This window comes from Manacus vitellinus, unplaced genomic scaffold (assembly GCF_001715985.3).
Source record: "Manacus vitellinus isolate BGI_N305 unplaced genomic scaffold, ASM171598v3 scaffold_25_pilon, whole genome shotgun sequence".
Taxonomy (NCBI): Eukaryota; Metazoa; Chordata; class Aves; order Passeriformes; family Pipridae; genus Manacus; species Manacus vitellinus.
In genome coordinates this window covers 4,178,705-4,229,772 of record NW_021939882.1, presented here as the reverse complement: position 1 = coordinate 4,229,772, position 51,068 = coordinate 4,178,705, and the positions used below count along the sequence as shown (strand labels likewise).

At 49.9% G+C, this 51,068-nt stretch overlaps 1 protein-coding gene across 1 annotated transcript; it reads left to right on the top strand.

Annotated features, from left to right (window-relative positions):
• The first annotated feature begins 10,870 nt into the window (after positions 1-10,870).
• Positions 10,871-46,245, top strand: STK10 (serine/threonine kinase 10). Its single transcript, XM_018073647.3, has 18 exons — positions 10,871-11,038; positions 27,492-27,540; positions 30,005-30,154; positions 31,475-31,547; positions 32,238-32,432; positions 33,458-33,539; positions 34,422-34,556; positions 35,240-35,782; positions 37,083-37,213; positions 39,027-39,150; positions 40,613-40,792; positions 40,966-41,058; positions 41,221-41,350; positions 41,752-41,876; positions 42,380-42,568; positions 42,880-43,005; positions 43,263-43,376; positions 43,492-46,245. The coding sequence occupies exons 1-18, from the start codon at positions 10,952-10,954 to the stop codon at positions 43,630-43,632; spliced, it is 2,667 nt and encodes an 888-aa protein (XP_017929136.1). The 5' UTR covers positions 10,871-10,951; the 3' UTR covers positions 43,633-46,245.
• Positions 46,246-51,068: the final 4,823 nt, after the last annotated feature.

Genomic DNA, 51,068 nt, shown 5'->3' with positions numbered 1-51,068 from the left:
GGAAAGGAGGGAGAGAAGCACTTTTTTTTTTTCATCCTTCCCCACCCCTCCTCACCCCCAGCCACCCGCTCTGAATCGCCCGTTTTCAGAGCGACGCTTTTGTAAAGAGACCAGGCGTTCCGTGCCAAGCCCGCCGGTACAATGAATGGAGGGAGGTTTCTTGGAAGTCGGCAGTTCCAGGGCTGTGTCCCAAGTTTCGTGAGCCTCCAGGGGTGACATGATTTGTGTCCCTGCGGTCCTCGCCGGCAGGGAACTTGGAGGGCGAAGAGGAGCCCAGCTCCTTGACTGTGGGGACATGTCCAGTGCTATGAATGTTTAACCTCGATATTTAGAGATGAGGGTTTCAAAGACCAGACTCCCTGTACTTTGCACTCCAAAGCACCAGCGTTCGTGCTGTCCACGGCTCTGAAATGCCCCGTCTCCTCAGTAGCTGAGCAAGGGGGGGGTTGGAGGAGCAGGCTGAGGATCCAGGCTCCTTGGCACACCTGAGTTACAGACATAGTTTGGAACTGGGGGTGGGAATTAGCTGTTGGGCAGCTGGTGTTCGATGGTCTCATTAAATCATTTAAGAAGGTATTACCCTTGCAGAATTGGGAAATAAGTTGTGACTGAAGAGAAGGCCAGGAAGGGAACTGGGGGCCAGGTCAGGACAGAGGTGGTTAACTGCCGTGCCCTGGGATTTAGAGTGTTTGTTTCTTGTTTTTTTCGAATTATTTGACAAAAACTCTCTAAAAAACTGGGTGCTAATTATCCATTGAGTGGAAGCCTTTGGTAAAGGATCCCGTCTTCTAAGAAAAAGCAATTCCTGAAAATCATATTTAAATCTCTACTATAGTTATCCTTCTGAAAGTAGCACCAGTAGAAATCAGCCCTTGGTGTGGCGTGTTTGAAACCTGTTTGTATACAGCAGCATTCACTCTTCTCCTGGATAATTCAGTACTTATATTTGCTCAGGTTTCTCAAGCAATGACAGGAACAAGGTAAACATTGTAAAATAAGGTAATTGGATTCTGAGATAAACAAAAACTTGGAAGAATAATTGTTTAAATACTTTCTATTTTAAATATGTTAAACATACCAAAGTGGTAACTTTCAGAATAAAGCTACTTTAAGTCTGTTGTTATATCTGAATGCCTCAGCTATTAACTCCAGCCTCACACCAACAATAACACTGTCAGGCTAAGGATGTCAGCCTGTCAGGCAATAACATCTCCTCATCTCCAGCTACTTTCAGTTCCTTTCATCCCCTCTTTGACCCAAATGAGAATGTAAATAACCCAGTGAAAACCACTTGTTTATAACTAGAAGTTCACTTCATCTATACAGTATATTCAGGCAATTATCTGCTTTTGAGGTGTTTTAACACTGTTGATCAGGGTGGTGTGCCAGAAATCAAAAGGCTATTTTATTCTTCTTAGTAACATTTTAATTCTCCATCTGCTTTGATCTCCTCTACACTTTTTCTCCATTCCGGCTGGCAAATGGACATGGTTGGGTTTTGAAGAGTTTGTGTGCGAGAGTTTGTTTGTTCATTTAAGAATCCCAAATTATTTCAGTGCCCTTTACTATAAAGCCTTCTTTGAGGTAATAGCCAGTAGCATTGTTGCAGAGACACAGTTTCCCTCCATGCTAAGGTTTAACCTGCATGTTGTCTTCCTTTATCTTTTCACATCTGGAGCACTGCCCTAGGTGGGGATGAGTATAAAATGGGATGCAAAAGAAGGGGCTTGCCCTCATGTTCTGCTCAGCTGCCAAAAAAGCCCCTAGCAGATGAACTAACCCGCTTGTGCTCAAGGGGAACAGAGGTGGCCGGGATTCAGCGAACAATTTTAACCATTCTCTTGTAGACACTTTCAAGTCAAGTTGCTCTTCTCACAAAAGCCATTGCTTAGAGCAAGTCTGAGTGTTTATATGGCTCTGAGAGTTTCAGGATGTTTGAATGAAGTTCCTGCCTTTCTTCCGCCCCTTTTCCACACACGGAAGCGTGGGGAGGTGATATAATCTGCCTGTGCCTGCATCCTGCCCTACATACCATATGTTGTACTTGTTCTGCAGGGCCTGAGCAGTGCAAAAGAACGGGATTTGTACACTGAAGAGGCTGATCTGGGAGAAATTTAGATGTGGAGAGATGAAAAAATATGCTTGTTTTAGTAGATTTTGTTTTTATGAGGCCAAGTTTGAGCAGGAGGAAGGAGGGCTTGGCTGGGCAATGGTTATTTAGGGTGTTCTGCCCCACAGAACTCTGTTAGGGAGCTGTGTCTTGGGCTCCTTGTGCACTCAGTTGGGCAAAGTTGAACTGGCTTGACACTGTTTACAAAGTAGAACATGCTTTATTTAAATACATATTAATTAAAAATAATGAAATCTATAGTGGAGTCTGAATTGTACACAGCAGACCTTAAGAAACCTGCACCCAGCAGAAACTACTGGGGTTTCCCTAATTTTATGCAAAGTCTTTTTTCAGCAAAAGAGGACCTGGTTGTATGAGGAAACAGAAAAACTCCTTGCAGAGGGTAATTAAGTAGGAGGGGATGGGGAGAAACTGTTTCTTTCTAGTTCTCATTCTCTTGAGGTTGTTGGTCTTGGTGAGTCCAGCAGGTACGATTAGGATGTGACGGCAGCCCACAGATATCCCCGTGCTGCACGCCAACCATGCTTTGTTACCCACCTCATCCAAAGCTCGTTAAGTCGATGATCTTAAATCCATCATTAGGCCAGCAGGCAAGACTGTGATCAGTGTGTGCCAGCCTGGGGAGTCTGCAGCCCTTCCAGGGTTCTGGGCCTGTAAAAGTTCCTAAATCAGTCACTTTTCATACTGCCTTAAAAAAACCACAGTTGTTTTTCTTGAAAAACACCTGAGATACAATTGATACATATATAGCTGTGACTTAATTGGCTCTGAGTTGAGATCTGTTTGTGAGTGCAGGGAGGAAGAAGTGGCAGTGGCACTCCTGTGAGCTGCTCTCGGGGCTGTGCAGGCGCCCAGGCAGAGGCAGCAGTGCCGGCTGCCGGGGGCGAGCACTTGGAGCCACTGAATCACATCTCAGTCCTGCAAAACCCATTAACTGCAGGATTCACTGTAGCAGGTAGTTGCGTTAGTGTCAGCAGGAATAGATGCATGAGGGCTCTTCTGGGCATTGAGAACTCACGAGTTGGCAGGGGATGGACAGGGTCTTGCAGACGCCTGTGCTCTGCTTAAGCACAGGGGACTTGCTGCCTTTCTCGTGATGGGATTGTTTTGCTGCTCTCAGGCCTCTTGTGAAGCACTATCTCCCCTTGCCAGCACATGCTGATGGGGACATTGGCTCCTCGATAAGGCTTTCCCCTTCAAAGGGTGGGGACAGGCTGCCCACAGCCCCCAGCACCGTGGAAAAGGGGTTTGTTCACTTAAACTTGCCTTCAAACGGCTCCTGAGAGATCCTGCTGAGCCCCGGGCCACAGCGAGTCACAAGCGTGTCTTTTCTGTTGTTGTTCTCCTTTCTTCTCTAAGATACGCTTAAAAAGCTGAATTTGGGTTGTCTGATCTGTTGTGGTGGTATTAGTGCTGTACATGCTACGGGCTAGAAATGTTGTTTTGAAATTTGGGTAATAAAAGACTAATTGTTGGATGTCGTGCAGCTGCCTTAGAAGCCTGGCTGTCACAGCAACGGAGGCACAAGAGTGTCCCTGTCACTTGCAGACCACTCTGCTTGTCACCCCAACCTGCACTGCTCTGGTTTTGCAGGGGTTGGCTCAAGCGACTCAGGTTCATCTCTGGTCTGTTTGATTCATGAGGGAGTAGGTTTAGATTTAGATACACAGAAGAAATTCTTCCTTGTGAGGGTGGTGAGGCCCTGGCACAGGTTGCCCAGAGAAACTGTGGCTGCCCCATCCCTGGAAGTGTCCAAGGCCAAGTTGGACGGGGCTCTGAGCAACCTCATCTAGTGGGAGCTTTCTCTGCCCATAGCAGGAGGTAGGAACTAGATGACCTTTAAGGTCCCTTCTAACCCAAACCACTCTGTGATTCTATGATTTAACTTGTAATTCCTGGAAAGGGTGTCACAGAGAGATGTTAATCTGCTGAGTTAACTTTCAAAAAAAAAAAAAAGAAATGAGGAAGGAAAAAAAGGGGAGGGAGTTTAAGCAGATTGGCCACAAAAAAACCCCAAAGATCCAAAAACCCAAAACCCATCAGTAGGCTCAAATCATGGTCTTGTCCCTTAGAATAATTGAGGGGTTTTCTTAAAATATTTTAGCTGGGGAGGGAAGAGGAACAGGAAGGCACTGATCCTTTACTTAGAGAGCAGTGGCCCAACAACATTAAACCTGGTTGAACTTTAAGTTTGATGTTCACTTTAAACTCAAAGAAACGTGTGATGCTCCATCCGTGCTGAAGTCCTGTGCTCTGCCAGGCCATGACTGTACTGGTGTGGCAGGGGAGAGGGATAGCTCTCCATGGCCTAAATATTTTGATAATTACTTCAGTGCCACAGCCTAGAACTTGGCAGTGCTGCTGATAGTGGGAGCTGTGGGCGACTGCATGGAGGAGGAAGCTTAGATGAAGGCTTTGAGCCTTTCACCCTCAAGCATGTGGCAATTGTTGTTCCTTAGAAAAATCCCTGCCCAGCACACGTCATGAGTTTTTAAATGTTTTTTTCTTGAGTGTCCATTTCCTTGGAAATAAAGCTTCTTTTTCTCATCCGTGGGGTGCTGCTGTCTGTAAACTTTGGGTTCCCCTTGTAAGCCTCAGGTCAAGCACCCCCTCACTGCTGCAGCCTGTGGTTGTGGGTCCCCAAGGGCTGTGCCCACCTGTGGTGGGTGGCTGTGCTGCCCTCCCATCCTCCAGGACTGCCAGCCTGGCTCAGCCTGAATCCAGAGTGAAAAGAAGAAGAGCAAAAAGGCACTTAGAATAATATTCTTTAAAATAATGAATTATTTTAAATTAGGCAGTGGAGAGTGGTGGCATGTGTGGGTGTGCCAGGGGTGAGTGCTGCCCTGGCACAGGGCTCAGGTCCTGGCTCACTGCTGGGCCTCAGCATCACTGCTGGAGCTGCTTTGCTCCCATTGAAGAGAGAAGAAGGCAGTGGCCTTTAGGAGTCGTGTCAGTATGTGCCACCTCCAGGATGTGGAGTTGGAAGGGGCAGTGTGTCCCTTGTGAAGAGCAGAGAGATGGCACGAGTGCTGCTGGAGTTGGATTCACTGACTTTGTCTCTTGGCTGTAGCAAAGCACCTCAGTGCCACCCCCAGAATACCTGCCCTTCAAAACAGGATGCTCTTCCCATACAACACATGGAAACCTTCCTGATGTTTTCCCTTCCTGTGCAATTCCCTGACACCTACCCATCCTCGTGCCCCCGTGGCTCATGTCTTTATTTGCTCAACCATAATGTCTGTGTGGTATTTGGGTAGGTGGCAGAGGCAGGGCAGGAAGCTGTGCCCCAGCAGGGCCAGCTGCTGTTGGTGTTCCTCAGCTCTTGCATCTTTTGGCATCGAGGCTGTTCCTGCCCTGCGTTTCTCTTGTCACAGCTGTGGGCAAGTGCAGGCGGCTGCTGGGCCACCCTGGCAGCCCTGTGCTGTGGAGATAGTGAGGGGCTGATCAGTTTTTAATTCTTCTACCAGGGCCTTGTTTAGCTGATGCTTTTCTAGCACCGTGTGAAACGGCTGACAAACAGACAGACAGACATGAGTACTGTCACTGCCTGGCTAAGCTACTATTTCCTGGTTCTCAGGCATAGTAGCCATCCAGCCACTCCTGCATTAGCCTCCTGTGGACCAAATTTGTTTCAGGAAGTTGCTAGGAAACTCAGAATTGCTTGAATGCTTTTTTTTCACCCCTATTTTTTTGTTTTTTCAATGTTGTGGCATTGGCTGAATGAAGACCAGCCCAGGAATGCTTTGCTTGGAGCACCACACTCATCCTGGGGACCAGTGATTTGAGGGATGTTTCATGCTTTCAAGTTTTAGATCTGTGTAGGCTGAAGATGTCAGATCTATGGGGATCCTTCCTCTCTTCAAACCTTGCTTGTTTATTTTCACACATCTCACTCACACCAGGACCACAAGGTCTGCTCAGCTTCCGTAGGTGGGTTATAACAGGGCATAGCAGCCAGAAAGCCCCTCGCTGTGCCTCTGGGTCTGTGGCTGTTTGGGTGCAAGGTCTGAAGTATCACATGGAGCTTCTCTGCTTCTTGCCTAACGTCCTGCTGTGTGGGCTTGTTATCTCTCCCCCACTTCTGCTGGGCCTTTGCTGAGCTTTTAAGGCAAGAAAAAGTATATGTGCTGTTCCTTGGTCACACTTTTTTTGGCAGGTCTACACAGAAAACAAATCCTCAGCCATAGCTTGAGCTCTCTTGTGATGTTGCTTTCCTTGCCTCTGGCTTGTAAAACCAAAGGAAGGCATTTCTGCTTTTTTAATTTTTTTTTTTTTTAACTAACAGTTCTTGGCATGTTGCACAAGCCACTTCCCCTTCCCCTGGCAGAAGTGTTGCCTCAGCTGCCAGAGCAGCAGTGCTGGTCCAGCCCAGTGCAGTCGGAGCCCTGCCCGACCCAGTGCCCGTGGGGGCTGTGGGACCAGGGCTGTGCCAGCCTCGCTGCTGCACTCCTGCCCATTTGTCACCAGCCACTCTTCTGGATGGCACCGAGGCCTGAATTCAGCATTTCAGACAAAACCCCAAGTAGGTTTCATTTATGATGACAAACTGAAGTGGCTCTATGGGGTTTGTTGGGCATGGAACTCCTAGAATGGTTTGGGTTGGAAGGGATCTTAAAGATCATCTTGTTCCAACCTCCCTGCCATGGGCAGGGACACCTTCCACTAGAACAGGTTGCTCCATGCCCCATCCAACCTGGCCTTGAACACTTCCAGGGATGGGACAGCCACAGCTTCTCTGAGCAACCTGTGCCAGGGCCTCACCACCTTCACAGTAAGGAATTTCTTCCTAATATCTAATCTAAACCTACTCTCTGTCAGTTTGAAGCCATTCCCTCTTGTCCTGTCACTCCAGTTCCTGATGCAGAGTCCCTCTCCAGCTTCCTTATACCCCCTTCAGATACTGGAAGGGGCTCTGAGGTCTCCACACAGCCTTCTCTTCTCCAGGCTGAGCAGCCCCAACTTTCTGAGTCTGTTTCCACAGGGGAGGCGTCTTCATTCCAGCTCCCATTGATTATTTGACAACAACGTGAGCACTGACTCAAGCCCTTCTATTGTGTGTTTGTTTATTGATGCAGAGAGCTCAGGCAAAGTTCATCAGAAGGCCATTGATCATTATGTAATCCCTGAGAAATATATAAGTGAGCAGTTGCTTGCATACAAAGACGCAACAGGCATAGAGTGCATTGGGGTGGGGCAGTCACAGCTATCAACCCCCAAATACAGCATCCACTGAAAGCACCAGGCTCTTTACTCCTCAGTCAGCGATATCTGAAGGATCAGCTCTCCTGGCACAGAGACAGGGCTTCAAGGATGGAAAGAATCACTCATGCCAAAAATATGGTGGGATGATATGGCAGACCAGCTTATAAAGGATCATCCCTTGGCTTGGGAAGGTAGTGGGTGCAAGCAAGCCTAGATGAAGCAATCAGGGTGCTCTCTTGGTGGTAGTTCTCCTTTTTCTGTTAGTGACAGTTTGCACAGGGTTTTCCTCTGCCTCACCTAGAAACTGGCTGTACTGAACGATCCAGCCTTCCGGTAATGTGTTCTTTAAAGGCTTAAAATAGTTCCTGTGTTTGTCACAATCTGGATTTCACAATAGCTGCCAGGGTGAGTCACAGGCAAAGGCCAAACAGCCACTTCTGTCACCTGAACAGCCACCTCTCACCCCTTAAATCCATAAACTGAGCTGTGGTTTCTTTATGCCTCTGCCTTCTAGGAGTCATCCTACTCATCCCCTATTCCCTGGTATTCCCAGTGTGTTTGGCAGTAGCATGTACAGTGCCTGTCTTGCTTCAGAGGACTCCAGCAAGATCCTTTGTGTTGTACCCTGCCTAGCTGCTGGCATGGCTTTCTGGAAGTGGTTTACTGGATAACTTTTATGTGACATGTTTTCTGTTGTGGAATGCACATTCCAGCCCTGTTCCTGCACAGACCTGTCACCATGGTCCAAGCACTGCATTGATTTGCACAAAGGCTAGTGGTGGCTAGGAGGGCTTTTGGGGTTTTAAATGACTGTAATGGATCTCACTGTAGTTCAGCAGCACCTCCTGGGCACCATGCTGGCAGCTGTCTGCTCTAATTTTTTTTGGTGCTAATTACCACCCCAAGGACAAATTATCCATGGGATTAAAATGCCCAGGAGTGGAGGAGCTAAAAGATGGAACTGGATGCCTGCTTTAGACTGACCAGCTGTAGTAGACTGGCATCAAACAGTTTCTTGGAATCTCACCATCTGGGTGATTCTTTTGCTTCTGTCCACAAATTTCACTGGGAAAAATTGGAAATGCCATAAATTCCTCAAGGGCTGCATGTTTGGTGGTGTTTTATCTGAGAACAGAAGCTCTCCCCACATCTTTACCTTCTCTACATGAACTTGTGCTGAGGTGGTCACCCTGTAATTGGGCTGGTTTTTGCAGAAACAGTTTGCAGCCTGTTTTGCAAACCCCTGTCCCCCAGCCCAGCATCCACCCCCCCCCCCGGATGCCTTAGCAAGCCCAGGAGGGGATGAGAGGCTGCTGGGGTGGCTCCCCTGAGGTCTGCGGGTGAGAGTAGGTTGGTTCTGACCTCTCAGTGGGAGATGATGCCATGGGGAGACTGGGACATGCTCTGCTCCTGGGTTTTTTCAGGTGCCTGTTGGGCCCCAGCATCCTGAAAGGACTGAGCTGGCTGGGACCCTGCCGGTGGGAAGCGTGCAATGGCAGATCTCCAAGGGAAGCCCCACCTCTTCTCACAATATTTACTTCCCCTCCTTGGCCCTCTCCCAACACCCTAAGTGCAGAACAAACACAGTGGGGCACTTTTTGCTCCCATTTGGAAGCTCTGTGCTTTTCCCTGTGCTTGCTCTGCTCTGCATCTCCTCCCCCTTCCAAGCCCTGCTCTGTGGGTGTCTGATGGCTACTTGGTGAGAAACAAACCAACCTGAGCTAAAGAAACCCTCTCATTTCTTCTGAAGCCAGCATGAGCTGCTGTCTTGCATTTGGGCAGCGAGTCCAAATGGAGATGGATTTGTCCCCTGTGGTAAGGACACAGCTGTGTTCCTGCCAACTCCTGCAAATGCAGCAAGTCTTCAAAACCCAGCAGAGACTCAGGGGTCCCTCATTTTCCTCCCTCTGTATGGTTTTCCCCATATTTGCTCCTCCCCTCCCTGCCTTGTTCCTTTGTACACTGATACTCTCACCTAAGCTATGTAAAGCTGTTCAGTGGGGTTTGTGGTGTTTATACCAGGAATTAATCCTCCTGTAAGCTCCACGGAGGTTTTCCAAACACAGAGATGTAAACTACAGAGCGGTAAGAAAGGTCACAACCGGAGCTTGGCCAGCTCCTCCAGTGATTACATCCTCAGTGGGACTTGCTCCCCTGGGGGAGAGGTAGCCTGGAGTGGGTGTGATGGAAAAAAATTGGGTGATGAACTGGAATCATGCCATGGGGGCTCTCCTGTCACAGTGGGAGCAGAGCAGGTGAGCTGTAGGGATTTCTGCCCCTTGATCTGCTGATTCAATGCACTTCTGGGAATGCCGGGGTGCTCCTGAGTCAACAGCTGCTGTCTCACCCCCTCTCTCAGCGTGTGACACATCTCGTGGTGCAGCTCTGTGTGCAGACTGTCTCGCAAACACCCTCTTGGTGTTTTGTTGCAAACTTCTAATTGTCGCAACAATTTACACGAATCGCATTTGCAAAATGCAAACTTGCCCTGGCAGTTTTGGGAGAAGTCAAGTTTTTGATGGTTTTCCAGTTATTTGGTGAATAAACCGATTAAAATAGAGGGAGAAGGTGGGAGAGCACGTGTTGTATTATTCTTACTGTGCTCTGAAGAGCTCACTAATATGCCACACAGGGAATACTTGGCCAGTCCTGGGAATTTAAATGCACCCTTCTTGACACTTTACTTGTGAAGATCCTGAAGTTTCCCTCATTTGTTACAGAGAACTGGCCTGATGAGGAAGGGGAGTGCAGGGATGTTCGGGTGGTGCACAGCTGTACTGTGAATTTCACACAATCACAGAGTGATTTAGGTCTGAAAAGACCTCCAAGATCATTGAGTCAAACATTTGACTGATCAGCAGCTTATCAACTAGACCAGAGCACTGAATGCCATGTCTAGTTGTTTCTTGAACACCTCCAGGGATGGTGACTCTACCACCTCCTTAGGCAGCCCCTTCAATGCCTGACAACCCTTTTTGTGAAGAAACTCTTCCTGATGTCCAGCGTGAACCTCCCCTGGCACAGGTTGAGGCCATTTCCTCTCATCCTGCCACTAATTGCCTGGAAAAAGAGTTAGACCCCCACCTGGCTCCACCCTCCTGTCAGAGTGTTGTAAAGAGCAAGATCATCTTGGTTGGATTTACTTGGGACTTCTAGTAATTTATACTTTCACCTGTGATATTATCAGAGCGCTTCTATATTTCAAGGTTTTCTTGCTTCTTTTTTTCCCCCTCCTATTCTACGAACAACAGGACACATTGCCTTTTCTAAAAGTCTCTGTCTCTCCATGATGGGAGGTGGTGTGGGCATTGGAGACTGGCAGGAGGAAGGAGGATACTTTGGCCCTGGTGCAGTATCCAGCCACCCCGTGACGCTGCGGGCAGGTTTAGGAAGCAGAAATGCATCTGCAAGTTTCCCTCCTTGTGTTATGGCTGGTGCCAGTCAAGCTGAGCGTGAATTGGAACAGCAGGAATTGTGCAAGTATTGTGTGTTCCTGGCTCTCCTTGCCTTTGTTGGACTGACATTGTTTTTGTCTTTCAGGCTAAAAACAAGGAAACTGGTGCTTTAGCAGCTGCCAAAGTCATTGAAACAAAGAGTGAAGATGAACTGGAGGATTACATGGTGGAGATTGAAATCCTGGCCACCTGTGATCACCGGCACATTGTCAAGCTGCTGGGAGCATTTTATTGGGATGGCAAGCTCTGGGTAAGAGGCTCTTGCTGTGTGTGACGTGTACAGCTGCACAGTTCTCACTCTGCTGGGAGGAAATGGCTAATCTATGGTGAAGCACAACCTCTGGAGCAGCTTGAAGCATCAGTGTGAGTTGGAAATTACTCACAAGCTGTGCTCTACTCACTGTGTGATCAGGGCCTGGATTTTCCCCGTGTTCTTTGATGAGTAAACTGTCTTCTAACTAAAGCAGCTTGTAAGTAGCCAAGGGAGGGTCAAGAAATCTTCACAGTGAAACTGGAGTTGTGGTTTTTTCCACCATTTGGAGTTTGTAAAGGTAGAAAGTGCATCACTGATCTGTTTCCTGGTAGGAAACAGGGCATCTGTTCCCCTCTCAGTCCCTCTTATAAAACATTAGCTGGAAAGGTAACTCTTCTAACTGATTTTTTGGATTTGAACTTTACTTCTGGCTCAGCATCTGTAATGCAGAGGCAGCTGAAAACAAGAGCTCTGTTTCCCATGGCTGTAGAGGCACAGGGACATAAAATGCAATCGAGTGGATTAGTGCAAAGGCTGGAACAGCAGGTTCCTGCAGCTCTTTCCCCTAGCCTGGCAGGTATATATATTATTTTTTATTTTCCCTGCCTGCTGTTTTCTGTGAGTCCCTGGCAGCAGAGGAAGGTGAGCGTGAAAGGCACCTTCCTGTGTGCTGCCATTGGAAAGGTGCAGCTCGGGAGAGGGTGAGGACATGAACCATTGTATGCTCAAATAACTGTGTGCATGAAGGTGTGCCTGTGTCAGGATAGTGGAAATCAGGTGAAAATGAGGATTTCCAAACCCATCTCCTGTGCCAGTTCGTCTGCTTCTACTTATAACTGCAGGCAAGTCAGGAGAGTGTCAAAGGGTACGTTCAGCAACTCTGTTACTTTTTCCTTCCTCTTTTTAATATTCCATGTAACTTTGTGGCCTCCCTGAGTCATTTTAGTAGAGATAAAAAAATTTCTCAGCTTTTGGGACTTGCACTTGTGTGAACTGAGCTGTCGGAGCCGTCGGTCCCTGGTTGTGGTGCCAAGGGCTGAGCTGGGATAATGCAATCCATGTCTAGTTCATTCCTCGGTTAAGCAATGCAGGAGAGGGACTTTTGTTGGGCAACGTGTGTTTAGTCAGCAAGCTCCTTTTGCAACGTCAGCATGTGTTGGTGACCCTTCTTATTTAAAAATCCGTGGATATAGCCCCCAACTTCTCTTTGACACCCTACTTGGAGGGCTGCAGTGCCAGTGTGGAGCATTTCTGTTCTGTGTCTTCTTGACTCAAGGGAGCTGGGCACAAGTTGTCCAGTTGGTATTTGGACAGCTGCTAATGGTGATGCTGAGCCCTGGCTATGTTAAAGAACAAAGTCAATATGTACCCTTCTAAGGAAGTGAAAGGCAAACATCCCTCCTAGGAGGGGACTCAGGATTTGGATGGATTGCAACTGCAGCCGAACTAATCTCGGCAAAATGAAAAAGGCAAACACACGCTGAGCTTGGGTAAGACATGAGGCTGGTTTATAGTCGACCCTGTTTGGCTGGTTTCACCTTCCTGCTCTGTGCCTGGTCTGCCTGAATCTTACACACTGGCCTTGTTCGTTCTCTAAAATGTGAACCCCCTCCCCTTTCCCCTTCCACCTCCTCCCTGCAATAGGAAGCTTTGCCTTCCTTCCTGTAGGGAAAATGGATTGCAGAGCTCCTCGGCTCTGCCTTTGTCCAAGAAGTGCTTTGTAATGTCATATGCTTGCCGACCTACTAAAATTAAACAGCCTCTTTGAAACTCCTGGAACAAGAGCCTCCTGTATGAGGCTCTCCCGCGAGGGCACGTTACAGCCCCGGCCATTGTTCTGGGAGGAGGATCATTCTCTTTATTTAATTATTTGAGTAGCATTTGCATTTCATTGCTCAGGCTGTTTTTATTAATGCTCTAGTGTTTTACTGGCTTGGAGGGAAGTAAATAAGCCAGGCTGTTATACTTCTGGAAGGCTTTTAGTCACTACCAGGTTTTCCCTGAAGTCAAAGGCTTCCGCTTCTTGGTCACCAGTGCTGCTGGGGAAAATTTGCATCCACATATAAATACCAGATTTCATTGTTCTGTCCATATCCCATCCCCATTTCTGTCTGTGCAGTTGTTTAAACCAGCATTTTCCTGGACCATTTGCATGATGGGTGCATGGACTCTGCTGTGCTCCTGGCTCCAAGTGGCTTTGGGTAGAACCTCTGGGGATGCCTGTCTAGTCAGCAATTCACTGTGGTTTCCTTGTCCTTGCAGCCCAGTGTGAAAAGAGAATGTTCAAAGTGAGAAAGGGACAGGAATGGGAGCACACAGACAGGCTGGCAAGGGGTGCAGATGTGCCCAACCTTCCTGAATGGCAGTGGCTCTTTGGCTCTTGAATAATTTACAGCTTGGTCTGTGCCACAAACAGTCTCAGCTGCTGATGCTGAGAGGGGTTCTTGTTAAATCGGTCTGACTGTTCTCTGATTCTTGAAGTAACAAGGAAATATGTTAGGAAACCTGGACTTCATGGTGGTTGCTTCTGCAGAAGCTTCTTTGTCCCCCTGAGAAGCTTTAGGTCCCCGTGGCTTCTCTTGCCAGGGTCTGGCTTTGTCCTTCAGTAGCCAGGAGGTGACATAAAATATTTATGAAGCAAAAGACCTTTCTGTGCAAAGGGAAGTGGCTTATCCTACAACAGCTGCTTTGAAATCCATAGCACTGGAATGAAAGCAAACCCAGCAAATTCCTCTGGCTTTTATACCAGGTAAAACACCTTCACATGATTGGCATCAAGCTGAAGGAGGAGAACCCCAGTTCTTGTGTGGCGCAGAGCAAAGCCCACTGTGAGCCACAGGCAAGGGCTTGGAGGACCCCAGTTAGTCCCCAGGAATATAACTGGTGGAATGGCAGCGTCCAGCATGAACTTCCTTGGCATATAAATACACTGCAGAGAGGCTGTGCCCTCACCAGGAGCTGTTATCTTGTTCCATCCCCCCTCTATCTTCTTTTCTTTGCTTGTGGCAGAGGCCAAGAAGTCTTGTGCTGGCTGAAAACAGCCCAGGGAGGCTGCAAAACTGCTGTGGTGGGAGCTTTCATGATTTTATTTTTATTACAAGCCCTGTGGCATTTGATGTTCTTTTGCATAAATACCAGCTGCTGGAAATGGGGGCACCAAATGGAAGCTGAGAATTTCATACTACTAAAAAAAAAAAAAAATCTGGTTTGAGCCCTTGTGGCTGTGACACATTTTGAAGTCTCTTTTCCTGAAGTGTGATGTAGGACTTGGAAACACAAAAGCAAATCCCCCTCACCCAATATAACACAGCTTTAAAAATGGACTCATTAAAGCTATTTGTGACTGAGGAATGGGACTGACACCTGGGTTTGTTTGCTTGGAATCAACGGTGCTGAATTTGCACTGATAATTATAAGTACATGGGAAAGAAAAACAACAGCTCTTGTGTCCCTCTTGAGGGCTTCGTGTTTGGGTATTTTTTCCTCTTCCAAAACAACAAAAAAAGATTCAAGCCTCAAAGGAAGGGAGGAACTTTTGATCTCCTGCTTCTGAATACCTCTGCTGTTTCCAAGTGTCTCCTCCCGCAGACAGAGGAGTGATAAGGTGACCAGTGAGGAGAGTCTAGTTTGGTGTGATGAACGTTCATGCTGGAGATCTCTGCTCCCAGGGGATGGTGACTGATAGCACAGGATGGCAACTGATCCACAGAGCAGGGCAGGAAACCCAGGATCCTTCCTACAGGAACCTGTCAAGATGCTCCAGCATTGAGTCTGCAGGATTCTCTGGAAATGAGTTGAAATGCCATTTGGCCCCAGGGATTTAACCACAGGACTCTGACAGTGGTGGTGCAGCCTTTCTAGCAAAGCACCAGGGAATTCTTTCCCCCTCCCTCCTTTTCTATAACCCACGGTTGCTACAGCAAACGGATTTTTGAATAAACAGAAGTTTCCTGGAGATCAAAGCAAAAATCGCTGTACTGTGCAGGTAACCCTGCCTTGCCAGAGCATTTTGGAAATAGTAAATTTAATCAGCTTAGAGTTTCCTTTCCCTGGCCCACTGTGTGGGTATGTAACTCATACAGCTGGCAGATAGACACCAGCTTTGTACTAGTCTTTGTACTTGCCTTAAAAGTCTTTTGCATTTTCTGTGGGCAGGCCCTGACCTGTTTAGCCAGGGACTTTTTGGATTGGTCCCCCTTTGATATGGATGTTGACTGGAGATTTGGGCATTCCTGAAAATCCTGTAGCATAAATAAATGTTCATTATCCCATGCACTAGACTGCTGGGCTATGTAAAGCATCTGCAGCTTTTAATTCTCTTAAGTTGGAAATACCTTTTCTTTAAAACAAACAGAAAAGTGAGCTGATAACAGTGTCAGATTCTCTACAGTTTTCCTTAGCAAAGGGGGGTTATTACAACTTGCAGGGATGTCTTGCAGGGTCAGCAGCCTAAGCCTGGCTGGATGCCTGCAGGATCCTGTTTGCATGAATGCTGGACCAGACCAGGGCTCTCCAGGCTGCTCAGTCCTCTGTCCCCAAGGAATCTAATGGTGATTCGTGTCCCTTTAAAACTTCACTTGGCAGGAGAGCTGCAGTCTGAACTGGCCCTTCCTACTTGGCCTTGTTCTCCTGAAGCTTTGTACAAAACTTCCCCCCAAAGTGCTTGAACAGTTGTTTGCAGCTCGCGAGAGTCGAACTGCACGTTGTGCTGGAGCGTAGCAGAGACCCAGAAAAACAACGTGATCCCAAACTTTGTTAAACAGCTTGACAGTGTCCTAGAGGAACAACCCTTTCCTTTCTCTTCCTCCTTCCTCCAGCTGCAGAAATGTAAATCCCTTCCAGATATAGCTGTGCCCTGAGACACCCCGTGCAGGGCTGCTGGCTGGGCTGTGCTCCGGTTCCCGTGAGCTGCTGCAGGATAAGCCCCACTGGGCAAACCAGTGTGGGGGTGGCGTTTGCTGGACTGGTTTCTAAATTCCTGCCAGTCCAGAATTTGGGCAGAATGGCAAAACATGCCCAGTAACTTCTGCAGGGTGGGTAGGCAAGGAGCAGATGTGGGCAGACATCTGTATGCATCGGGATAGGGCATTGCTTGGCCCTGGAGGCTTGGAGTGCAGCAAGGATATCACAGTGTCCTCTCCTTGTCCTTAGGATCAGCTGGAAGCACATCATCGTGGCCAGAGCTGGAAACTGGAAAAAGTGATGTAGCCCAGTAGTTTTTTTGACACTTCCCTGGCTTGCCAGGGTCAAGCAATTTGCTGTTCAGAGTAGCAGAGTATCATAATTGGTGAAATGGGTGATCACTTCTGCTCTGACAGACTGTCTTTGCCAGCTGGGATGCTGCAGAGCGTGTGTCTGAGTGGCATCCTCCTTACCTCCTCTCCCTGCCACCTGCTGTCTGTCTGTGGAGCAGTAAGGCTTCCTTCTGCCTCACTGTTCCACAGACTGTTGCCTTTCCCAAAGACATGGAGGTCTAAGTCTTCTTCTGCTGGAAAGCTGGGCAGCAAGTTCTGTGAGACTGACATATATACTCTATCCTGTGAACGTGAGCTTTAGCATTCACACTCCTGGCTAGTCACTGTAAATCCTGTTCTGGGTAAAACTGGGGGTTTCCCTTAAAGCAGGGTTGGAAACTGAGTGATTTTTAACCACCACGAAGAATGACTTATGCAGCAGGCAAATTACCATAACCCAGCTGAGTTCAAGAGTGCTTCTACAGGTAGCAACATGACAACCCAAACTAGAATAGAAACCTTTGTCTGCCACCCTTTATACAGGATAACATTGCATGAAAAGGTTATTGAAGCAATAATATTGCCTGTGATTACACAGTCTTGTCATCTGAACACCATGGAATGCTTTATAAAAGAGACCTGGTGTCATTATCCCAGCTACAAGAGTGGAGACACAGACAAGAATTTGCCTAAAGTTTACCCAGGAGCCTTGGGAATTAGTCTTATGTGCTGAATCACAGTCCAGGGCTATAACCATGAGGCCATAGTTCTATGTAAAGAAAGCAGCAGACAAGAAGCCTGTAGGCAAATCAGTTTTCAAAGCACTTGAAAACTTTGTTTAGAACTGAATTGCAATAAGCCACATTCCCACTTGGCTGGCTCTCCAGGGGAAATGCTAAGGAACAATGTTTGCATATAAGCGAATATTTATGAACTACCTGTGTATGGGAGACAGTGCCTTGAAACCTAGTTTCAGCCTAAGCCCTGAAACAAGGGATAGCTTGCAGGTTTAGAGTTCTTTATTTCAGATATAGCCTGAAAGTTGTCATTTGGGAGGGAGGGAGGGATGTCTTTTTGCAGACCTTATGGCTTGGGGTGCTTTCTATTGACTTCAAAGCCCTCACTGAAACAGTTAGATAGCAGTACTCATCTTGTGTGACGGATCCAGGCACCTTATGTGTGAATTTGGGGATGGTTAGGACAAATAGTTGTTTCTAGGGAGATGCCAGGCAGGAGTGGAAAACTTGTAAAGTCTTTTGCCACCCCTGCCATGAGTTGTCCTCCTGGCCAGGCGAGGCTCTGGGGCTGTGTTGGAACTGCTGACTGTTAAAAAAAGATGTCAGGAAGCTTGTCCTGGGTCAAACTCCAGCTCTCACAGCGAGCTTTGCCCTTCTGAAATGCATCATCTATTTTAAGTTGCTGACACAAACTTAGGGCACTTGAGGTTGGTGAATCTTTCCACTGAAGAAGTAACTTGTTCCTTTTAGCTATTTGTATTTGAAATTATTTTCTGAGTTCTGCTTCCCACCCGGTAACAAACGCTCTTCATGAACTGAGTGGCCTCTAAATGCTGATTAAGTTGGTGAGAGAAGGGCATCCCAGTGACAGCCCTCCAAGCAGCAAAGCCTTTGCCCCGTGCCTGGGCAGAGAGCCATGGCCTGGGTGTTTTTTCTGGTTTCTATGGCAAAGAGCAGCTCTGGCCTTCGTCCCTCTGTCCCTGCTCTGCAGAGCACGACTTTGGGAGCCCAGAGTGCTTGGAGCCAGTTGTGGTCTAATCCCTGAAGGGGGGCTCATGAAGAAGTCCATGTGTGTTGCAATTAACCCTTCCTGCAGCACTCAGCATCCCAGGTACCCTGGGTACATCCATGCCAACCCTCTGTCCTCTGCACCCCAGAGCTGTTTGTGTTCGCTGGCCATGGGTAGTTTTGGATTCTGGATTTCTGGGATGATGAAAGTCAGGATGCTGAATTCAAGGAGGTTGGATAGCAGCCCTTGTCAAAAGAACTCAGTGCCCTGTGTAGTCCTAGCAAGGGGAAAGATGCTTTTTGCAACATCAAAACCATTTAGTTAAACTGAAAGGAGTTTTAATTTGTTCTGCCAAAATTTCAGTAGTAATGGGATTATTTCTGCCAACTGTTGGGGGTAGTTCAAGGAAATATTTTGTCATCTCAGAATGATTTAGATGTGAGAAACTCGTCCCCTAAGATCAGCAGGGAGCTCTGCATTTCACAAGGAATATGCAGTGCTATCTGACTTTGTTCTCCATGAAGTTTTCCTGCTCTGAAACTCTATAAGCCTTGGGTTCCTTACTTGCTGCCCTGCATCTTCTTTCTTTCCCTCACTCCTTATGGGGGCCAGACTTTTTTATTTCAAATATTTTTCTCTGTAGGTTATTTTGTTCAGAAAAGGGGGCAGAAAGGTTTATTATATTTAAAGTCTCTGAATAGTGTCCTTGTTTGTAAGGGGGAAATTGGCAAGCCTGGAGCACTCTCTTACAGAAAGCTAATTATTTCGCTTCCACCTACAGCATACTTGCCATGTCAGGCAAGCTTTTGACATTTGTGCTGCTCTGTGGCAGCAAAGAGGCTTCTGGTGGCTTCTGTATTGTTTTATGTGCTCTCTAGTGTGTGCTGAGGGCTGGCTGGGAGGGGAGCTTGGAGCTGGTGGTACTTGCAGATACTTGAGTGTTTGTCCCATTTTGTGTTGGTGGCACAGTGGCCTCGTGGGGCTCTAGGAATGAGATCAGGAAGGATGTTGTGTGTCCTCGATGTGTAACAGGCTGCTTTCATGTCTTGCCTTGTCTTCAGCTCCCAGCAAACAGCTGGAGCAGTTCAGCCTTGCTTTCAATCAGCCCATCTGGCCTATGAGCTACATTAGTGTAATATGCTCCCCATTTTCTTACAGCCCTTTGGCATGTGTTGGGTGAAAAGCATTGGGCAGGAGGCTGGTGGGGAAAGTGCCAAGTTAAGTGGGTGTAGGAATGTGAACCACCTCCTCCCTCCGCTCCATAATGTAAACTTAATCCTTGGACTTCAGTCGGAGCAGGGCAGGCTGGCTGAGATAACGGGGAGACTCAACACACTTGCAAACAGAACTGAACTGGTCAGCACAGCCCTTGATTTTAAAGGAGGGAGTGGATCTGACCAAATGGCATTTAAAAGCCAAGGTGGTGCTCCACAAAACCAGCCCCTGTGGTTCTGCACACCCCTGTGCTAGGAGGGGGAGAGGGGAGCTGCTCCTGGAAGATCTGGTGTTGCTTGTCCTGCCTCCTCTTGCAGCAGACAGGACAGTGTAGCTTTGCTGTTAACCACCAGAACTTGGCTTTGATGTCACACAGATGGGGTCAAGGACATGCCCCTTAGCCCTGACTAAACATGGCTTCTGTGCCTAAATATATCTCCGTGTTCTTTCCACCAGGGATGAACAGCTCTGTCCTCTGGCCTTTGTGTCACTCAGAAGCTGAAGCCTATTCCTCAGTCCTGGGAGGCAGAAATGTGTCTAAAGCTTTTGTTGGAGCCATGAGATGCTCAGCCCATCAGCCCAAGGGACATAATGGGCTTGGAGGGACAGAAGATGGAGCCAAGTGGCTCTTCACTCCATGCTCACGTGTTTGGAGCATTGGGTGCTGGTGAAAGCCCAGATAGATAAGTAGGGCTGGATATGAGCTGTTCATGGGGAGAGTGCCTGCCTGCTCATGTGTCTGGGCCATAGCTGGGCTGTGGAGATGGTGCTGGCATCTCAGGGCACGTATGGGTGTTGTCTGTGTCCCAGGTGGCCACTCCGTGTGCAGGATTGGCCTCTGGCACAAAGTGATCTTAGGATGGGGTTTGAGGTCTGTATCCATCGTTTATCTGGGCAGGTTTAGGGCAAATGACCATCTATGTTCTTTGTGCTATGCTTTGTCTTTGCTGCAGCCAGTGTTGCTGGACCAGGGTCGTCCCCTCCACGTGATTTGTGCAGATCTTGGCCCCTGCTCCAGGTGCTCCTGACCTTGTCGGAGTCCTCTCAGTGCTATGGTAACGTTCAGAGTTTGAGCACACAGCCAGCTGTTGCCTCTGTCCTTTATTTTCCATGGCATCTATATTATGGGGCTTAGCAGTAGTGTGGAAAGGCCACCAGCAAGCTGATGGGTGACATTCATCCTGAAGAACTGGATGGGAAAGCAGGAATTCAGTAGCCAATGAACCACCATTGTGGGTATCGAGTCAGGAAACTTTCTGCAGTGCTAAAACCAGGACCGAGGGGCTGTAGGAAGATGCTTTCCTGGACTTGCTCAGTCTCCTCTGCCCCTGAGTCAAGACCAAAAGCCCTAGAGACCGTCTGGGCTCTCAGCTTCCCACCACTCCTGCAGGGCTCGGGAAGGAGCTTGTCTCGCCCGTGGTGTGTGATCCAGACACTGGGAGGAGAGACCTGCCTTGCAGTGACTCCTTTGTTGCAGATGGGGAGGTCTAGACCATTTCCTCCTGCTTCTCCTGCCTTGCCCCTAACACCTGCAAGGCCAGGGGAGTCATCCTATGCTATGGGTGCCATGGTGCTGGTGTGGGCTGTGTGAGGGGCCTCCAGGAAACCCAGTCCTGCTCTGGCCTCAGTACACTGAAGGGAGACTCTGTGCCCACGCCAAAGCCAGGAAATATTTTGGGTGGGTTTGGGCAGTGCACACAGGAGGTCTGTTCTCAAGTGAGGCTCCTCCTGCACTGCCAGGGAGGTGTGTGAAGTCTCCTGCCTGTGTTTGCTCCACAGGGGTAGAGGAGCAGGAGGAAGGCACCAGGCTGGGGCTCCTTTCTGGCAGAGGAAGGGCAGTACCAGGTTTCGTGGCCAAAGCCTTCACCCTCAGCAGCTTTTGTGCAGGGACCTCAATGAGCTGCCTCTGTGGGGCTGGGGGCTCTCTGAGAGGGACCAACCTGTTCCTGCCTGGCTGCAGGGGCAGCAGCAGGGGCTGACTGAGCCAGGGGAGGGCTCTGAAGCTGCAGAGGCAGCGGCTGTTACTCAATGTGTTCATCTGTTGAAATACAGGCAGGGGTACGTGCTCTGTGGTTTTCACCCGAGGTGATGCTGCCTATGTGTGCTGCCTCGGTGGCTTTCTCACCTCCCAGCCACCAGTTTTGCTGCAGCAGAAGGAGGATCCAGACTTCTCCCTTTGGGCAATCCCCTTATGGAAAAGCTGCTTCTGCTTGCTAAAAAGCAGCTTTGTAAAATTCACTGTAAGGGGGTTTCTTTCCCCCTTCCCTCCCATGCTCTAGCATGAGCAAGGTCAGCATGGCAGCATCTGAGCCCCTCCTGTCGTAGGGCTGAGTAAGCTGGTGGCTCCTATGTGAGGAGGCTTTGGAAGCAGCGTCCATCGCCTGGATAAACTGGGAGGAAGGGTGGGCTTCGGCTCACAGCATTGCTGACTCAGCACATCGAGCAGCACGCAGGGTGACTGCAGTGACAGGCAGTGTGGGGGATGCACAGCACCTGGAGCATGGAGGTTTTGTAGGTGAGAATCTCTGTAGTGGGAGTCCCTGTAACTGTTCTGCACCGCCCTCCCCACCCACCCTCACACTGGGGCAGCTCATGTCTCTTTGCAGCACCAGGACAGCTGGAGGCAGCCAGGCTCTGGTTCTTTCTCTTTTCCCTTTCACTTTGTTGCATTTCTGCTGAATGCAGAGGATTCCTGTCTCCCGCCCCCCTGCCTCTGGATCACGGGGGCTGTTGTTTTTGTTGCATTTCTTCTGCTTTTCCCCTAAGTGGGTGGGCAATGCCAGGAAAGCCCTGCTCTCCCTGCTGCGGGACCAACACAGGCACATCTGCCCTGGCTCCTTCCTCCTGCCTCTTCCTCCCAGCTCTGCTCATGGGGGACAGCCCAGGGACCTACTGTGATCCCATGCAATGACAGCACCACACGAAGCAGGATTTAATTCTGATGGTGAGCGTGGCTGGGGCCATCTGTGACACACCTCGCTCCTTCTCCATGCCCTGCTCCATCCTGGAGAACATCAAGATGGAAATTGCTGCTAATAGCAGCAACCACTCTGGGATCTTTGTGCCAAGTTGACCTCCTGGAGAAAGGGAAGATGGAACAGGTGTGATGGCAGGCAAGGAGGGAACCTGAGAGCATTTCCTTCACCGGCTCACTCCGTAAATGGAGCGCGGTTTACTTTACCAAATTTACTTTTCTTATCTCCCCAGCACCTCTGCGCCAACACAAGGCAGGAGAGCTGGTGGCTGTGCTGGAGGGTGCTTCCTGCTGTGGGTGACAAGGACACCTCTAAGTTGCCCCAAAAACGTGGCAGAGCCACGAGGCTGCACGTGGGTGACAGCAGCAGCCACAGCAGCAGGATGCTGCGGGTTACCTTCTCCCCAGCGGCGGGCAGCTGCTTCAACAAACAAAATGAAACCCTCTGCTGCAGATTAGGAGAGGAAATTGCTGAAGTACTTCAGTTTTAAAGCAGTTTCTTGGCCAGGCAGGGTGGATCTGGGGGCAGGTGGATCCTGGGGGCCCTGATGCCCAGGGCTGGGTGGGAAGGGTGGGTGGTTACAGTGCTTGGCACAGTGTGCACACACAGTGCTGGGTGCTCTGGAGCACCACTGTGACCCCGAAGTGATTGGGTTCTTAAACATGCAACTGCACAAGCAGCAAAGTCACAGGAAAAGCCTGCAGGCACCCGTCACCTCCAGTGACTTGGGAGCAACTGGGCTGCCAGCCAAGGGCTCCTCTGTCCTAAGGGGACCTGGTGGCCTGCCTGCACTCCGTGGGAAATGCCTGGCTGCCCAGGGCTGCCACCCCCGAGATGAGCTGCCCCCAGCTTTCCCAGCTGATGGCTTTTGTTTTCCACCCCCCTCTCCCTTTCTGACTGGAAGAGGCATTTCTCCAGCACTGCTGAGGGAAGGGTTCATGGGCCCCTGCCCTCTGACATGCCAATGGGGTGAGTAAGAGCTGGGCTGAGGGTGCGTCCTCTCCTCTTAATTGGGTTTCAATTGCAAACCCTGTTCAGGGACATAAGCTGTTCCACCCTTGGCGACTGTGCATTGTTTGGTAAAATTATCTTTCAAGATAAGCCTTTTGTATTTTTTTTAGTGTTACAGGAGGGTCCAGGAGTTCAAACACACCCAGAAGGCAGGACCAGTCCTGCCCAGGGTGGGAGGAGCAAGCAGGGTCTGGGTCCCACCTGAGAGGACCTTGGTACCTGGGCAGGAGACACTGCTCCTGGTTTGTCAGACCCAGATAATGCACTGGGCTCTGATCCATCCTAGGTTTATTGTCTAGGTTGGTGTCCCTCTGGTCCTCAGGTGAAAGTGCTGGAGGGATTCTCCTGGCACAGTACCCAGTCTGCTCTCTTAAGGTGTTAAGTCATATAATGCTTTTTTGTAACATGTAGTGCTCCCTTGCTCTGGTACAACTTGAAGACCTGTGTCTTTAAGAGCACTTCATTTAAGCCATAGCTGTTTCATACATATGTATGTACATTTATTTTCCTGGGCAACCCCAGGCTCACTGGACTTCACTTCCTCTCCTCCCAGGCAGTCACTTATTACTTAAGCAGCCCAGGAAAGTCCCCCTCGCATGCCCTGCTCCCACTTGGGCTTACCAAAATGTTCCCAGATCCTGCTGTGCCTAAAGGCAGGATTAGGATGAGCCATGGGAAAAATCAAGGTCACCAGCAAAACCTTTAACTTGAGTGGACTTTCAGATTTAAGTTTAAATTTAATTTTGCCCATTGCAAAAGTGTCTTGAAAGGGAAAGATTTTGTGGCTTCTGCATGCAGACCTCTTCATTTGTGCTGTTTCATTAAAAGTATAGGAGAAAAGGCACAAAGGTTTTGAGAGGTAGTAAGAGTAGGTTCTTTTCTCTGTCTACAAACCAGCTGCCCAAATCTGCTCCGGTGCAGCTAGAGCATCCCCATGGAGTTCCTTGGCCGTGGTGTCAGAGCTGGGGGCTCTGTCTATGTGTCTGCAGCTGTCAGTTGGTCATGTTGCTCAGATAGCTCAGAGATGGAGTGAATTTTGGTGTGGTTGTAACTGCCTACAGACTGAAAACTAAAATGTTGATAGTGTGTAATCCCTGGGATTTGTAAGAGCTTTGATGTGGCAGCAGGAGGGAGAGCCCCTGTTGTTGCTGCATGTCCCACCAGCAGCCCGGTGCAGCAGAGGGGCTGGGCAGCCTTTGGCGAGGAAGTCCCTGGATTTCTTGTGTGGAGGAAATCATTATAAACAGGATGTTTGCTCCAACCCCATTCCGGGCTGCTCGCTGTAGACCTCTCAAGGGGTGCTGGACCCCAAGCAGAAGGAGGAAGAGGAGGTGTGGGTGCTCCCCCCAGCACTAATTACTGTGAAGAAGCAGCTTTTGGGATGTCAGCAGTGGGGCAGAGCCCCCCCCTTGGGCCTCATATCTCTGGTTCACAAGACCAGAGGAGCTTTTTTGGGACAAGGTGTGTGAAACCACTGTTTTGCAGCACTGCTGTGGCTCTTCAGTGAGCCCCATGCAGGGTCCCAGCTCTCCAGGTCCCAGGGGATGGCGAGGTGTCTGAGCACAGCACAGGGAGCAGCCCGGGGCAGTGTTGGGGGTGAAGGGCAGTTGGCACTGTCACTAGAGCAGTTACTGCTCCAGAGGGGCTAGGGGACACCTCACTAAAGGAGCAGTCAACCCATATAGCAAAGCACGTGGAAACAGCCCTAAGAAAAGAGTTAAATGATCTTCCCAACTTGTTTCTCAGTGACAGACTGCCCGCCCCAGGGTGTCAGAGACTATCCCACCATCCTTTTCCCTCCTGTGGGTCTGGGGATGATGCCTGCACAACCTCTGCCTTCTGTGAGCTTCCTCCATCTCCCAGCTGACACACAGAGATGGCAGTGTCCTGCTGCCACCAGGCCTGCCTTTCTACCTGCTTCAATGGTAAAACGTTTCCCAGGTTGGCCCTGCTCCTGGAAGGAAGTGTGTGTGGAGTGTGATCTATGGGATTGCCAGTTGAGTTTTTTTAAATAGTATTTTCTGTGCTGAAACAAGCTCATTAGTTTTTTGGCTGTTCTATCTATCTGACCACACCCATGATTATTCTTTGGCATCTCTGCCCTTGTTGAAAATGCATATTTTTAAGTTTTCCATGTTTCCCATCTTCCCAGTGCATGAGCTGCAGCCTGCTGTGCCTGCATAAACATACATGGTCATGCTGGTTCAGATGGGCTGATTCTCCTAATTTTCTCATTGCTAGGCTGAACCTGAATGAAGTTTTCTGAGGTGAAATGCATCCCACACAGATCCAGAGTCACATGTGTTGTGCTTGGCCTTTCCCCATTTAAAAGCTCAGTGTGTCTGACCTGAGCACATTTTGGCTGTGCCAGCTGTGACCCTGGTAGGAAAGCTCAGCCCAGCATCTGCCTGGAGGGACAAATCACTCACTCTGGGCTGGTCTGGGCTAGTGGCAGCTTGGATGATTTGGCAGAGGACATGTCCCACAGGTGGGATCATGGTATCATTGTGCAGAGGTTCCATCAGCAGGGTGGCTGAGCCAGGAGAGGCCCATACATCCCCTCACCTTCAAAGGAAGGGAAAGCCCTTGGCCTCCCACCTGGCAGGTTGTCAGCAGTGTGAGGCTTGTTTGAGTTTTTTTTCTGGTGCTTTGGGCTCTGAGGAGCCCAGGAAAGGCTGGTGTCTACTGGTGGTGTTAGTATGCTCTGATAAATGTGATGAGGAACACTATAAAAAATATTGATTGAAATGAGCCTCGTAGTAACTCAAGCAAGATTAAAAAAGAGGTTTATATGGGCCACTGGTGTGAGGGCTCTGCTGGCCCACTGACATCCCTTCTGCCAGGCTCCTGCTTGAATCTGTGTCGGGTGTATATTGGTTCTCCAAGTCTGTGAATGGTTCAAATGTCTTTCCAATTGCTTCTCTGCACCTGCCTGTTTAAAATGCTTCGCCAGCCCTGGCCTCTGGTATATTCTTCTCCACTTCCTCCAATGGTGCCTGTGTTGTACCTGCCCGAGTCTGTCATCTCAGCATTGTCTTTCTCCCAACTCTTGGACCTGCACTGATTCTTACAGAGCAATTCCAGGTTTCCAGCATCTCAGCACCTGATTCTGTTCCCCTTCCTCCTCCAAAACAAAGCAGTTGTATTCCAGTGTTGTCCAGGTCAATAATAGCCTTGCCCATGTGTAGGAGCTGCAGGACTGAAGGGTTGGGATGTGGCTTTGCTGGAGCTACAGGATTAGGCCATGGGAAAGAGGGAGCTTGAACCTTCTACCCTCAGCTCCTGCTCCAGTAGGAGCATGACCTCTACTTGAAGGGCTTAGAGAACTGTGCTGGTAAACAAACTGCCTTTGGTTGGCTCAGGCGCTGTCCTCAGAGTAAACTCTGGCATTTCACCTCTCCGGTATGTTGCCCTGTGTCACCTCCACAAGGAAAGAGCTTGTCAGAGAGGTGAAGCATCTCTTGTCCCTTGTAATCCCTGGCTGCTTGAAATTGTAATCTGTTTATCTGAGCAGCCCTGGCTGCCCTGAAGGGGAGCAGGGAATGGGGGCCAGCACTGGGGCAGCTGTGGCTGAGTCTGTGCAGAGGTGAGGGGGAAGGGGACAATGTGGAGGGGATGGCAGGGCACAGGCAAGCAGGTATGTGGGACTGGCAGGACTCTGTGCATGTCCCTGGGAGAAAAACAGCATCAGTCTGGTGAGTGTACTCACTCTCTTTATTGACAGTTTCCTCTCAAATGGTTCAAAATCAAGGGAGCAATGAACTACTGAGCAATGTGGGGAAACAAAAATAGTTAAAAAAAACACCCTAAAGACATGACAGCCCTCCCCATCCCTCATTTGCCAGAGAAAATCCTGCCTGATTTCTCCCAGCCACGTCAGCTCCCAGCTATGACAGCTATCTCATCCTTTTGGCAGGGCTGCTCGGTGGAGCAGCCCCGGCTCCAAAATGCAGCGGGAAGAGATGTAAACAGAGAGGAAGGTGGAAATACTGAAGTCGGCTGCTTGGGGTGGCTGCTCGTGGTGGGCATCCAGGTACAGGGCTGCTGGGGGTGTTCTGACCCCAGGGCTCGAGTGATCCTTGGTGCTGGGAGTGCCCAAGGGATGTGTCCTGGGGAGCTCCAAAGCCTCTGCACCCCCGGGTGGTGCTGAGGGGCAGCTCTGCCATGCAGGGAAGCAAATCACACGGTTTTGTCTCCTCTTCCCTGCCTGGTGGCTTTTCTCAGTGAGACACAGACCTGATTTTAACTCCTCTCTCTTTGTTCCCCCAGATCATGATTGAGTTCTGCCCGGGCGGGGCGGTGGATGCCACCATGCTGGGTGAGTGCAGCGCCGGTGCCGGGCTCTACTCCGTGCCCAGGGCGATGCCCGAAGGCATTTCCAGCCTTCTGGCTCGTTCCCAGGGGCAGCCTTCAGACAGATGGCAGGCATGGGTGCCCCAGCTCCTCCACCTGCCCTTTCTCTCCCATGAGTTTGCCTATTTTCATACCCGGAGCAGAAGGTGTGGCAGCCCTGGGGTATTTTTTGAGCTACCTTAATGTCCTTTTGTGATTTAAATGCTGCTGGGATCAGCAGATCACAAGGCATGGGGAGAAGGAAGAGTCTGGCTGGAGGGGAAAGATGATTTTAAATATTTATCTGCTGGGGGGGCACTGGGTGCTTGGGATCCTGTTCCCACAGCTTCCCCAGAAGGGCAGCAGGGCTGAGATGTTTAATCTGGGTGTCTGTCATGATGAATATCCCAAGATCTTTTTGCTGACTTCTCCGTATGGTATCAGTCATCTGTGAAGCAGCAGAGCACCTAATAAACTGCAGTTTGCAGTAATCCCAGGAATCTTCCCATTTTTAACTCTTCCCTTCCACACAGAGGGAGCTGCTGGGACCGGTAGTGTGTGGGTGTACCCCAAAACAGCCCTGGCTGGTGCTACAGCCCCCCTGTGCCAGGGCTGTATGGACACCGGGGGGGGGGGGGTTGACATCCCTTTTGCATGGAGAATGGGATGCTCTGACATCTTGCCTGGAGCCTCTGGGACAGACCTATGTCTTCCTGGGGGTTACTCCCTTTCAGCTCTGATATTTCCAAAGGCCTTGCTTTCTATTTATCCCCAGTAGGCAAATTTGTCATCTTTGATTCAGCCCTTAAACCTTGGCCCTCCTTTAGGGAACTTCTTTAAAGCAGGTCCAAATCACTACATGAAAAAGTACATTTTCCAAAGTGCTGGAGAAATTATGCCTTCCCCACGGAAAACCTCAACAGGGTTTTTTTACCCATCTCTTGTGACATGAAAATCCCCCTGAGCATTGGTGGGTCTGTGGCTGTGGCAGTCAGTCTGTGGAGGACCTGGGAAGGGGCAGCAGAGGAAACCATGAGCAAGTGGGCTGGCTATAGCACTGTCACCCCCAAGGGAGGGACAGGAGGAGCTGTGAGCTGGAGCTTAGGAATGTTCCCAGCATTAGTAAATTCAGAGTTGCTGAATGCTGCCTGTTCTATCTCCCCATCCCCACCAGCAACTGGTGTTTTCCCGTTTAAATCTTTTGTACAAAACCTGTGGCCCACTGCACCTTGCTTTTGCCAGATGCTCCAGGGAAAATGAAAATAATCAGCTTCCCCCAGAGGAAGGGAGATCTTGGTGAGGAAGAGGAGGAACAAAGTGGCTGACCCAGCATCCCCCAGCCTGTGGCTGGGATCCTCACTCTGAATCTGTTTCAGTTGCTGGGGTCCTTCCCTCAGCCCCCATCCTGGCCATGCAGTTTGGCAGTTGATGCTGTCTAAGGCTGGGTCTGCTCTGCCTCAGGCTCAGAGCTGCTGGAGGAGGGATCTGCAGTGCAAAGGGCTTGCAGAGGGAGGGAGGGAAGCTCAGGAGATGCTAACCATCTGGAAGTTTGATGGTTTGCAGAGCTGTCGCCTTGGAAAACGGTCTCAGATGGTGGAGGTGGCCCAGCAGAGCTCAGCAGGGAGGTCACACCAGTGATTGCATGTCCCTTCAAGCATCAGAAATAGAATCAGAGAATCACAGAATATCCTGAGTCGGAAGGGACCCACTAGGATCATCAAAATCCAACTTCTGGCCCTGCATAGGACAGCCCCAAGAATCCCACCATGTGCCTGAGAGCATTGTCCAAACTCTTCTTGAACTCTGGGACAGACAGCAGGGTATGAACTGGTGCACTGGTACCCAGAGGTACCCAAAAAACCAGCTCAGAGCAGTGGGTAGGGACAACCCTACCCTTTCCTTTGGGAAGTGGCGTGTCCCTCATGGGGTATAGGGGGGTAGAGTACATCTCCATGGAAGGGATAGTTCCCTGGAGAATGAGAGCATGGTTTTGTATGGAGCTCCTGGGTGTTCATGCCTGTGTTTGACCCTGCTGCCTGCAGCCAAGTTCATCTCCCTCCTCTCTACAGCAGCTGGGCAAGGTCCAACTTGTGTGCAGGGACTTGTTTCCCAAACTGTCAGGGAACTTGCAGTTCAGACCCCCATCACAGGCACGCCTGGTTCCCCCTCTTTGTCCCCCTTATGCTCTGTTCCAGAGCCAAATGCCCCAGCTGTATATTCCCAGAAGGGAGCTGTAAACCAGCAGCTCCAAGAGTTGGGCATTCTGCTGCAAGTGCTGGCTTAGGGAATAAATTACCTTAACAAGCTGATTTGCATTGTCTCCTGCTGCTCTGACACATGGACAGTGGTTTTTCAATGGTCTGCTGGGTAACCTGTGCCTTGCTGCTGCTCAGGTGGACAGAGCATCACTCTGTCCCTGTCCTGTTTAACATCCCTCTCCCTCCCCACAGAGCTGGACCGGGGCCTGACTGAGCCTCAGATCCAAGTGATTTGCCGCCAGATGTTGGAAGCCCTCCACTACCTCCACAGCAAAAAGATCATCCACCGGGACCTGAAGGCTGGGAATGTGCTCCTCACCCAGGATGGGGACATCAAGCTTGGTGAGCTGCCCAACAGGCGCTTGCTTGGCCAAGCTCCCCTGAGAGAGCAACTGTGGGTGATGGTGCTGCCTGGGGCCATTCCATGCTGCACCCAGGACAGCCACATGCTGCTGGAGCTGGACTGTAATGTTTGGCTGTGCCTGAGTGGGAGGGGATTGAGGGATGCTGTCCTGCCTATGGGACATCGCTGCTTGTCTGCTGGCTGAGAGGTGCAGGCAGGAGGATGGGAAGACTTTGTTCCATGGGAGGCAAAATGTACCGAGGCTCCCCAAGCCACAGCCATGCTCAGGCCCTCCTCCATGGTTTTTTATTGCATGAATTTTTTTAATCCCTCTTTGAACTTGATTTTTGTGCTTTTTGGCCTGCTGAGCATCCTGCGCAGGGTGCCAGTTGGCAGGGCTGGGAGCTGGAAGAATTCCTCTTATCTGCAGAGCAGGTTTGGTGGTGACAGGGTGAGTTTTGCCAAAGGCTTGCTTTGCCAACTCACTATGGGTTTGAGTTAAATTGGCATCCAGCAACCTGCTGGGGGACGAGAAGGTAAATTTGTCTGTATGAACTGGTCAGAAAGGTGCAGATCTCCACTGGATTCTCCTGAGGGGTGCCAGCAGCTGTTGGGTGTTCTTGGGATGTGTCTATGGGTGCTGATGGAGACCTGCCAGCCTGGGAATAGAGAAACTTTCCTGTGACCATGTACACTGTAGAAACACTGCTGGCTTGGGCCAAGGGTGACCCACAGTCAGGGACACCCTGAGCTCAGGGTGCAGATGGGTAACAGCTCCTCCAGCTGTTATCAGGGCTGTCTCAGAGAGCAAACTCACCTGGAGTAGGCTTGGTACCTTTTACAGGTCTTCCTGATTTGATTTGGATTGAGTTGGCTTCAGCAGCTCTCTACAGAAGGGACAAAATCCGGGAGAGGCATCATGCAGTGGCTGCTGTGCACAGGGCTGAAGGGAAAGAATGAGTGTAACAGTACTTTGGGTTTTCTGGTGTAAAGTGAGACTTTTTGCTATGAAATAGCAGTTCTGAAAGTATCTGCTTTTGTTTGCAGAAAAGATCTTGACTTCCTTCTGGATGCATAAGGTTTGGCAGGGGTGGCTTGTCATGCCCCTGTCTTACGGTACATAGGAGAGGAGGGTCCTGGGGTTCATGTATCCAAAACCAAATTTGATTTCTGATGCTCAGTTGAGAGGGCACAGCATGTTGTATCGTGTTCCTGCCTCAAATAAATGTTTGCTTTTCAATCTGCATTTCAGCCAAGTGTGCTAATTCAGAGGGGTCTTTTAGTTTTCCTACAGCATCTAATGTTACTGCTCTTTGCAGCTGACTTTGGAGTGTCTGCCAAAAACATGAAAACCTTGCAGAAGCGAGACTCTTTCATTGGGACCCCTTACTGGTGAGTGACCTGCTTGTTATGAACCTTGAGTCCGTGAGGGGCTTCACTCCTCTGAAAATCAGGCTTGCCAGAAGTGGGGATCTCGTGGCCTTTGGGATGTGTTGGTGCCTTACCATGGGTGGGAGGATTTTTACAAGGAGTCATGGCTGCTGTATCTGCACGTGCAAGGGTTTTCCTTGCCTGAATGGAGCTGTGAGCAGCCTCGGTGGTGTGGGAGCACTGCGTGGTGTCACGGTGCCCTGGGCCGGCCAAGGCTTGGCAGAGCAAAGGGACACACGTGTGCTGGCGTGTGTGCTCTCCCTGCTCCCCCACCTCAGGGGCTGGGGTGGGCTTTGGAGCAACTCCAAGCACATGGGAACGACTCCTCGCTCCAGAAACACGATCTCTAAATCACCCGACTTGCTGAGGGAATGGAATCGTGAGGATTAATTTATTGTCTGAAGCAACATCCGCGCCAGATGTCAATGGCCTGGGGGTTTCCACGGGCTGTCTCCGTGTCTGTGGAAGAGGGAGGGGGTTGGACCCCTTAGAAAAGATGCTGCTGCTTCTGAAACCCAGAGCTAGGAGGAAAGGCTGTTTTTATGCGATGCTGTGGATTATTTAAAGTCTTTAATTGCTGCTGCAAGGCTCACATTGTGTGGCAGTGGTGTCATCCCTCCCCATCCCTGCTCCTTGCTCTGCCCCTTGCAGGATGGCCCCGGAGGTGGTGATGTGCGAGACCATGAAGGACACTCCCTATGACTACAAGGCAGACATCTGGTCCCTGGGGATCACACTGATCGAAATGGCCCAGATTGAGCCACCCCACCACGAGCTCAACCCCATGAGAGTCCTGCTGAAGATCGCCAAGTCCGACCCCCCCACGCTCAGCTGCCCTTCTAAATGGTGAGGCGTTTGAGCCAGCAGAGTGCAGGTTTCCCAACTTGAGGAGAGAAAAAAACCCAGTCATTTCTAGCAGTTTTGTTTAATTTGAGAGCCTAATGTAGAATTCCAGCTGTATTTTAGGTCCAGCTGTGTGTTAGGGGCTCCGAAGGTGCTGCTGGCTGAAGGCAGACTCTCAGACTGTGCTGACAGCATGCAGGCAGCACAGGGGGAGCTGCTGCTCACCCACAGGCCCCCCTGACGTGAGGGGTGATCCCTTGGCTGTTTTCAAAACCTCCCATGTGTATGAAAGGCAAATTTTTCTCTAAACTTGGAGATTGCTAAGAGCTCCAGAATTTTTGGAAAGCCACTTCTGCATTTAAAAGTAAACCGATCAGTTAGTTTTAATTTATTTATTTATTTATAAAGCATTATAAAACCTGCTGTGTGATAGCCAGTAGCAAAATACTGAGAGAGCACTGGATTCACAAACGTTGTCACAGCAGTGCAGGCAGGACCCCACCGCTAAAGTCCAGCAGGCAGGGTGGGAATGCTTCCTCTGGAGCTGCTCCGAAGCCAGAAGCAGATCAGGGACATGCTCTGGATCTCAGAGCTGTGCTTTGCAGGCTGAGGGTGCCCTCCTATGGGGTTCCTGGTCCTTCACAGCCATCGTTTCCCAGTGTGGCTGTGGGGATGACTCCTGGAACATCCTTGTCCACAAGCAGCTCCAGCCATGGGCTCCCTTTGGAGAGTACCTGCTGGTGTCCTCTCCTGCCTCTGCCTTGGCCCTGGGGAACAGTGGCTGGGGCTCAGTCCTCACCATCTGTTGCCATCATAGGTAAGGCAAAATCTAGTCTCTCACTTGGCCACTTTGATGATTTGCTTACAAATAATCAGGATAACTGAGCATTGGGTTTCCCATGGGAGTGCAGAGGGAATTACGGAGAGCTGCAAGCTGGGACATAATCTGGAAGAAGGATCAAGCAGAACCCTGTGGCATTCAAGGCCTTTCTCCCTCCTAAGCTTCTCACCAACAACTGTGTTTTCAGGTCCCTGGAGTTTAGAGACTTCCTGAAGAAGGCACTGGACAAGAACCCAGAGACCCGGCCCAGTGCTGCCCAGCTGCTGGAGGTAGGAACTGGCACCAGTCCCTGGGCTGGGTCTGTGGCCCCAGACTGGTTTCAGATGATTTTTGTCTTGTTTAGAAAGTTCACAGTACTTTTCAGCCACTAAAATGCTCCAAAAAGGATCAGCAATGTTTTTCCCCTTGGAGTGAACTGCAGAGCCCCTATGGACAGCAGCTGGAATAAAAACATCCATCTGGCAGCCAGCTTGGATGATACCTGATTATCCCAAATTTAAATTCAACTCCTGTCTTTTCCTCCTGTCCCTTTTCAAAATAATAGCAAAAACCTGGAAGGTGCTGTTCTGTGCTGACTGCAGCTCTCTCACCCTGCAGCACTGTCTGCACACTCCCATCCATGCTGGAGTCCCTGAGAGACCTGAGAGACTCCACAGCCTTTTGCTGAAGCTCAACACAAACACCCCGCTGTGTGCACTGAGTGATTCTAGCCTGAATTCAATTAAACCTTCCCCCAGGCTCTGTTTGCACCCAGGGATCCTGCAGACTGGCTCTTACCCTGCTCCTGCTGGCATTCTGTGGGCTCGGACGCTCTGTGTGGGGAGGGGGAATGTCCCCCTGTTTAAATTCAGCTGATGCTTTTGTGGGGGGGATGTTGACATAAAGCAGCTTTGCAGAGCACCAGGCTCTGAGCATCTGTGTGCAGAGTGTGTGTTTAACCTCAGCAGCATGTTCTCTCTTGTTCTCCCTCGTGCCTGTCTGTAAATTCGTCTGGGGGGTTAAGCCCGGTGACACTGGAAAGAACCACATCCTCAGGTGGTTGCAGTTGTTTTACAGCAAGAGGTGGTCCGTGCCAGGACTGTCACTTGGCCACGAGCTCACAAGGTCTGGTTTTGGCCACCTCACACATGTGCACCATGCTTGGTTTTCAGCATCCCTTCGTCAGCAAGGTGACCAGCAACCGGGCTCTGCGCGAGCTGGTGGCCGAGGCCAAGGCTGAGGTGATGGAAGAGATTGAGGAGAGTCGGGATGAAGCAGAAGAGGATGACTCATCGGAGTCTGCCTCGGTGAGCGCTCCTAGCATCGTGCTGGCAAGTTTGCCAGTGTGGCTGTGGTGGGAGAAAGAGCTCAGCAGGCTGAGTTTACAGCTGTTCTGAGCCCCATGAGGTGGAGGCAAAATGGTTGCTTGGCCAGGGAGGGGCTGTTTTTCAGTGGCTGCCAAGGGCATGGAGAAACAATGATACCGGCGGGTGGCCCAGTGCCCGCTCACAGGAAGGGCTTAAAAAAAAAAAAAAAGAAAAATAGGCCCTGATAGAGGCTGGAGAAGCTGGACAGATCTGCCCCTGAGCTGGCCTCTTTGAAGAGAACATCTCAAAGCTGCCTGGGTAACCTTGCTGGGGGACACGCCTCGACCTCCCTCCTCTGTGGCAAAGAGTAGTGATTAATCCGTGGTGCAATTAGCCATGGGAAAAAAGTGCTTGATACATAAACTCCTAGGCTGCTACTTCAGAATATGTAGATTCTGGAGTTTTTTCACCGTGCTTTTTCCTTCCAGATAGTGTCCACAGTCCTTGGGGCCACAAACCTGGAGAAAGTAGTATCTCAGGGCAGATGTCCTAAAAGGGAAGATTTCCTCCCAATAACTCTTTAGCTGCGAGTGGCTTTGGGCTGAAGTGTAGGGACTTAGAGCCCTTGCAATTGTGTTAAGTGTGGAGCCAAACCCAACATCTTCCCTTCCCTGTCTTTCCAGCCCCCCGGTAAGCACAAGCGGGACCCCTCTGAGGCGAGTCAGCTGAGTTTTGACGGGGAGAAGCCTCCAGACTCTTCCTTGCCCAAAGCAGTGAATGGGTCTGTGGGGACTGGCAAGGGCAGCACAGATGGACAGAGCGATAAAGTCTCAGACGAAGGGATAAGCGGTGACAATGACAAATTGGAGAGCAATCACTCCACACAAACCCCCGCCAGCTCTGCCACCTCAGCCACTCAGGACAAGCCAGACATCATCTTGCAGCCTGGACATTTGGATAACTCAACGGAGGGGAACAAGCAGCCTAGGGCAGGCAGCAAGGAGCAGAAGAGCATTGGGGAGCGACCGGAGAGCAGCCACCTGGAGAACTTCACAGAGGAGAAACTCGCCAACGGGAGCTTGGATCCCCCGGCTCCGCTACCTGGCAGCAGGTCCAAAGGGGACTCAGATTCTGGCAGCACTTCAGCCTCTGAAAGCATGGACCTGACCATCTCCTTGTCTGCTGACCTGTCCCTCAACAGGGAAAGTGGCTCCATCTCCCTGAAGGTGAGAGTGGTGGGCAGAGGGTGTTGGAGAACACGGGGCTAACAAGGAGGGAGGAATGCCTTCTCTAGAAAAGCCTTCAGCAGTGTGTTTTCCCTGTCTATGAATTCACTGTCCCAGCTGGGCTCAGGCCAGCAGATACTGCTGGGTGAAGCTGTGCCATGGGGACATGGCATGTCCTCAAGTGAAGGAGAAGCTCTTGGTGGAGCTGCTGCAGGTTTATGTGTCCTCTTCTGCCCTAGGTCAGTGAAATCTAATGGAAGTCTGATGTTTTGTAGCTATTTTGGGGCCCTGGGAAGTGTGAAATAACCATGCCACTCTCCTAACTGTGTATGACTATGCAAGTGTGAAACCCCAAATGTGATTTCCTGAACTTTATCCATAGCCATCACTCTGCTGCTCTTTCCTAGAACACCTGGCCCCAGGAGAAAGTTCATTTGGGCTTGTGCTGCTCTCAGTTTTTCCAACCTGCCATACATCTGGCCTGGTTTGTGTCAGCAGTGACTTGCACAGAGACCTCCCAGGCTTCTTGGCTTTTGCTAAAGCTTTATGGAGGCTGGGAATGCTTGTGAGCTAGAGCTGGCCAGGTCAGCATGGCTTAGAGGAGAAGGAGAAATAACTGGAATGGTATTTGCTGAGCTTCAGGAGAAGAAATGCTGTGACTTGAGGGGGCAGAGTGATGTGTTGCACAAGATCTTTATCAAATTGCCTGCATGAGTGATGGCTTCCCGGCACAGAAACGTGCTGGGAAACCACTCTCAGCAAAACATTCCTCCCCTCCTGCCTCCTGCCGTGACCACGAGAGCCAGCATTCCCCTCAGGAGCCTGCAGACAGTGTGGTTCCCTGATGACAGAAATGTGATGCTCTTGCATAGCAATTTACCTCTTTCCCAGGACACCTGGTCTCCTTGGGGCCAGCCAAAGAGGAATACAATGCCACACATGGATTTGTTCTCCCCAGTTGGTCCCACAGAAGGGGAAAAGAGTCTTTTGGGTTTTACAGGGAGTAAGCCGTGAAGAGGGAATCATGTTAGATCATGGTTTAGCTGGACACGGTGGGAAAGGGTCTTTGGGTGCTGGGTTGTGTCTCTTCCAGGTCAGGTTTCTGCAAGGTGGTAGCAAGGCTGTGCAGCTTGAATCTCCAAATGGGCCGATGATTTGTGCTCCGTGTGGTTTCCTTGTGTGTGTTCTTCATGAACAAATGGCATCAAAATTGCTCTGAGGCTTCCAGCTGTTGCACCCCATGCAACAAGCCGGGGAGCTCCTTCATGACCTCCTCCTTTCCCCTCCTTGCCAAACTCAGGATTCCCGGATGCACAAGAAGACGCTCAAACGCACCCGCAAGTTCGTTGTGGATGGAGTGGAGGTGAGTGTCACCACCTCGAAGATCATCAGTGAGGATGAGAAGAAGGATGAAGAAATGAGATTTCTCAGGCAAGTGGGTCACTGGGATGGAGGGCAGGGCAGGGCACTGAGCTAGGGTAGGGTTTTCTTCTCTAGAAGCTAATCCAGGAATGACCTAAAGTGCTCTCATTTCCAGTCTTCATTCCACTTGGACAGCACAGCTGTCCAGTGTGGACATCACTTCCTTTACCTTTTCCTTGGCTGGCACAGGGCTTGCTGTACCACTAAGCTGAGCTCTCTTTGCATGCAGGGGAAGAGTGCAGCAAGACTGTGACAAGGGAAGCTTGTGCTGTGGCTGGCTCTGTCCTTTGGGGATGACTGAATGTGTTCCTAGGGCTGGAGATGCCTGGCTTAATGGAAATAAGCACAGAAATCTTCTCAAGATGCTCCTCTTCCTTTTGTTCGTGTACCTCCTCAGACTTCATTAACAGAAAGGCCAAGGGAGTTGTAAACTCCTCGAGCATCATTTAATATTCATGGGTGTATCCTCCCTGCTTAAGCCTTTATGACTCCTTCGCAGATCTTGCAGCTTTCAAACCTCCGTGACCTATTCTAAAAAAGAGGAACTGCTGTTTCTAGCACTGAAATTAAAAGGTCCTTAAAATAATTACAATACAAATTGTTTTGTTTGATGCCCTACTCTAGGCTCCATTGTGCTGTTCTCAGGGACTCCCCGAGAGTATAATTTGTCCCAAGCACTTTGTGTCCCTGTGGCAGCCTTATTTCTAGGCCCCAATATCAGATCTATGCAGAAGCTCATAAGCTATTAATTTTTGTGTGAGAAGTGCACGTAACCCAAATAAAACAAGGGGAATATGTGTACTAGCATACAGAGAATTTCCAGGTACAGCTTTTATGGAATCGTGGAACCACAGAATGGTTTGGGTTGGAAGGGACCTTAAAGCTCATCTCATTCCACACCCTGCCATGGGCAGGGACACCTTCCACTACACCAGGTTGCTCCAAGCACTGTCCTGGCCTTGAACTTTTCCAGGGATGGGGCAGCCACAGCTTCTCTGGGCAACCTGTGCCAGGGCCTTTTCTTGTTTCGTGGTCTTGTTTTGAAAGAAATGGTGCCAAAGTGTTCTTCCCAGCAGGGCCCCTGGAGAGGGTTGTACTCAGTGTGTGGGGTTAATGCACAGCAGTGGAGGTCATGGTGGGGATCCTGCATGGGAGAACTGCTGCTGCTGCTCCGTTTGCCATCAGTGATTTCCAGCTGGGTCAGGAACAGACCTGGCAAATGGACTCAAACACAACCCTCTGAGCAGAGGCTGCCTTTTACTGAGTGTGAAGCTGGATGAGGGAAGTGATGCAATGTTATGATGGATAGGTCAGAAATTGGGAAAACCACTCTTTCTGCCCCCCAGGTGTGAGCCAGAACTGATGCAGAGCATAAGGGCCAGACTAGAGCAGCACCAGCTTGGCCTCAGCTTTGTTTCGAAAATCAGAGAGTCCTAACCCAGCTGGCAGAATGGGTATTTTGGGTGCTGGTTGAGGCAGCAGTGACTGCAGAATCACCTTAGGAGCTTTGACAGGACTTGTTTAAGAAGCTGTGAATGCTAATAGGCCTTACCTGTGAAAGCTGATGGTTTTCCCAGCAGTTCCCATAATTAGCATCCTGCTTCCTCACAGTGTCACAGAGCCTGAGAGCATATCAGTCAGGTGGCATTTACCTCCTGCCTGTGCTCAAAGCAAATGGCAGGATCCTACAGGATGGCTGTGCTGCTTCCATTTCCTGCTGAAGTGCTCTGGCCTTTTATTCTGCCATCTCTGCTCACCCACATGCCTCTGCACTTGTCTGACTCTGTATTTTTCTCTCTCCCTCCATTTTAACCCTCTGCAGGCGCCAGGAGCTGCGGGAGCTGCGTCTCCTCCAGAAGGAGGAGCACCGAAACCAGGCCCAGCTCAACAACAAACACCAGCTGCAGCTGGAGCAGATGCTCCGGCGCTTCGAGCAAGAAATGATGGTACGTGGGCAGGGGAACCTCCTGGGAATAAGCTGGTTTGACTTCTCTGCAGGTGCCCTGCAAACCCCCACAGAGGATGATGCTCCCCGGGTTGCAACGACCTTGGGGTATCACATCCAGAGGGAGCAGAAATGTCAAGGAACCCTTTTGGGATGTGAGGCATGGGATGCCTCTGTTGGAGGATGGAGGCTTTTGTGGGCATTGAGCACAAGCATTCTGCAGCTTGGGAAGCACTGATGGCCTTTGCCTGGTAGGATGTTGCAGGGGGAAGGATTGTTCTGGACTTCCCCTCTTTATGGACCTTTACTTGTATGTCTGTTCATGGCTACTGTAAGAAATTGTTGTATTCCATGGGAAAAAATCCTTTAAATGAGAAAGCAATGTGGCCAACATGTGACAGCAGGAAATCTGGCAGGCCTATGAGTGTAAATTGAATAAAGATAAACTGGGCTCACAGACTTAGTCCCTCCATGGCCAGCTTCTGTTGAAGTACACAGAATAGTTTGGGTTGGAAGGGACCTTCAAGATCATCTCATTCCAATCTCCCTGCTGTGGGCAGGGACACCTTCCACTACACCAGGTTGCTGCAAACCCCATCCAACCTGGCCTTGAACACTTCCAGGGATGGGGCAGCCACAGCTTCTCTGGGCAACCTGTGCCAGGGCCTCACCACCCTCATGGGGAAGAGTTTCTTCCATATATCTAACCTAAATTTCCCCACTTGCAGGGGAGCCCCTTTAAAAGATGGCTCAGGAAAGCTTTAAATACCCCTTTATTAATCCACCCTGCGTGTGCTCCTGGAAGCCCCATCCCCTCACGGAAGGCTGGGAGCCCTCCCATGTTCCTGGGCTCTGTTGTATTTCTACAGTCTCGATGTGCCATATCTGTGAATGCCCATCTTGGCAAGTCACTTTTCATTTGTGGCATTTATTCACCGTGCAATGTGCTGTGCAACACCCCCAAACCTGGTTCCTTTACTCTTTCCCTGGGGCAACTTGCTCTTGTTGACTCCTGGGTGGTCCATCCCTGCGAGCTGCAGGCAGGGAGAGATGGGACACAAGGACACTGTTGGAGCACAGAGCCTCAGACTTGGAAATCCTTGCCTGCAGAGAAAGAGCTGTACTGCTTGAGCCAATATTTGCCCAGGACCTTGGGTCCCAGTGGGATATTGTAAATCAGGACATAAGCAGGAGAAAGGCTTGAAGTGCATCAGTGCCAGAACAAGTTCAAAAATCAGTTAAAGTGCTGATGCTAGAGCTGGCTCTGCCCTGTGTGCTTTGTGGGGTGTTAGCTGGAAATTTCCCTCCTCTCTGCTTAGTAAAGAGGCTCAATGGCTCAATCCAAGCGAGGACAATCCCCCACTCCTTTATTTTTTTCTTTTCACTTCTTTTTCTTTTTTAGCTTTTGGAAAGAAACAAAGTGGAGAGGAGGCTGAAGTTGACCTCTGTTTCCTTTGTTCCAGGCGAAGAAGAAGTTCTACGACACAGAACTGGAAAACCTGGAACGGCAGCAGAAGCAGCAGATTGAGAAGATGGAACAAGATCACTCCCTGCGCCGGAGGGAGGAGGCCAAGCGCATTCGCCTGGAGCAGGAGCGGGACCATGTCAAATTTCTGGAGCAGCTGAAGCAGATGAAGAAGGAGGTAAAAATAGGGATAGGAGGGAGGAAAGCTGGTTTCCTGCATTTTTTTCTTCCAGGAAAGCTTCAGCATTTCTCCATGGCACAGCTTGAGAGGGAAGCAGTTGTTGGTGTTTTAGGTGGGGTTGTTCTTAGCCTAGAATTACCTGCAGATAAATCTCATTTCCCTCCCTAAAGGTTAAGAACGAGGTTGAGAAGCTGCCACGGCAACAGCGCAAAGGGAACATGAAGGCGAAGATGGATGACTTCACCCAGAAAAAACAAACCATGGTAAGGCTGAGAGAAGATTGCCACAACTCCAAGACTGGGAAGTGCATGGTAGACAGAATCATCCTTCCTCCTTGGGGGACTGGCAGCTTCTGAAACACCACCAGATGCTTTTCAAGTTGCAGCAGACGGAGGGCTCATGGTGGTACCGCTGGTTTCTTCCAGGAACAGGAGTTCTTGGCCAAGCAGAAGGAGGACCTGGAGCAGGCCATGAAAAATATAACTGCCCAGAACAAAAGGGAGATCTGCGACAAGGAACGCGAGTGCCTGAACAAAAAGCAGCAGCTCATGAGAGGTGGGTGGCAAAGGCTGTAAAGGAGGAAAGGGAATGCTGTAACCATGGGTTTATCCAACGCTGGCTCTTCCCACGCAGCAGATGCTGTGACAGAGTTGCAAGCTGGCAGGATGGGATTTAGAAAAAAAACAGCCTTGCCAGATCCTGTCTAAATGTTTAACAATAATAATACTTAGTGCTTGAATCTTCAAAATATGAACCAATTAGGCTTCATAATTGAAAGAAATTACTCTCCAATGTGGTTCATAACCAATTTCTCATGAAAAACAGGAGGTGAATGATCACCCCCCACATCTGTTGCACTGCTCATGTGTGTAGGGATCTCTTGAGCTTGGGATGCTTTGTGTGACCAAGCTGAGGAACCAGGGTGGGTTGTCTCCTAACCCTCCTCCTTTCCACAGATCGGGAGGCTTGCATCTGGGATCTTGAAGAGCGTCAGCAACAGGAAAAGCACCAGCTTGTCAAGCAGCAGCTAAAGGACCAGTATTTCCTCCAGAGGCATGAGTTGCTCCGGAAGCATGAGAAGGTGAAGACTTAGCACCTTCCTACACTGGTGCGGGTCAACAAAGCATCTGGGTGTCCCTGGGTGTTTCCCTTGAGGCTCTAAGTGGGTAAGGGTGAGTTAGGAGTTAAGGGACTTGGTCATTATTAGCGAAAAGGGACCAGAACAATGCTCGTGTCAGCCTTCTTTCCTGGGACATGTATTCTGTGCTGCGTGCGTTTAATGTGCGTAAAATGCTGCGTGCTTTGAATTTTGGGGGCTTTTCTGGAAATCTGTCACTGTCTGGTGTTTGGCATGGTTGATTCCCAGAGCAGTGAGTGAAGACTGGCACGTTCCTTTCAGCACTCTTCTCCTTTGCTTTCACAGCATGTTCAGTAGCTGCCCTAACCTCTTGTGGAGCTGTCAGTCACCAGCCACTTCCATGGTACTCCCAAATCTACTCTCTTGGCTCTCTCTCTTCTCCTCAGCACTTTCTTGTTGAGATGCCCTGAGATGTCCCTCCTCCTCTGATACCTGTCTCCCTGCAGGAAAGGGAACAAATGCAGCGATACAACCAGCGCATGTTAGAGCAGCTGAAAATTCGGCAGCAGCAGGAGAAAGCCCGGCTCCCCAAAATCCAGCGGAGCGAAGGGAAGACACGCATGGCCATGTACAAGAAGAGCCTTCACATCCACTCCAGTGGGAGTGCATCCGAGCAGCGGGAGAAGATAAAACAGGTCAGGTCTTGCAAAGGGCACCAGGGTTGAGGTTTGGCTTGGGGGTGAAGTACTTCACTGGCCTGTTGGTGGAAAGGAAGCTGGAAAAATGCAACTATTCCTACTTCTAACTCACTTCAGGACATCAGATGTCTTTGCATTTGGGGCATCAGGTGTGGTTTTCAGCGCTGCTTCCACTGTGACTGGTGTTGGGAACATCCTTGAGGCTTTTCCTTCCTTCCTATATGATAGTGCAAGCTGGCCAGTCTCTTAAGCAGCTTCAGAGACCAGAGCAACTCTTCCAAATGGGCACCTTCTTTTCTCTCTTCTAGTTTGCTCTGCAGGAAGAGAAGAGGCAAAAAGCAGAGCGGCTGCACCAGCAGCAGAAACACGAGTCACAGATGAAGGACATGCAGGCCCAGTGCGAGAGCAACACGAATGAGCTCCAGCACCTGCAGGTACATGTCCATTGTGGGTCTGTCTCCCAGAGCTCCCCATGCAGTTCTTAGTCTCTTAAGAAGTGCCTGCAGAGGACTGTCAGTGAATGGGACCTGATGTCCCCTTGCTCTTGCCTTGAGAGGTTTTTGTGGCCATGTCTAAATGTGCCCTGGAGCTCAGAGCTCTGATTGTCTCTGGCTGAGGCGAATCCTGTTTGACCACTGGATTTACAGTCCTGGCTGCTTGATGGGTGCTCTGTTTCATGGTCTGTTTTTAGAATGAAAAGTGTCACCTCTTGATTGAGCATGAAACTCAGAAGCTGAAATCCCTGGATGAGAACCACAACCAGCACATGAAGGAGTGGCGAGACAAGCTGAGGCCACGAAAGAAGGTAATGCCTCCTTGGTGAGAGAAGTGTGTCCTGCTTGGCTGGTTGGAGGGGACAGTATCCATAGCTCCAGAACAATCTCAAATACAGCTCTTGTGTGTGTTCTCTTTTGCTTAAGGCCCTGGAGGACGAGCTGAACCAAAAGAAGCGTGAGCAGGAGATGTTCTTCAAGCTGAGTGAGGAGGCAGATGGACAGATGCCAGCATCCCCAACCAAACACGCCAAGTTCGTCCCTTTCAGCTCCTCAGAGAGCTTATAACATCTCACAGCTGGCAGGCCACCAGCTGGTACTGGCTGTGTCCTCCTGGGCTGCAGGTGGGCAACTTGGACGATCCTCTCGGCAGCCTCTTCTTACAACAGCACCCTCCTGTCCCCTCGCTCTGTCTGGGATAAATGTGACCCCTGAACTGTGGGATGCTGACTGGAAGTTGTGGTGGCTTCCCCAGGAGCTGGCCTGCTCAGCATGGCTCCAGGCTGGGAAGTGGGGCAGGACCCTTTCTGGATTGTACTTGCACTGTGAGCTGGATGTGTCACCTCTCACGTGAGCCTGGTGCTCACCTGGCTGGTCAGCTCAAACTGAAGCAATAACCACTCTGAACAGGAGAAACAGGCCATGGCTCCTGCCCTCTGTGCAGGGGGTGTCACCCTCTCTCTCCACTGTGGCTGCTCCTTCTCCCAGTCCTCTGTAAGGACTCACCTGGGGCAGAGCAGCTTTGGCATTGTCTTAAGATAACTTTGGCCTTGAGGGCCCCCAACACTTGCCTTACACTGATTTCTACTCACTGTGGTCTTTTTTGCTCAAGGGAGAGACAGTGATTTGGGTTTTTTTGCCTTTGAGTAAGGAGGGTTGGGTTTTTTGCTTCCTCTTTCTCTGTATAGTCTGTATAGACTATGCAGAAAGGGGACTGGCTGGATGTCCTCCCAAACATCTTCTGCTTCATCCTTTGCCGCAATCACTGGCACCGCAGACCCTCTGGCACCCAGCTAGCACTGTCTTTTCAGGGACTGGATTAAGGTGTAATTGAACTGTTCAGCTGGCTGCAGGCTTTTGTCCTTAAAGAAGTGTATGTGCATGTGCAGAGGAGGAGGTTTGTAACAGTGATGACACAGTGAAGTGCCTGTCATGGTCATGTGCCTTTTGGTAAGGACAAGTGGGAGGCTGAAGAGTGTTACTGCCAGAGCTCTCATGATCACACATGTGCTTGAGACTTTTTTTTAAGTGCTCTATATGTGTGGGCCATGTGGGTCAGCCAGTCTGGCCACTCTGCATCAGGGTTATGGGCTGCAGAGCATCATTTGGAAGGAATAAAGGAGTCGTGAAACATGGGAAGAGGAGATGTGAAGGCAAGTCATGGTGGCTTGTTACTCTCAGCATCACTTTGTCCACTGATGTCTCATCCATCTCCTTATGATGTGCCACAGTTTCTTGGATGGTTCTCCTGGCTTCAGCATGGACTCAGGCTGCAGAGTGGCAGAGCAGTGGCAGGTCCAGCCCTCTGTCCTTTCTGCTATGTGGTGATGTGTCTCCTCCACCTGCACCAGGCAGGGAGGGCTTGGCTGAGCTTCTGGATAGACTCAGAGCACAGACCTGGGTAGGGGGTCAGAGACCTCAATGGCAGCACCTTTTTTACACAATCCAAAGGTATAAGGTAGCACTTAAGTTTTTCTCTCTGTTCATCTCTGGACAGCATTGTTTGTTTTAAACCTGCTTCTGTTTCTGCTTAAAAAAGTTAAAAAAAAAAGGTAGTTATTTGAAAGTCTCAAATATTGATGTAGAGACATACTGGCATTTCAGGGAAAGGTGATATGTGATGTGCTACACTTGTAGGTACCGAGCTGAAGGAGTCAGCCCCCAGGTCTTTAACTCTGTATCTGAGGTGTGCATTTTGTACCCATTTAGAGTTCCTAATACATATTTATAAGCTTCTGCAAACTAGCAAGACTACATCTATTTGGGCCATTCCAGGTTACTTCTGAATCCACACCAACAATGTCTCTGTTAAACACCTGCCTGTCCCAGCTCCAAGCATGGACTGTGCCTTTCAGATGTGACAGTGCCAGTTTGGGAGCTGTTGTAAAATTAATGAATGAGGGATGTTCCTGAACCAGGATAATGGGCTGGTTTGAGCCTTTTAATTGCATTAGAAACGTGTTACAGCAGCCCCATTGGTTTTGTTCCTGGTCCTGCAGGGGTCAGGCTGAGCTGTTCTATGAAGTGGTTGGTGTCACAGAAACCAGTACGTGGTGCCTGTCCTTCATATCTTACATTATCTTACATGTGACTTACAGAAGGATGTCCTGCAGCACACTGGTCACAGTGAAGGGCATTGCTGCCTCTGACTGCCTTCTCCACCAGCCCAGGGAGCATCAACTCTCCCTGGATATTTTGCAGCCGTGAGGAAAGACTATTTCTGGGGGCTCTTAAAGAGCTGATGCAATGCCCTCCATGGTAAATCGGTTGTCTCTTTCTCCAGCCCAGCTTGTTTGCAGCCTAGAGCAAACAACACAATTTTGCTAACAGAGGGTAGGAATGGTTCTGTCTGCTGCCTTTTCCCTATTCTCTGTTTCGTCTCTGAGTGTGCCAGGGCTCTAATACCATCTTCTAGAAGGGGGCAGGGGAGCACATCATCTGATTGTCTTGTTTACAGGGTGGTTATATTTTCACTCCTTTCAAAAGAGGATATTTTTGTTGTTTCCTGTTCAGAAGGAACCACAATTAAACCCAGCTTACCTTTGAGAGGGGATGGGATACCATTTTAAAAAATATGGCTTTGAATAAAAAGGGTTTTTTAATATTTTGTAAAGTGACTCCAGTGGGGCCACCGCTATGATGTAAAGACCCCTCTAATAAAGTAACAGACTGAGAAACGTGGGCATGTGTCTGATTTTGTGTGTGATCACTGGCTGTGGCCTCAGACCAGCTTTGCTTCTAGTCTAGGGTTTGCTGATTTACAGAAACCTCCAGAGCCTCTTCTGGCATCTGAACCTTGCAAGGTTGAACTTCCAGTTCTTTGAAAACGATTTAGAGACTCTCCTGCTGGGTGCTGCAGCTCCAGGGCAGGAACATGTTTGCAATGAGGCTGAAGCTGGTGAAGCTGAATTGAAGCAGCGATTCCCTCCTTTGGTGGTAAGATGGTGCTGGGCTGACCCTGCTTGGTGAAGAGCAGGTATTGCATCCTGTCGTGTGAGTGCAAACCACTTAGGTGTGGATTTTTCTTCCTATTTAATTAGCTTGCCTGGCTTTAGCAAGAGATTTCAGACAAATGCCTCAGCTCCCTTGCTTTGGTGGGACAAGGAAGTCTCAGGGATGTCTCTTTGTCTCTTCCCACGTTGACCTCTGCTGGGGAGTGCTTGGGAAGCATTATAGGACCGGGATGCAAACCATGTCTTCTCCTGTCAGCACAGGGGCAGACCTCTGCCTCCTCCCTCAGGTTGTTCAGAAAAGCCCCCACCATCTATGTAACCAACCACAGGGCCTGTGTGGCCTTTGTTCTCTGCTCAGAGATTTTTACTTGCCAGTTTAATTATGATTTCTTTCAAGGACACACAGTGTGCAAGGGCAGATTTTACATGAGCCCATGGAGCTGGCGTGGGTTTCCCCTCACTTTTGGAAGGTTGCTCCAGAGTCTGCCAACTTTTACCTTGGATTTCATGCAGGAAATGACCCTGCTACCAGTGTCCACCATGGTAGGTAAAACTGCAGGATGTGAATTCAGGTGAGATGCTGAAAGGGAGATGGAGTTGGTACTGTAAGTTGTTCATGGTGGGGTTTTAAACAGGCAGCACTGTGGTGAGAGGACAAGCAAAGCCCGAGGGTGCCTGTCTCCTTGCTTCACAAGATTGTAAGAAATGGAATAGCTGAGGACACATAATTAGTCATCTTTGTTTATGTGTACCAGGACTGCACTGTCTCCTGGGACACACTGGCCTCACTCGGTGTATCCCAGTGAAGCAGAGGATCTCATGGGAATATTTAACTTCATCTGCATGTCCTTGGCAGTGCCTGAGGGGAGCTTCAACCATGAGAATTCAACATATATTTTTAAGTACCATGTATTCCAGAAATAACTGTTAGCTAGCAATCTGTCCTGGTGCAATGCTGAAAACAGAGCAAAAATAAAAATATATCTTATTTTTTAAAAATAGAGATGACAGCCCTGAAAACTTATTGGTGCTGCAGCAGGTGTAGCATTCCCTGTGGTTATACCCTGTTACATCTGGGCTCCAGACTCCTCTGAGCTGCCCAGGGGCTTTTGCAGCATTCATGCTGTGATTGGGATGATAAAACTCTCTAGGGAGAGGAAAATCAGGGCAGGCAGGGAGAGTCATGGAGCTGGAGCTTGTACCTAACTCCCTTCCTCCTGTGACTGCATATGGGCTCCCTCCATTGCTGCAGGAGGGCAGCTGGAGGTGAGCAGTGCCATAGGCACGTCCTGCAAAAGTCACCTGCACACTGTTAAACCAAATGCTGTTGAGTGTTCTCCTGCTGCAGTGGCCCCTGGTTTAATTCTCCAAACGCCAAACTACCCAGTGCTCGAGGAAGCCCAGCCTCTCCAGAGGCTGTGGCTCTGCCTTGCTGATGGGGTTTGTCGTTGCTCCTCTCCTGGATGGGATGGGGCTGGGTGCCAGGGGCATGTTGCCCTGCCACCCCACCTAGGACTCCCCTGGACTTGATTTCCAGACTTGCAGGGGATGGAGGGGAGATGTCTGCTGCTCTTTCTCTTGCTCACTAGGTGGCATGACACCGAAGTGCTGGAGCTGAGCTGTCCCGTTGCACCAAAAGGATCACTTGCTCTTTTCCCTGGATTTGTCACTCTCTATGGCATCCCTTTCACCAGATCTCTGCTTCTCATCAGGGCTTCAGCTTCGTCTCCTGCTCCAGCATTAGCCTTAGGAGTTATCCAGGTTTCCCCTGCCCACTGTGTGCCAGGAAAACCTTCTCATTTGAGGGCTGAACATCCCTTCCATGGGGTCTGCTTCTCCCTGCTACCATACCCCTGTGCAGGGTGGGTACAACCTGCTGCCAGGCCTGCTGTCATGGGTGGCATCCACACCACACACCTAAAACCTGCAATAGAGGGGTCACAGCAGTGGAAAATTGTTCCTGGTGACAGCTAAGAATCAGTGAGATCCAGCCCCAGTGAAATGGTAGGAAACTACTGCTCTGATGGGCTTTAGCTGCAGAGATTTGCCCTCTGTTGGGGTAGGAGCATAATTTTTGACTAATCTTTGTGAGGAAGCTCAAGAAACATGGATGCATTTGTTCTGCACACAGGGAGGACCAGGACCATTTAACCACCTGGCACACACTCTTAATTTTCAGATTGAAAAGCAAGCAGCAGTAGTGGGCTTTCCATGCCAGGATGACTGCAAATAGTGTTTCCTCTGCAATTTGGGGCTGACAACGGGGCACTGCTTTCTCATTCTATTCCATCTCTGACACCAAGGAAATGTCAGGGACCACACAGCTGTGCCCAAACAGCTGGAGTCTGCTTAGAGCCATGCAGAAACCCATTTGCACATCTGAGCTGATGGCTGGCTCTTCAGAAGTCATTTGCCCTCTTGCTTTACATTGCTCAGCTGATCCTGCCAGAGGGAAGGGAGGGTGCACATGGTTGACCCTTGAGTAGGTGGTGAATTCTCCCGTACAGTTATTTTATTTGGCTTAACAACACTTCAGCCTCTGGTTAGGCAGCAAGAGGCGACTTGTTTCTCCTAAAACTCCACTCAGTTGCACCTGTACCACCCAGCTTTATTGTGGGACATGCTGCTGCCAGACCTCTGCTGCTCCTGAAGCCATATCACCAGAGGTGTGGGCCAAGCATGACACTCCCAGGTCATTCACAAGCCCCTCATTTGGGCTCCCTTAGCAAATGCTTGGCAGTTTCCTTGACAAATTATCGAGGCACACTAGAGCTCAAGCATCTCCACAGTCGCTTCCCAGTGTGCCTCCCTCGGGAGGTGATCTGGTCAGCATGCAAAGCCACTCTGCACTCATCTCAACAGCTCTCATCAGACTTGTTAATTAAACACAGGAGCCATTTTTCAGCATTAGCTGTGGCTGTCTCTGCTTGTTCCTGGGTGCTCATTAGCTGTCAGGCTGCAGCCGCTGCCTGGTGCTGTTGGGGCCCAGGAGCAATGGAGTCCCTTCACAGGTCACAGTGCTGGGAAAGGCCATGCAGATGTTTAAGTACTTCTGTGACTTAGTTTATCCTTTTAGCACGTGAAGACCAGTAACTGTTTCATTCCTCTCTCAATCTGCTTTCTCTGATATTCCACATCTCAGTGTGCACTCCTTCTCTTACCAGCCTGAGACATAGCTGCTTTGGATGTTTTCCTCACCATCCTTTGGAGGACCTCTGCATTTTTCAGGGCTTTTAAAACGAGTATAACTCTCTCTGCTCCAGCCTGGGCAGTCCACACAAGGTCAGAAGCTGCAGTTCTGCTGCCTGTTGGCGCTATTCCAGGTTGTTGATTAGCCTCAGCACCCCTCCTGAATGTCAGGGCTTTCCTGAGAGGAGAAGGAAGGGAGGACTCTACAGGTCCTATCTATGGCCTCCTGCCTGCCTACCTTCACCACATGTCTGACTGAGGAGTGATGATTGAGACAAGGATGGGAGCAATGTGCAGCTGGTCCACATGTAAACCAGCCCTGAGTCTTCAAACCAGAAAGGACCAGGGAGGTCATCAGTGGCATGATGTCCCCTTCAGGCAGCCTAGCAGCCTTCCTGCAGCCAGCCCTGCAGGGGCACCGTGGGCTAGGGCTTTGCTGAGGGGGAGCAGGATGAAGATGAGCCCTTTGGGAGGGGTAATAAAGCACTGGCAACCTGCCTGCACCTTCATTAATTCTCTAGGGTGGTTGTAGCAAAGTTAATAGTGTTTAAAAAGAGCCACATTTAAGGAGCCGCTAAGGAGTGGGATGAGTTGTTTATGATTAAATTAAATTCATATGAAAACTAATGACCTGCCAGTGTAAGCCTTGAGTAACTTTATAATGTAATTAAAAGCCCAACAGGGAAGAGAGCTGTGGTTATGCCACGTGTTGAGGAGCCACTGGGAAAACGGGGGCCAGGGGTAGTGCTGATGCAGAGAAGCGCCTGGCCACTGCCTTGTCTCCTTTGCTGGCCCAAGGACAGAGCTGGGCACGGAGTATGTCAGGAGGGGTGAGCTGCCTGGGAGGAGAGGTGGATGTGGTGGCTCAGCTCCTGGCTCCCAGGGGTAGAACCACAGAATGGTTTGAGCTGGAAGGGACCTTAAAGATTATCTAGTTCCAATCCCTCTGCCATGGGCAGGGACACCTTCCACTAAACCAGGTTACTCCAAGCCATCTAACCCGGCCTTTAACACTTCCAAAGATGGGCCATTTACAACTTCTCTGGGCAACCTGTGCCAGGGCCTCACCACCCTCACAGTCAAGATTTTCTTCCTAATAGTTAATCTCAGCCTACTCTCTGTCAGCTTGAAGCCATCCCCCCTTGTCCTGCCACTACATGCTCTTGCAAGTAGTCTCTCTATGCAGGTATGTGGGTTGTCCTGGGCAAGGCAGTTCTGCTGATTTGACCACACCAAAAGCCAAGACAGACTTCTTCCTGCTCATTGCCTGGATCCTTAGGGGTTGTGGTTATTGGTAGCCAAGCCGGAGCCACCTTGGGGGCCGCTGTGATGGGACACGAGCGCGGTGAAGAAACAAGAGCT

Bases quoted from the DNA above. Each gene is read 5' to 3' on its own strand.
- STK10 (XM_018073647.3), top strand. From the start codon at position 10,952: ATGGTGGAGATTGAAATCCTGGCCACCTGTGATCACCGGCACATTGTC. The intron at 41,351-41,751 runs GTGGGTGGCAAA...TCCTTTCCACAG, and splicing joins AAAGCAGCAGCTCATGAGAG to ATCGGGAGGCTTGCATCTGG. The intron at 43,006-43,262 runs GTACATGTCCAT...GTCTGTTTTTAG, and splicing joins ATGAGCTCCAGCACCTGCAG to AATGAAAAGTGTCACCTCTT.